The sequence below is a fragment of the Grampus griseus genome (genome assembly GCF_964374135.1).
Source record: "Grampus griseus genome assembly, chromosome: 15".
In the NCBI taxonomy this organism is placed as follows: Eukaryota; Metazoa; Chordata; class Mammalia; order Artiodactyla; family Delphinidae; genus Grampus; species Grampus griseus.
Window position 1 is genome coordinate 68,508,208 of NC_139009.1, and position 72,089 is coordinate 68,580,296.

Sequence of the window (72,089 nt, forward strand, 5' to 3'; positions counted from 1 at the left end):
GGTACATGAAAAGGTGCTTAACATAACTAATCAACAAGGAAATGCAAATCAGAACTACAGTGAAATATCACCTCACACCTGTTAGGATGGCTATTTTCAAAAGGTCAGAAGATAACAGTGTTGGTGAGGATGATAGGAAAAGGAAACACTTGTGCATTGTTGGTAGGAAAATAAATTGCTACAGCCGTTATGGAGAAAAATATGGAGGTACCTCAAAATATTAAAAATAGAACCACCATAATATCCAGCAATTCCACTTCCCATTATATATCCAAAAGAAATAAAAATCACTATATTGAAGTCATCTGTACTTACAAGTTCATTGCAGCATTATTCACAGTAGTCAAAATATGGAAATAATCTAAATGTCCATTGACAGTTGAATAAGGAAAATTATATATTTATATATAAGCACACAGACACACAATGGAATATTATTAAGTCCTAAAGAAGGAAATCCTGCCATTTGCAACAACACGGTTAAAATTGGAGGAAAAGTGATAAAGACAAATACAAAATGACAAATATAGGATTATCTCATTTATATGTGGAAACCAAAAAAAAAAAAATGTAGGACTCATAGTAACAGACAGTAGGATGGTGGATACCAGAAGGTAGGGGTTGGGAGAAATAGGGAGATATTGACCAAAGGATACAGACTTTTGATTACAAGATGAATAAATTCTGCAGATCTGATGGGCAGCATGATGACTATAGTTAATAATAATGTATTGTATACTTGAAATTTGCTAAGAGAGTAGACTTCAAGTATTCTCATCCCACCCCCCACCTACACATACACGCACACACATACAGACATACAAAAGTAAATGTGGAAGAAGGTGACGTGTGTTAATTATTTTGATTGTGGTAATCATTTCACAATGTATACATATATCAAACATCCCATTTGTCAAAAGTAAATAAATAAAAAGAAATTATGTATGCCAGAAAACTATGGAATGATATCATTAAAGTGATGAAAGGAAAAATTAAATATTGTCACCTAAGAATTCTACACAAAGCAAAAATATCTTTCAATAATGAAGAAGCTGAGATTTTTTTTGTTAAAACAGGAACTGAGGAAATTTATTGCAGGTGTAGTTCATTTGCACTGCCAAAAAATTGTTAAGGGAGAATCATCAGGCAGAAGCAATACAATTTTAAATAAAAACTTGGATCTACAGAAAGAAATGGCATAAAAGAAGTTAAATACAAATTTTCTTAATTTAAGGCTCTAAAACAACCCTGTCCAATAGTGTTTCCTGTAATGATATAAATGTTTATTTCTGTGCTGTCAGTAAGACTAGCTACACATGGCTGTTGAACGCCTGAAATATGGCAAGTGTTACTGAGAAACCCAATTTTAAATTTCATTGAATTTCAATTAACTTAAATGTAGTCACATGTGGCTAGTGGTTACTTTATTAAATGTGCAGCTCTAAAAATTAACATTGTCTAAATCAAAAAGTGTAGCAAGGCATAGTGTGTCTATACACAATTTACCAAAAGGTAAATTTCATAGTACCTTAATTATACTTTAAGATGTGAAAAACCCTATGATAGCCAAAGTAGTAAGATTATAAAAGAGAAGAATCATTATATTTAAATTTTAATATGTATTAATGAAATGCCTTTAGTGTCTAAGATATAGTTCATTTCCAAAATAAATCATTTTGAATCCAGAATCAGGAGTATGGTTTAAAATATTATTTTACATTTCCAGTTAAGTCACCTATCAATCTTTTTAGGTTGGTGATCTAGACATTCCTTCCCTCAAGGGTCTTTCCTCCCATTTCTCCACACCCCCATTCAGTGCTTTTATTTTCTCCAGTCTCTCTTCCCACTACCCTGCTCCTCCTCCAGCATGCAGGCTCTTTCCAGTAGAAGGTCTGAGATTCTTCCCGCTCTCCATGAGGAATGACACAGGAAAGAAAACTGCATGCAGGCACATCAACCTCAAGGGGACTTCTTTGTTTATCAACAAGCATGAAAATGTCAGAATATGACTTTGAAAAAAAGTGATCTCTATATCTAATACAAAGAAAGACTCCTAGGAATTCTCCTGTGAAGAAGCCTCCTTGGTTTGTCTCAGTTTCCCATAAACTTTTTCCCTTTCAAATCTTTTTTCCAACCAACTATTTTTTTCTTAAGATTCCATGGCACATGTTATAAGAAATGCCTGTCTAATGTGTGTTCTTTTCATAATTTGTGAGTATAAAGATGAAAACCTCCTACAGAGAGAAAAGCCAAGGCCAGAAACTTGTCTTCTAGACAGAGATAGCAGGGGTTTTTTTCTCTTTGTTCTAGGTACAAGTCCAGGCAAAAAAAGGTAAAGTAAGTGGAACAGGAGGTGACAGAAGTTATTATCACTTTTTCCCCTTAGGGAGCACCTATTCTGTACTTTTGATGAACTTTCACTTTATGTGAGCAGTAAATAAAGCAGATACGGTCCCTTCCTTTATGGAGATTACAATCTAATAGGAAACATCAAAGGAGAGGACAAATCAAAATTCCACATGAATATGTACCGTGAAGCATTGTCAATACTATAAAAATTTCCCCTTGGTATGAATCTTACTGACATCTTTCAAATACTCTGATTTTGAACGTACCTCATTTTAAATTTGTGAATGTATTTTTACTTTATGTGAGTTTCTTTAATTATATTCAGCAAAATATTCTGCTTATTCTAATTATTCATCATTATAAAGCACCTTGGATGAGATTGAATACTAACAGTCCATAATCTACCCTACTGGTCCATTACTGTGCTAGGTAATATCAACATTGGTGAGGATACTGAACTGCAAAAAGGAAAAGCTAAAATAAGGTAGATGAAGGGAACTTGACCAACCCTGGATTGAATGCATTTTCTGAGTGCCATGCCATAGCAAATTCACTTCTGTAAAGAGAATGTTAATAGCTTAATTCAACAGCAATTAGATTTCTGGAATGACGCCATTTCTATTTATGGAATTAATATCAATTATTTTACCATAATTTCCAAATATGCAGAGGGAATCAATGAGTAGGAACTAAGTCTAAGATCATTCAGTGTCAAATCAGAAGTTAAGAAACAAAAGCAATGTGATTTTGAAAACTCAGAACCAAGATATGGAGTGGAGATGGTAGGAGTATTATGTACAGGGCCAGAAATACCATCCAGACCATGCAAGGATGACGAAGAAGAAGGCTCAGCTCTTCAGTAATACAAGAAAGGAAGCTGGTAGAGCCAGAAACCTGGAGTATAGGTACAGCCTTCTCCTCCTGTTCAGAGACTCACAGAAGGAACAGAGAAATCCAAGAGAACTGAGCAGAGGGGAGCCTAGGTTATAGCGTGGCTATTCCCCAGGGGCACTTCTGGGAGCCATTAGCACATATTTTGTTAAAGCAGTCTGTCCTAGTTCATTCAGGCTACTATAACAAATATACCACAGTCTGGGTGGCTTAAACAACAAACATTTATTTCTCACAGTTCTGAAGGTACACCACCAAGGTGCCGGCAGATTCAGTGTCTAGTGAAGGCCTGCTCCCTGGTTCATAGACATCTGTCTTCTCGCTGGGTCCTCATATGGCAGAAGGGACAAGAGAGCTCTATGGTATCTCCTCTATAAGGGCACTAATCTTATTCATGAAAGCTCCACCTTCATGACCTAATTACCTCCCAAAGGCCCCACCTCCTAATACCATCACATTGGGGATTAGGTTTCAATATATGAATTTTGGGGGGACACAAACATTCAAACTATATCACAAGCTTTAGCCATTCACTAACAGTAGCAATGAATTTTTCAGAACTTTGCTGGTAATTTACACTTAAATGTAGGTGTCATAAAAGGGCTATGGAGGGCTTCCCTGGTGGCACAGTGGTTGAGAGTCCGCTTGCTGATGCAGGGCACACGGGTTCGTGCCCCTGGTCCGGGAAGATCCTACATGCCGCGGAGCGGCTGGGCCTGTGAGCCGTGGCCGCTGAACCTGCATGTCTGGAGCCTGTGCTCCGCAACGGGAGAGGCCACAAGAGTGAGAGGCCCGCATACCACAAAAAAAAAAAAAAAGGCTATGGAATGGGGAGAAAATGTGGCTGGTCTGTGGTGGTTCTCATCTACATAAGGAAGTATAATATGCACACTGTTCCATTCTGCTACTGCCACCTTGACTCATGCCTCAACTCTGTAGATCTTATCATCTTTTGAGATCTCAGCCCATTGTCACTTCCCTGATTTCAGCTTGTCACCTCCCATCCTTGAAGTTTCTGCTGCTAGAGTCTCTTTGTCTTACCCTATGACAATTTTTTCTAGCCACTGGCACTTTTTCTCAGTTACCTTCATATCAGTAAACTCATCTGTACTTGACAAAACTCAGTGCCCCTGGAAATAGGTGAGATATCTCAAGCCTCTCTCATGCCTAGAAATCCCAAGAAGATGTCTTTACTAACCTTCCTATCACCTTGGCCAGGGGTTCTTCTGCTAATCTGCTGCCTTCAAAATACCCTACACTAGAATACAGAGCTTTAAACTTGTACCTCATGAATATCAAGGGAAAATCTATCACAATATTCCCTTGACAGATTCATTATGGTGAGAAATGAATTCCCTGCATTGCTTCCAACTCTTTTTTCACCTCCCAGATCTCTGGTGTGTGTGTGTGTGTGTGTGTGTGTGTGTGTGTGTGTGTGTGTGTGTGTGTGTGTAAAGGAGGAAAGAAAAAGAATGCCTTGGAAACATGTTCTGCTTGTTTGCATTCCCTAGGCACTCTTTGTTGTCTCACAGTTGGATGGTGCCTCTGGTGGCCCAGAAGTCAAGAATGTGTCATCTTTGATTATTGGCCTGTGAGCTTACAACTCCCTCTGGAGTTAATTGAATCCCAGGGAGGACCTCTAAAAATGAATGGGTGTAGGCACAGGGGAGAGGAACAAAATATGCCAGTTACTGTTTCAAATGAATGAACAAGAATTTATGTAACCAGTATGCTAAACTAGCCCAACTGGTGGGATGCAATCACAAGACAATTTAACTTTGCTTCCTCACTCTTCTTTAGCTGCTCAGTGGGACTAGTTTTGCCCTAGCAATGAAAAATCTGGCATTTATATATTTTTATAATTATTTTAAAGAGATGTAAAACTCTGAGATTATTTCAAGACACAAATCATAATCTCAACTTGCTACTTAAAATGGCCAATCCCATATATAAGCAAATCTTCCAAATTCATTTAGAGTTGCAGTTACTCCCCTACCTTCAACTCAGGATGGCTGCAAGTGAAAAAAAATAAAAGACAGGTTTCTGCTCTAATTCCAAATTCCTCCTCTTCCAGTTTCCAACAATTTTAGGGTTAGGGCTTGGAGGCTGTAGGGTAGAAGAGACCGTCTAGGTGCTCATCAAACCCATTTCTTCTTCCTGGGCATCCCACCTCCCTTCATCCAGGTTGGGCCATGTGACCAGCTTTCCCTCATGAAATGCAAGTGGAAATGATGGATCATTAGTAGTGATGGTTGTTAAGATAGGAGTGTGTTGGATCTACATCATCTTCTGACCAGATGTAGAGAACCCAGTGGGGCACTCCAAGGCAGAATCATAAATGAAAGGAGGCTGATTTTGTCAATCAATCACCAGATGGAAGGCTGCAAACCTAACACTCAACTGAACTGTGATGGAAATGAGAAATGAGACATTATTGTATTAAACCATTTAGATTGGGGGTCATTTGTTATGGTAGCTAGGGTAAACTACCCTAATTAACACTAAGATGGAGTAACAATAAAAAAGGAGTGAATATTTATACTTAGCTAGAAGAAATACGGTTGTTCATGGAACATACCCCTTGGACATTGCCCTATGCCTCTCACTAGCAGTTTTCTTGATACATGCTCATCTTACTGATAACTTACTTTGTCCACAGCTTTTGGGAATCTGGATTTACATTTAGCTTCTCTCTTCTTATCCTAGATTAACACCCATCCGATTCTGTTTCATGCGTGGCCTTTATCTGATCCACTGGAAACATTCACATATCCTTTGTTCCAAAAAAGTCTGAGAACACAGGTCATAAAATACCGTCATCTTGCCTTCATTGCCTTTATCCCCACCTTCAAAGCATCTTTCCGGTCTGCTTTTTCCTTTTAGATTTTCCAAGTAAGAGTCTGACACAAGCTTAATGTATTTACCTTACTGAACCTATCAATTATGTGTATGTAATGTGTGTGTGCATTTGCTTTAACAATATTTCCTTGTACTGAGAACTTATGGTCTTTAATTTCTCTTTTATCATGAGTGTCTGGTCATATTTCATTGATGCTACCTTTCTGAAGGTCGCTGAATAATCCATTTACAATTATTAAATGGGCCTTGTTTTATGCATTAACTCTGCATTCAATGAAGTTTGTTGACCATTCTCACTAGACTTGAGCTGAAGGACAGGATCCCATGCCCCAGTACCCTCTTGAGTGGAACTCACAGCACACAAGGAGCTCCCTCTAAAATGTCCTTTTCCTTTCACCATGCACCCTCAACCCTCTTTGACTCAATGTGAGGTGTTCAAGAATTGTGGAAATACTTTTCTAGCTAAATCACTTGAAAATTTCCAATTTGATCTGTTACCTCTCTTTGAAATGTTATATCTTCATATTTTACCACTTCATATGGAATTTCAGATATAAAACAATACACTTACCAGAATGTAGAATTCTAGAGCTCCCAATGATTCTCTCTCAGAAGTTTTTAGATATTGCTGCATTGTTTTCTAGCATTTCATATTGCAAATATAAAACCAAGTTCCTGTCTGATTTTTATTTCTCTCTCTCTCCCCTTCCCTCCCTCCCTCTATTTCTATCTCTCTTTCTCTTTTTCTTACTGTATGCATTTAGGACATTTATTTTTTCCATGGGAATTCATAAACTTAATCTGAATTTTTCAGTCTAAAGACTCAAATCTTTCTTCAATTCAGGGAAATTATCTTCTATTATACTCTTTAAATTATTAATTCTATGGTATTCACTTTGTGTTGTCTTTCTGTAAATTCTATTGATAGCATATAGATATCAAGATTCTCAGATATATCTTTCTCATCCTTTTTCTGATTTCAATTTATTATTCCTCTGAATTCTTATATAATTCCTCAAGTTAATTTACTAATCTCTGTTAGAAACATCCATTCTGTTCACTGTGTGTATGCTCCTGGTTAATTTTGGCAATAATGTTTCATACTATGCATTCTGATATTCCATTTTTTCCTTTTTCCATGGCAACATGGTCTCTTCTAATGCAGCAACCACTTGAATTTCATTGAGAAAATGATTTTCAATTTTCTTGAAGTTTACCCTGGTTTATTGTGTTAATCTCATCATTTTGAGGGTCAATTGGTTTCCTTTCAGCTGATAATTCTTTTCAGTCTTATGATAAATATTTAATTCTCTGATTATATACTTACTCCAAATTAATGTCTTTAATGCAGTATTTTAAAAAATGGACCAAAGGCAAGTGGCTATCATCTTTTATTTCAATGGAAATATTATAATTCATCCCCAGAACTGCAAAAGTCACACTAATTTTTCACATGAATAAAAAAAAGTTCTAAACCTAACTATGAATAAAGTGAACATTAAAGAGCACTTTCACCAGCCCCTGATTAAAATGCAATTATAATTCTTTCATTGGAAGAAAGTATGTGAGCTACACAAAATCATTGTGGATAAAGTGCCTCTGAATTTTCCCTCTAGCAAAATGCATCCTAAAAGTATGTTTTCTATAATTATACATTAATGAAAAGACAACAAAAAGATGCTCTGCTTCTCCTCATAGTCACTGTCCCTCTCCTTTTGCTTTGTCATTTTCAAAATGATGATAATCTGGAGAAGGAAATTTTTGTTTAGTCATGAACAGGACAAATCTAGGTGTGCTGAGGCAGTGAGAGAGGGTAGTGGGCAAAGTCCCTTTTCCCGAGATGATAAAGAAGGCAAAGAAGTAGTTAATAATACTGTATTGTGCACTTAAAAATTTGTTAAGGGGGTAGATCTTGTGTTAAGTGTTCTTACTACACACACACACACACGTGTGTGTGTGCACACACACACACAGACCCACACAGTTACACACAAAAAAGCCAAAAGGGCATGAGGAAATTTGTGGAGGTGATGGACATGTTTATTACCTTGAGGGTGATGATGTTTTCACAGGTATTTCTATATGTCCAAACTCATCAAATTGTATATTTTAAATATTTAGAGGGGTTTTGTATATCAGCTATACCTCACTAAAGTTTTTGTAGGTAGATAGATAGATAGATAGATGATAGATAGATAAACGGTAGATAGACTTTGTGAAACAAAAAAGAAAAAAGGTCAGATGGAAGAGGTGAGTGCTAAAGCACTCCCCACTACTGACTCTGTTCCCTGAACACACTCCAGAGCTGTCTGTTTGATTTGATTGATAGAAAGTTTAGAGGAGGAGGAGAAGCAATTGAAGAGTGGGCTGGTGTTTATTATATGGAAGAGGCCAGATATATGTTACCTAGCAAAAAGAAATCTTAGGACCTCCCTCGTGGCACAGTGGTTAAGAATCTGCCGGCCAGTGCAGGGGACACGGGTTTGAGCCCTGGTCCAGGAAGATCCCACATGCCGCGGAGCAACTAAGCTCATGCGCCCCAACTACTGACCTTGTGCTCTAGAGCCTGCAACCCACAACTACTGAGCCCGTGTGCCACAACTACTGAAGCCTATGGCCTAGAGCCCGTGCTCTGCAGCAAGAGAAGCCACTGCAATAAGAAGTCCACTCACTACAACAAAGATTAGCCCCTGCTCAGCATGACTCGAGAACACCTGCACACAGCAATGAAGACCCAACACAGCCATAAATAAAAAATATATATTTTAAAAAAGAAATCTTAAACCTATACTAGACTACACCCAAAATAAAAATGACACTTTCAGTCAGCTGAGCTGAGTAGATCATGTTGTGCCATAGATTCTGAGTGAGAATTTTATTATTTTGCACAATAGAAAAATATTATGTATTTATTAGAAAAATGATAAACTGTAATAAAGGATGCTATAGTGTATTTATGTTACTTTCAGCTGAAGATTAAAATAGTAGAGACTCTTTCCCAAAGGGAAGGTCATCAAGAATTTTTAAATGAAGTGAACAAAAGCTAGTCTTGTGATTTTAATCTCTAGCTGACAACAAAGGGCTAAAAGGATTAGGAGCCGGAGATTAAAGGATAAGCACATTTCCTTGAAGAGATGGTCCTACCTCTCTCCCCCACACACAGGGGGTTAGAGGGTGACTTCTCCAAAGTTCAGCTCTAGTGGGAAGTGATTCAACTTCATCTCAGAGAGTTTGAACTGTGCACCAGTGATTTGGAAAGAGTGGGCTGGTTCTTGGCTGAAGCCTGAGACATGGAAAGGGTCAGGAATGTGGTTGCTCAGCTACTCTGGTGTTGGCATATTGGGATCACCGTGAATTACAAAATATTTTTTTTAATATTTATTTGGCTGTGCTCGGTCTTAGTTGCGGCATGGGGGATCTTTAGTTGTGGCATGCAGGATCTAATTCCCTAATCAGGGATTGAACCCGGGCCACCAGCATTGGGAGCATGGAGTCTTAACCACTGGACCACCATGGAAGTCCCGAATTACCAAATCTTACCCAAGCAAAATTGTTTTCTCTGAACCAGATGTGGGTCACGTGCCCAAGAATGCTAGCATCAAATTTTTCCAGTTCCGGTCTTAGGAGTTCTACTTGAAGAGGTGGAAAGACCATAATGGAAAGGAGCTAAAGGAGGAGTCAGCAGCAACCAGCCAGAACAAAGGAATTCATTTTTGCCAAGAGAACTGCAGATAGTGGGAATGAAGGAACACTGATATTAACAGTCAAGAAAGAGTAGAAGAGTACTTCTCACCCAAGGGCAATTCCCTCCCCCAGGGATAGTTGGCAATGTCTGGAGACAGGTTTGGTTATCACAATTTGGGGAGATGGGGAATTGTGTGGGCAATGCTACTGGTATCTAGTGGGCAGAGGCAAGGGATGCTGCTAAACACCATTCAATGTACAGGACAGCCCCTTAACAACAGAGATTTATACAGCAAAATGTCAATAGTGCCAAGGTTGCGAAACTGTGGGCTAGAGCATGCTGACTTAACAATCTCCAAATCTTAGTGGTTTATAACACAAAGGTTTATTTCTCGTGTGTACAAGGTGTCCATTGCAGTTTGGCTGTGGCTCTGTGCTCTGTTCTGTGTGTCTTCATGGTAGAATCCAGTCTCCATCTAAAACATTACCAGTCAACATGGTAAAGCAAAAAGAAACATGTTCGACAATATACTAACTTTTAAAACTTCTGGTAGAAACGACACACATCTTTCCAAAGCAAGTCCCCTTGTCTACTGGTTATCTAATACTGTGTAGCAAATTACCCCAGAATTCAGTAGTTTAAAACAACACACAGTCATAATCTATTAGTATTCGTGGGTCAATAATCAGGCATAGCTTAGCTGAGTCCTCTTCTTCAAGGTCTCTTAAGAGCTGCAATCAAAGTGTCAGGCAGGGCCACAGTCATTCCAGATGTCAAATGGGACAGGATCTGCTCTTGAGCTCACTCAGTGGTTACTAGTGGGATTCAGTACCTCATGGGCTGTTGGACTGAAAGTGTCAGTTGCTAGAGGTTGCCCTTGGTTCCTTGCCAGGTGCCCCTCTCCACCAGAACAAACATGCATGAAGAGCCAAAGAGAGAATGCCAACAAGCTAGAAGTCAGAGTCTTTCATAACCTTATAATGCAAGTGACGTTGTATGACTCTTCTATTCATTTCAAGCAAATCCACAGTCAATATGCAGCCCACAGTCAAGAGAAGAGAATTACACAAGGAGTAATTATCACTTCAGTGTTCCTGAATTCAACAGGGCGGGATGTTTCATCCTTTCACACAAAGGGTACCACATAGAGCAAACCTAAAATGAGTAATACAACCTGCCTTTGCAAACATTTTCCTCTTTCCTACTTCAGTGGGCTTAAACTGGGGGAGAAGTGAAGTTCTACCTTTAAATCCTGGTTTTACGTTTTTGAATATTGCATTGAACTGGATACATGAATTTCTGAAATGAGAGATAAAACTATGCTTTATGACTCAGAGTAATCAGAGGACCTTATATCACCTAAGAGCAATCCAAAGGGTTATAGGGCCTCCCACAAATTTCTCTCAGGGGAATGATATAAACTAGGCACAGAAGAAGGCAAACACAAAGTTGCATCATATACATGAGTCCACTTGTTCATTCTTTTACTCAACACTGTACATTTATTACCTATTATGGGTCAAGCTTATCCTAGGCATGGGAAAACAACAAATAAATAGGACAAAAATTCCTGTCCTCACAGAGCTTATGTTCAAATGGGATTGGGGGAGACAAAAGACTCTCAAAGAAATAGTCTAAGTATATAGTATTTAAAATGATGATTAGTCCTATAGAAATATGTAAAAGAGGGAAAGAGATGGGAAATGCTATTTTTCTAGAGGTAAAGAAAGTCCTCCCTAAAAGAGATGAAACTATGAGCCTTGTGAATATCTGAAAAAAAGCTCATTCAATGTAATGTTTATATATTCTTCCAAGGAGTTATTTTGAACATCAACATAAAACACCATAATGGTAAGTCCAGAAAGCAAGAGACTTCTGCATTTAAAAACATATGTATGATTTGTTTGGAAACAGTAGCTGATACGGCTTTCATGAGCAGTTAGCTAGACTGCTGAATCCTTTTTGCAGACCTTGCCTTGACCTCAGAGAGTGATGAGTTGGGGTCAGTTGACTGACTCCTACCCTGAACCATGGAAACTAAATGTAGAATTCTTGCCACGTACAGCTAGGAGGAATGAAGTGTGTGTGTGTGTGTGTGTGTGTGTGTGTGTGTGTGTGTGTGTGTGTGTGTGTGTGTATGTGTGTGTGTGTGTGTGTGTGTGTGTGTGTGTGTGTATAATGTTCTTTTTTGTTTCACCATGATTGATCTTCCTTTCAGGGTACCAGCTAGAAGTAGGTTATCCATCTGGACTTCCTCTGAAAGAGTCAATTGCCTGAGACAGACAGAAGATGGACAACCTTCTCCCCAGGTGTGTTGGACAGTGATGCTCTTACAGGTAAGCGCTCCCTGAGGCAGCTGGTGACTGTGGGTCATCCTCGGCATAGGAGTCCACAGGAAGCTTCTCTGGAGCTTGGCAGGCAATGGTACGTCTGTGGCACTTTGCTTTCCCCCTCCTCACCCCTCTTACCTCGTTCTTGCTTGAAAACTCCTTAAGATTTTCACTGGTTGAGTGATATCCTTTATAGTTTCTCCTAAAGAGAACAGAACTTTTCTTTATATTACCTGTATTATCTTGACAGGAATTTGAGAAAAAGGGAGATTTTAACCCCGACATAGGTCATACTTTTTTGCCAGAAAATGTTTGTATTGCTATATGAAAAGAGCTGGAAATGAAACATATGTCATATATCTCTATCTCTGTCTCTATCTGTATGAAGATTATAGATGGATATATAGAAAAACAGACCAAATGGCTAACAGTTGTTACTCTGTGCCGTAAAAAAATACACTTCCTTTTTAAAACCTACTTGTGCATTTAAATTTACCTACTATGGTCAAGCAATGCTTTTATACTAATAAAAAACAATAAAATTTTTCTTTTAATTCAAATAAATGATAGAATCACAGCATACAATTTGGGGACTGTGCATCTAAGAGAGGAGCTATTTTAAACTAAGGGATAGCAAGAAATAAGTAGCTTTGAGATTCATGTTATAGTGTCGTCATTCATGCTTAACAAAAGTGTTTCTACCTAACAAATTAACATACTATGCCCTGTGCACATTACAAACTTATTTGGGGACAATCATAAAAAACTACATTTTTTATAGTGCTTTTAAGTTTGCAAATTGCTTTGACATTTCATTTCATTTGATCATCCTGATGACCACATTAAAACAAAGTCAGGTTTTATTAACCCTGTTTGGGTGAGGAAAAAGAGACACAGAGCATTCCATGACATTGACAATAGCAAAGGCTGACTGCCAAGCCATTGCTTTCTCTACCTGATGACTTTGAGTGAGCAGGATGGTAGCATTAGAGTAGGCAAAATCCTCCAGTAGCTCAGGTAGGGTCTCATTCCTCAGTGTAAGAAGCATCTTACCTTTATTTCAGTCCTGTGAATCTCTTTTCATGTTTTGAAATATGATTTTCACAGGAGAAGTCTCATGAATAAGCCTCTCTCTCTAAATAGGAAATTAATAAATTTTTCATCTTGTATATCTCATAAACTATTTCTTAGAGGAAATAACATTAAACTTAGAGAAACTGATGAGGTTTTTCTGGTAACTATGTTACAATTAGAAAGCAGAAAAATTCTTGACCAGAGAAAGCATAGGAATTGATTTAGAATAATTATAACTCAAATAAAAGAAAAGCAATATATAAAATAATTTGATTGTATTAATAGGCTGAAAATTCAGTCAAGAGTAACTTTAGTATTTGTGTTTAGTATTAGTACAGTATTTAGTATTTAGTAACTAATATAATTTAAATAGAGAGCAATATTTTAGGCCTGATTTGTAGCAACAATTTTGAAGAAAAGTGTTTTAGCAAATCAAGCTATACATGGCTATACATGGCTAGCCCCATATACAGAAGGAGTAGGTATATATTTACTTCATAGAGTTTCTGCTTAATTATCTTGGTTAATAAGAGGAAAATATATACACAAATATGTTACTTTTTTTTCAACTTGGCCAATAACTCCTAAATAATTTAACAGATGCACTAACATGTAAGCAATTATCTTAACTATTTGGGGATTTAACCAGTTTCTGTTTTCATCCCATAACAGTAGATTTGATGATTAATGTGAAATCAGTAAGAGGCTGATAGCAAGTCTAAGGGGGAAGAAAGATTGGGAATATTCTACGTATTGCAAAATAACCTATCTTTAATAGTTTTAATCTTAAGTAGGGGTGGCAGAAGTTCTATAAGAGGAACTCCATCAAGACTTTCTTTCCCATACACACATGCTGCTTCTCACAAAACTGGCAGAGACTAATTCCATCAGCCTTGAATCAGGAATGGCCTGAATGGTTTGCTTGATCAGTAAGACATAGTAGGCATCCTGGGTCTCCTAAGCCTAGCTAACAAGAAGCCTTGTAGCACCCTCTGGAGCCTCTTGGAGGACTTATCTGTAACACTCCATCTGGGAACCTGGGTGGCATGCTGGGAGAGGCCCAAGCCACCCAGAGAGACAATGTGCTCTGGTGGTCAGCCCCAGTTGAGCTCTTAGCCTTTGGCCAGCATCACGAGTTGGCCGTCTTGGACATTCGACCCATTTGGGCCTTCAGATGACTCCAACCCCAGCCACCATCTCATTACAACCACGCTCAGCCCTGAGTGAGGACCCACCTGTTCAGCTCAGCCAACCCAGAAAACCATGAGAATAATAAACGGCTACTTTAAGTAGTCATGTTTTAGGGGGTAATTTGTTATATGGAAGTAGGTAACTAAATGTGGTTTGAATATTAAGTAACTAATAAGTTAAAAACTAAAACAAAATCCTCATTTAACTGAGTAGCTACCAAAATTGTTAGGCCAGTAAACTTTAGCTTGTAGTAATGTAGACATTGGGTTCATCAGAATCTTGCTGGATTCCACTACAGTTTTTGCATAATTATGTAGTATATTTCTACTGGACCCTTTTCCTCAAACAACAATTCCTTAAAATTATTTTTAATGGTATAATGTTCTTCCTTTGACTCTACCCCCATGTTATTGGTTTCATCACTTTCTTATCCCTCCTCAAGAAACTTCTCCCTTCTCTGCTCCCACTAGTTTTTGGCCTCCATTTCCTTGTTTCAGTTCTAATTCTTAACTATTGTTTATGCTTCCATCATTCTACTAAAATTGCATCTCCAAAGTTATCCATAATACTTTAGTTGCTAATCTAATTAGCCTTTCCTTTTTTCACAGCCCCACTTTATCTCTGTAGCATGTAAACAAGTTGACAGCTTCTTTATTCTTTATTCTCTTTTATATTGACTTCCATGGCATGTTGGGGCCCCTCTGCATTGCTCTGACTGGTTCTCTTCTGTTATGTGCTCTGTTTCTTCTTGCTCCCTTAAATGTAAGCATGTTTCATGGTCTCCCTCTTTCTCTTATTCTCAGTCTGATCTCTGTCCTGTTATTTGTTCTCATGATTTCCTTTATAAGGATGACATGCCAATTGATATCAACTCCTGTCCACTTTCCTGATCTTTAGGCACAAAATATGTCCTGGAACTACATTTTAAACACAAAAGACTGGAGTCCTATTAGATGGTATTAATATAGTATTATATTCAGGAGATCCTGGGATGTTTGAATCTCTTTTTCATCTTACCATCCTTCCTCTCTATGATTTCATAGATTAAGAATATACTTATACAAGAATAATGGCAAATGACAGTGGTTGAGAGTCCGCCTGCTGATGCAGGGGACACGGGTTCATGCCCCGGTCCAGGAAGATCCCACATGCCACGGAGCGGCTGGGCCCGTGAGCCATGGTCACTGAGCCTGCGTGTCCGGAGCCTGTGCTCCACAACGGGAGAGAGGCCACAACAGTAAGAGGACCACGTACCGCAAAAAAAAAAAAAAAAAAAAAAAAGAATAATGGCAAATGAGAAATAAGACATCACTTATTTATTATGATCTAGCCTTGTACTCATAGTCAATGAAGGGTTTTCTGATAAACAGGGCTTAGGGCTGAGGTCTAAGAAAACACTAAATCTTAACATCAATCAGTACCAACTTTAAACAATGTTGGTTTTGTTTTGTTATTACAGAAGAGAAAATATAAGATAACTACATCTACTCCAAGGAGGTGAAACCTGACTCAGTTTGATCCATTATTTGAGTGAAAAGAAATGCCTGAGAATTAGAGAAAGAAAAGAAAACAGAGTGAGGTATGTCTATGTTTATTGACTTCTGAAGCACTGTGACCCCGTTTATAAGTAACTATAACAAAATCATTATTCTGCAGTCTGACCCAATTAGATTAGTGTTCCCTTTACCCAGAAGTGGGGATATGTGGAGAGTGGGCATGAACAAGAAAGCAAGATCTACTCCAGCGTCCAGGTCTTGGTTTCCTCTGCAAGGAATGCCCATACCTGCCCATCTAATCATGATTATAAATGTCGTTTTATGTGTTGGTCCTTCCTCTGTATTCTGCTGTTTGCTTGCTTAATATTCTAAGACTGAAGCCCAGCTCACTCATCTGGTGGCCTAGTTCTTTCCAATACCGTCAATAAAATATGCTGTGTCTTGTCTTCAATATTTCCAACCATTCTGTAGAGACATGCCTTGATATTCCCAGATCTCGATATTGCTCTGACTGTGTATAGTATATATACTCTCCACAACTTCTTGCTCTCTTACCCTTCCTATAGAATCAGAATTCAGGCTTGTATGAAAATGCCAAAGTTTGGCAAATTCTTTGATCTTGTGCACTGAAACACTTACCTGCCCTTGCTGTGGGTAATTCTGTGTCTGGGTTGGGTTTTTTATTTTCTTTGGAGACTGGGGCTCTGATACTCCTCTGTAGCCACTTGTCATTGAGTGCCTCATGTCCAATCCTGAGTCTTTGATGATAAAGTCAATGTGAGTCAACAGGGCTATAAGGACAACCAGAAAAGAGCTTCCACCTTAAATTGCATCAATACGTCATATGTTTAGTATTTGGAGACTTCAGTTGATGTTTCCCTTCCTCTCCCAATAATTTCTGCTGAAAACATGACCATCCACCATTCAGACAGCTAAGCAACAAAGGAGCTATTGTTACATGGAAGGACTATTACAACAGAGCACAAGAGGAGAAAAAAGAGTATGATCAATGGTTATTGATGTTTTTGAAATGCAAAGATTTGAAATTTTGGAGCTTTTTACACATAGGTCCTAGGCTTTAAAGTTCATGTCAGAAATAATACATTTTGAAGAAGACATATCGATTTAAAGCTTTTTATTTTTCTGTGGGTCTTGAGAAATTTTGTAATCCCTTAGAGGAGAAAAAGATGATAGGAGAACAGGCAGGTTAGGGAGTCCTTTAAGAGCAGGATTTTGGTGATACACTTCCCAGCAGAGTCCAGGAGTATATAACTCCCATATTCTCCCAATGTCCAGTATGACATAAGCATATAGTGGTAGAAATGGTTGCATAAACTGTCATGGCACATACAAGTTCTATAAAACTGAAGATGATTATCATATCAGAGAAAGCTTCCCATCAAAGCACAGAAATGGGTAAAGAAATCCCAAGAGTTATGGAGGAAGTAGAAGAGATGTGACTAAAATTTGGAATTCACTGGGTCATCTTTCAATAACATGTTATGTGCCTACTCTGTGCACAGGTCAGAACTTTGCTTCTTTTAAGTCTATTATTTTATTCTAATTACTATGTGTTTTATTTATAGTTCAACTTGCATACTGTTTTGAAGCCCATGACAAAGTGACTATAAAAAGACTATAATGTCACATCAGTTTGACAGTGGACAATAGAAGAATTGTTCTGGTGTCCGCTATCCCAAGTCTATATGCAGCTGAAATCTTTGGTTGTTAGTAATCTTAGGTAATTTGAACATATTTATTGGGAAAACATCTTAAAAAACCAAGAAAATTTAGATTTAAGTAGCCATAGTTAACAGAATTCAAGGACAAGAAACAGAAACCATGTCAAGCACAAAGGGGTTTACTAGGGGAATTGGGATTTTACACAATCTTGGGAATTTATACCTCTTGGGTGACCAGGTGCATTGTCAACAAGCAGTAATATTTTGAGAGGAGTTTTTGTTTCTGAGCAGTAACTCTCAACAGTGGGCTTAAAATATTCAGTAAACCACCTTGTAAACAGATGTGCTGTCATCCAGACTTTGTAGTTCCACTTGTAGAGCACAGGCAGAGTTGAGTTAGCATAATTCTTAAAGGCTCTAGGATTTTCAGAATGGTAAATGAGCAGTAGCTTCAACTTAAAGTCACCAACTGCATTAGCCCCTAAGAAGAAAGTCAGTCTACCCTTTGGAACTTTGAAGCCAGGCTACTCTCTAGCTATGAAAGTCCTAGATGGCATCTTCTTCCAAAAGAAGGCTGTTTCAGCTGCATTGAAACTCTGTTGTTTAGTGTAGCCACCTTCATTAATTATCTTGGGTCGATCTCCTGGATAACCTGCTGTAGATTCTGCATCAGCACTTGCTGCTTCGCCTTTCACTTTTATTATAATGGAGATGGGTTCTTTCCTTAAACCTTATGAACCAACCTCTGCTAGCTTCAAACGTTTCTTTTGCAACTTCCTCACCTCTCTCAGCCTTCATAGAATTAAAGAGAGTTAGGGCCTTGCTCTGGATTAGGCTCTGGTTTAAGGGAATGTTGTGGCTGGTTTGATATTCTACCTAGACCACTAAAACTTCCTGTGTTATCAGCAATAAGGCTGTTTCACTTTCTTTTTTTTTTAAATATGTCTTTTTTTTTTAACATCTTTATTGGGGTATAATTGATTTACAATGGTGTGTTAGTTTCTGCTTTATAACAAAGTGAATCAGTTATACATATACATATCTTCCCATATCTCTTCCCTCTTGCATCTCCCTCCCTCCCACCCTCTCTATCCCACCCCTCCAGCCAGTCATAAAGCACCGAGCCGATATCCCTGTGCTTTGCGGCTGCTTCCCACCCTCTATCTACCTTACGTTTGGTAGTGTATATATGTCCATGCCTCTCTCTCGCCCTGTCACAGCTCACTCTTCCCCCTCCCCATATCCTCAAGTCCGTTCTCCAGTAGGTCTGTGTCTTTATTTCTGTCTTACCCCTAGGTTCTTCATGATGCTTTTTTTTTTTATTCAATGCCATATATATGTGTTAGCATACGGTATTTGTCTTTCTCTTTCTGACTTACTTCACTCTGTATGACAGACTCTAGGTCTATCCACCTCATTACAAATAGCTCAATTTCGTTTCTTTTTATGGCTGAGTAATATTCCATTGTATATATGTGCCACATCTTCTTTATCCATTCATCCAATGATGGGCTCTTAGATTGTTTCCATCTCTGGGCTATTGTAAATAGAGCTGCAATGAATATTTTGGTACATGACTATTTTTGAATTTTGGTTGTCTCAGGGTATATGCCCAGTAGTGGGATTGCAGGGTCATATGGTAGCTCCATTTGTAGTTTTTTAAGGAACCTCCATACTGTTCTCCATAGTGACTGAACCAATTCACATTCCCACCAGCAGTGCAAGAGTGTTCGCTTTTCTCCATACCCTCTCCAGCATTTATTGTTTCCAGATATTTTGATGATGGCCATTCTGACTGGTGTGAGATGATATCTCATTGTAGTTTTGATTTGCATTTCTCTAATGATTAATCATGTTGAGCATTCTTTCATTTGTTTGTTGGCAGTCTGTATATCTTCTTTGGAGAAATGTCTATTTAGGTCTTCTGTGCATGTTTGGATTGGGTTGTTTGTTTTTTTGTTATTGAGCTGCATGAGCTGCTTGTAAATTTTGGAAATTAATCCTTTGTCAGTTGCTTCATTTGCAAATATTTTCTCCCATTCTGAGAGCTGTCATTTGGTCTTGTTTTTTGCTGTGCAAAAGCTTTGAAGTTTCATTAGGTCTCATTTGTTTATTTTTGTTTTTATTTCCATTTCTCTAGGAGGTGGGTCAAAAAGGATCTTGCTGTGATTTATGTCATAGAGTGTTCTGCTTATATTTTCCTCTAAGAGTTTGATAGTTTCTAGCCTTACATTTAGGTCTTAATCCATTTTGAGCTTATTTTTGTGTATGGTCTTAGGGAGTGATCTAATCTCATACTTTTACATGTACCTGTCCAGTTTTCCCAGCATCACTTATGGAAGAGGCTGTCCTTTCTCCACTGTACATTCCTGCCTCCTTTATCAAAGATAAGGTGACCATATGTGCATGGGTTTATCTCTGGGCTTTCTATCCTGTTCCATTGAACTATCTTTCTGTTTTTGTGACAGTACCATACTGTCTTGATTACTGTAGCTTTGTAGTATAGTCTGAAGTCAGGGAGCCTGATTCCTCCAGCTCCGTTTTTCATTCTCAAGATTGCTTTGGCTATTCGGGATCTTTTGTGCTTCCATACAAATTGTGAAGTTTTTTGTTCTAGTTCTGTGAAAAATGCCAGTGGTAGTTTGATAGGGATTGCATTGAATCTATAGATGGCTTGGGTAGAAGAGTCATCTTCACATTGTTGATTCTTCCAATCCAAGAACATGGTATATCTCTCCATCTATTTGTATCATCTTTAATTTCTTTCATCAGTGTCTTATAATTTTCTGCATATAGGTCTTTTGTCTCCTTAGGTAGGTTTATTCCTAGATATTTTATTCTTTTTTTTGCAATGGTAAATGGGAGTGTTTTCTTGATTTCACTTTCAGATTTTTCATCCTTAGTGTATAGGAATGCCAGATATTTCTGTGAATTAATTTTGTATCCTGCTACTTTACCAAATTCATTGATTAGCTCTAGTAGTTTTCTGGTAGCATCTTTAGGATTCTCTATGTATAGTATCATGTCATCTGCAAACAGTGACAGCTTTACTTCTTCTTTTCCAATTTGGATTCCTTTTATTTCCTTTTCTTCTCTGATTTCTGTGGCTAAAACTTCCAAATCTATGTTGAATAAGAGTGGTGAGAGTGGGCAACCTTGTCTTGTTCCTGATCTTAGTAGAAATGCTTTCAGTTTTTCACCATTGAGGACGATGTTGGCTGTGGGCTTGTCATATATGGCCTTTATTATGTTGAGGAAAGTTCCCTCTATGCCTACTTTCTGCAGTGTTTTTATCATAAATAGGTGTTGAACTTTGTCGAAAGCTTTCTCTGCCTCTATTGAGATGATCATATGGTTTTTCTCCTTCAACTTGTTAATATGGTTTATCACATTGATAGATTTGCGTATATTGAAGAATCCTTGCATTCCTGGAATAAACCCCACTTGATCATGGTGTATGATCCTTTTAATGTGCTGTTGGATTCTGTTTGCTAGTATTTTGTTGAGGATTTTTGCATCTATGTTTATCAGTGATATCGGCCTGTAGTTTTCTTTCTTTGTGACATCCTTGTCTGGTTTTGGTATCAAGGTGATGGTGGCCTTGTAGAAGGAATTTGGGAGTGTTCCTCCCTCTGCTATATTTTGGAAGAGTTTGAGAAGGATAGGTGTTAGCTCTTCTCTAAAAGTTTGATAGAATTCACCTGTGAAGCCACCTGGTCCTGGGCTTTTTTCTGTTGGAAGATTTTTAATCACAGTCTCAAATTCAGTGCTTGTGATTGGTCTGTTCATATTTTCTATTTCTTCCTGATTCAGTCTTGGCAGGTTGTGCGTTTCTAAGAATTTGTCCATTTCTTCCAGGTTGTCAATTTTATTGGCATAGAGTTGCTTGCAGTAATCTCTCATGATCTTTTGTATTTCTGCAGTGTCAGTTGTTACTTCTCCTTTTTCATTTCTAATTCTATTGATTTGAGTCTTCTTCCTTTTTTTTCTTGATGAGTCTGGCTAATAGTTTATCTATTTTGTTTATCTTCTCAAAGAACCAGCTTTTAGTTGTATTGATCTTTGCTATTGTTTCCTTCATTTCTTTTTCAATTATTTCTGATCTGATTTTTATGATTTCTTTCCTTCTGCTAACTTTGGGGTTTTTTTTGTTGTTGTTCTTCTTCTTCTTTCTCTAATTGCTTGAGGTGCAAAGTTAGGCTGTTTATTCGAGATGTCTCCTGCTTCTTAAGGTGGGCTTGTATTGCTATAAACTTCCCTCTTAGAACTGCTTTTGCTGCATCTCATAAGTTTTGGGTCGTTGTGTCTCCACTGTCATTTGTTTCTAGGTATTTTTTGATTTCCTCTTTGATTTCTTCAGTGATCACTTTGTTATTAAGTAGTGTATTGTTTAGCCTCCATGTGTTTGTATTTTTTACAGATCTTTTCCTGTAATTGATATCTAGTATCATGGTGTTGTGGTCGGAAAAAATACTTGATACAATTTCAATTTTCTTAAATTTACCAAGGCTTGATTTGTGACCCAAGATATGATCTATACTGGAGAATACTCCATGACCACTTGAGAAAAATGTGTATTGTGTTGTTTTTGGATGGAGTGTCCTATAAATATCAATTAAGTCCATCTTGTTTAATGTATCATTTAAAGCTTGTGTTTCCTTATTTACTTTCATTTTGGATGATCTGCCTATTGGTGAAAGTGGGGTGTTAAATTCCCCTCCTATGATTGTGTTACTGTTGTTTTCCCCTTTTATGGCTGTTAGTATTTGCCTTATGTATTGAGGTGCTCCTATGTTGGGTGCATAAATATTTACAATTGTTATATATCTTCTTGGATTGATCCCTTGATCATTATGTAGTGTCCTTCTTTGTCTCTTCTAATAGTCTTTTTTTTAAAGTCTATTTTGTCTGATATGAGAATTGTTACTCCAGCTTTCTTTTGGTTTCCATTTGCATGGAATATCTCTTTCCATCCCCTTACTTTCAGTCTGTACGTGTCTCTAGGTCTGAAGTGGGTCTCTTGTAAACAGCATATATATGGGTCTTGTTTTTGTATCCATTCAGCCAATCTGTGTCTTTTGGTGGGAGCATTTAGTCCATTTACATTTAAGGTAAATATCGATCTGTATGTTCCTATTCCCATTTTCTAAATTGTTTTGTGTTCGTTATTATAGGTATTTTCCTTCTCTTGTGTTTCTTGACTAGAGAAGTTCCTTCAGCATTTGTTATATAGCTGGTTTGGTGGTGCTGAACTCTCTCAGTGTTTGCTTGTCTGTAAAGATTTTAATTTCTCCATCAAATCTGAATGAGATCCTTGCTGGGTAGAGTAATCTTGTTTGCAGGTTTTCCTCCTTCATCACTTTCAGTATGTCCTGCCACTCCCTTCTGGCTTGCAGAGTTTCTGCTGAGATATCAGCTGCTAACCTTATGGGGATTCCCTTGTGTGTTATTTGTTGTTTTTCCCTTGCTGCTTTTAATATGCTTTCTTTGTATTTAATTTTTGACAGTTTGATTAATATGTGTCTTGGCATATTTCTCCTTGGATTTATCCTGTATGGGACTCTCTGTGCTTCCTGGACTTGATTAACTATTTCCTTTCCCATATTAGGGAAGTTTTCAACTATAATCTCTTCAAATATTTTCTCAATCCCTTTCTTTTTCTCTTCTTCTTCTGGAACCCCTATAATTCGAATGTTGGTGTGTTTAATGTTGTCCCCGCAGTCTCTGAGACTGTCCTCAGTTCTTTTCATTCTTTTTTCTTTATTCTTCTCTGCAGTAGTTATTTCCATTATTTTATCTTCCAGGTCACTTATCCGTTCTTCTGCCTCAGTTATTCTGCTATTGATCCCATCTAGAGTATTTTTCATTTCATTTATTGTGTTGTTCCTCATTGTTTGTTTCATCTTTAGTTCTTCTAGGTCCTTGTTAAATGTTTCTTGCATTTTGTCCATTCTATTTCCAAGATTTTGGATCATCTTTACTATCATTATTCTGAATTCTTTTTCAGGTAGACTGCCTATTTCCCCTTCATTTGTTAGGTCTGGTGCATTTTTATCTTGCTCCTTTAACTGCTGTGTGTTTTTCTGTCTTCTCATTTTGCTTATCTTACTGTGTTTGGGGTCTCCTTTTTGCAGCCTGCAGATTCGTAGTTCCCGTTGTTTTTGATGTCTTTCTCCAGTGGCTAAGGTTGTTTCAGTGGGTTGTGTAAGCTTCCTGGTGGAGGGGACTAGTGACTGTGTTCTGGTGGATGAGGCTGTATCTTGTCTCTCTAGTGGGCAGGTCCACATCTGGTGATGTGTTTTGGGGTGTCTGTGGACTTATTATGATTTTAGACAGCCTCTCTGCTAATGGGTGGGGTTGTGTTCCTGATTTGTTAGCTGTTTTGGCATAGGTTGTCCTGCAGTGTAGCTTGCTGGCCGTTGAGTTAAGCTGGGTGCTGGTGTTTAGATGGAGATCTCAGGGAGATTTTCACCATTTGATATTATGTGGAGCTGGGAGGTCTCTTGTGGACCAGTGTCCTGAAGTTGGCTCTCCCACTTCAGAGGCACAGCACTGACTCCTGGCTGCAGCACCAAGAGCCTTTCATCCACACGGTTCAGAATAAAAGGGAGAAAAAGTAGAGAGAAAGAATTAGTAGAAGTAGGAAGAAAGAAAGAAAGAAAGAAAGAAAGAAAGAAAGAAAGAAAGAAAGAAAGAAAGAAAGAAAGAAAGAAAGAAAGAAAGGAGGGAAGGAAGGAAGGAAGGAAGGAAGGAAGGAAGGAAGGAAGGAAGAAAGAAAGAAGAAAAGAAGGAAAGAAGGAAAGAAAGGAGGTAGGGAGGGAGGGAGGAAGGAAGGAAGGAAGGAGGGAAGGAAGGAAAAAAGAAAGAAAGAAAGAAGATACATTAAAATAAAATAAAGTACAATAAAGTTATTAAATTAAAAATAATTATTTAGAAAAAAAAAGGGACAGATAGAACCTTAGGAGAAATGGTGGAAGCAAAGCTATACAGACTAAATCTCACACAGAAGCATACACATACACACTCACAAAAAGCGGAAAAGGGGAAAAAAGTTATAAATCTTGCTCTCAAAGTCCACCTCTTCAATTTGGGATGATTTGTTGTCTATTCATGTATTCCACAGATGCTTGGAGCTTTAATCCGCTGCTTCTGAGGCTGCTGGGAGTGATTTCCCTTTCTCTTCTTTGTTCTCCCAGTTCACAGGGGCTCAGGTTTGGATCTGGTCCCGCCTCTGTGGGTAGGTGGCTGGAGGGCGTCTGTTTTTTGCTCAGACAGAATGGGGTTAAAGGAGACGCTGATTCGGGGGCTCTGGCACACTCAGGCCAGGGGGAGGGAGGGGCACAGCGTGCAGGGCAGGCCTGCGGCGGCAGAGGCAGGCGTGACGTTGCACCAGCCTGAGGCCCACCGTGCGTTCTCCCGGGGAAGTTGTCCCTGGATCCCAGGAACCTGGCAGTGACGGGCTGCACAGGCTCTCCGGAAGAGGGGTGTGGATAGTGACCTGTGCTCGCACACAGGGCCCTTGGTGGCGGCAGCAGCAGCCTTAGCGTCTCCCGCCCGTCTCTGGAGTCCGTGCTTTTAGCCACGGCTCGCACCCATCTCTGGGGTCCGCGCTTTTAGCCGCGGCTCGCGCCTGTCTCTGGGGTTCACACTTTTAGCCGCAGCTCGCGCCCGTCTCTGGAGTTCCTTTAAGCAGCGCTCTTAAACCCCTCTCCTCGCGCACCATGAAACAAAGAGGGAATTAAAAGTCTCTTGCCTCTCGGGCTGGTGAGTGCTGGTCGGCACCGATCCTCTGTGCGGGAATCTCCCGCTTTGCTCTCCGCACCCCTGTTGCTGTGCACTCCTCCGCGGCTCTGAAGCTCCCCCCTCCGCCTCCTGCAGTCTCCACCTGCGAAGGGGCTTCCTAGTGTGTGGAAACTTTTCCTCCTTCACAGCTCCGTCCCACTGGTGCAGGTCCCGTCCCTATTCTTTGTCTCTGTTTTTTCTTTTCTTCTTTTGCCCTACCCAGGTACGTGGGGAGTTTCTTGCCTTTTGGGAGGTCTGAGGTCTTCTGCCAGCATTTAGTAGGTGTTCTGTAGGAGTTGCTCCACGTGTAGATGTATTTCTGGTGTATCTGTGGGGAGGAAGGTGATCTCCACATCTTACTCTTCCGCCATCTTCCCCTCCACCCCCTTGTTTCACTTTCTTTTCATTCATTTGCTCACTGAAATAGCACTTTTAATTTCCTTCAAGAATTTTTCCATTTAATTCACAAGTTGGCTAACTGTTGGCACAAGAGGCCTGTCTCAGCTTTCAACATGCCTTCCTCGCTAAGCTTAATTATTTCTAGTCTTTGATTTAAAGTGAGAGACATGTGCTCTCCTTTTCAGTTGAACACTTATGGCCATTGCAGAGTTATTAATTGGCCTGATTTCAATACTGTTGTTTCTCAGTAAATAGGGGATTCTGAGGAAAGGGAGAATGATGCGGGAAGGCTGGTGAGTGAACAGGCAGAACACACAAAACATTTATCAATGAAGTTCACATCTTAAATGAGCACATTTCATGGCTCCCCAAAACCATTACAGCAGTAACATCAAAAATTGCTTATCACCATAACAAGTATAATAATAATGAAAAAGTTTGAAATACTGTGAGAATTACCAAAATGTGACCCAGAGGAATCAAATGAGCAAATGTTGTTAGAAAAATGCTGCTGATGGATTTGCTTGACACAGTGTTGCCACAAACTTTCAATTTGTGAAAAACACAATATCTCTGAAGCACAACAAAGCAAAGCACAATAAAACTATGTATGCCTAGGGGCTTCCCTGGTGGCGCAGTGGTTGAGAGTCTGCCTGCCAGTGCAGGGGACACGGGTTCCTGCCCCGGTCCGGGAAGATCTCACATGCCACGGATCGGCTGGGCCCGTGAACCATGGCCGCTGAGCCTGTGCGTCCGGAGCCTGTGCTCCGCAACGGGAGAGGCCACAACAGTGAGAGGCCCGCGTACCCTAAAAAAAAAAAAAAAAAACTATATATGCCTGTATATGATGAAGCAAACTTTGCAGAACCCTAGTTGCAAAGATGTCTTGGAAATGCAGACTTTAGCTTTGTAGCCCCTGCAGTACAGGAGGAATACTAGAAGAGGCAGAAACATGCATGTCTAGCTTCCACAGGTGTTATATTTGCATCTATATTAGGTATGTATCTTATAACAGTTGTTATTTTGAGAGAATCAAAATCATAGTTTTAATATTTTTGTATTTAATGTCTGTAAAGCTTGCTATTTTATGTATTTATAATGTTTAAAATTATATATTTGTAAAATTTATATATTTATAATATGGCCTGTAAGAATAATAGTATTTAACTTTAAGCTTGAAATGTGTGATTAAGTTATTAATTTAGACATAATATTTTGTTGAAATATTAGTACATTTACTCAGATATTGAGCTATTTAAAGGAACTTTACATTCATTGTATTTATAATTTATTTATTAGATTTATAAGAATTATTTAATAATTTTTATAGGTTTTATATCATAATCAAAGAATAAAAATTTTATGAAGGAAATCAAATTTATAAAATATATAATTATATTTTAAAATGGTGAAAATATTGTTTTAAAAACAGGTTAAAAAATATTGCTTAGGGGCTTCCCTGGTGGCACAGTGGTTGGGAGTCTGCCTGCCGATGCGGGGGGCGCGGGTTCGTACCCCGGTCCAGGAGGATCCTGCATGCCGTGGAGTGGCTGGGCCCGTGGGCCATGGCCGCTGGGCCTGCGCGTCTGGAGCCTGTGCTCCACGACAGGAGAGGCCACGGCGGTGAGAGGGCCGCGTACCGCAAAAAAGAAAAAAAAAGAAAAAAAAAATATATATATATATTGCTTAGGGCTTCCCTGGTGGTGCAGTGGTTAAGCATCTGCCTGCCAATGCAGGGGACATAGGTTTGAGCCCTGGTCTGGGAAGATCTCACATGTGCGGAGCAACTAACCCCATGCACCACAACTACTTAGCCTGCACTCTAGAGCCTGCGAGCCACAACTACTGAAGCCCATGCACCTAGAGCCGGTGCTCCACAACAAAAGAAGCCACTGCAATGAGAAGCCCACACACTGCAAAGGGAGAGTAGCCCGTGATCACTGCAACTAGAGAAAGCCCACGTGCAGTAACGAAGACTCAACATAGCCAAAAATAAATAAATAAAATAAATAAATTTTTAAAAATATATTGCTCACAGTATATGCAAAAGTAATTGCTATACTTGAAAAATATGAGATTTGTAAGCAAAATAGAAAAAGCTTAAGAAAGAACTAGGGATTTAAATGTAACCTTTCATAATTTGAAAACTAAATCTTAAAAATGAAAAATACTACCAAATATGTAAAGAAGAATGAGTAACAATTCTTCACAAACTCTTCTAAAAATTAGAGAAATGAACACTCCCCAACTAGTTTGATGAAGACATTATTGCCCTGATAGCAAAACCAGACAATGATATACAATAAAAGAAGATTATCGATCTTTATCTCTATAAATATAGGATGCAAAAATCCTCAACAAAGTGCTAAAAAAGTGAATCCAGAAATATATAAAAAGGATTATATATCATCACCCAGTGACATTAATTCTAGGAAAGCAAGGTTGGTTTAATATCTAAAATCAATCAATGTAACACAACATATCAATAGATAAAAAGACAAAAGGTCATCACAATAGAAGTAGAAAAAATCTTTTTTGACCAAAGCAAACAGCTGTTCATCACTCAACAAACTAAAAATGGAAGGAATTTCCTTCTTAAACCTCATAAAGGGCATTTATGAAAAACCCACAGGTAATTCCCTAAAAGCAGGAACAAGATAAGGATATCTGTTCTTCCCATTGTTATTCAACACCATACTGGAAATTCTAACCAGGACAGTTTGGCATCCAGAAAAATAAATAAAATGCATCCAGATTGGAAAGGAAGCAGTAAATTTATATCAATTTGCCAGTGACATTATCTGGCATAGAGAAAATTCTAAGAAATTCTTACCAAAAAAAAAAAAAACTATTAGAAAAAGTAAATTAGTTTAATGTAGTTGCAGAATAGAAGATCAATATTCAAAAATCAATTACCTTTCTATACATTAACAATGGAAAGTCTAAAAAGGAAATTAAGAAAAAATTCAGTTTATATCAACAGTATAATCAAAAGAAAGAAAATGAGGAATTAAATAAATAAGTGCAACATGTACATTCTGAAAACTATAAAACATTGTTGAAATAAATTTTAAAAGACCTAAAGAAATGTAAATACATTTCACATTAATGGGTCAGAAGACTTAATAATAAAATGGCAATACTTCACAAATGGACCTGCAAATTCAATACAACTTCTTTCAAAATCACAGATGTCTTTTTTATTGCAGAAATTAATAAGCTAATCCTAAAATTCCTACAGAAATATAAGGATCCAGAATAACCAAAATAATTCTAAGAAGAACAAGGCTGTAGGACTCACACTTTCCAATTTCAAAACTTCCTATACAAAGCTACAATAATCAAGACAGTGTGGTACTGGCATAAGGATAGAGATAAAGATCAATGGATTAGCACTGAAACTCCAGAAATAAAAAACTAATTTAATGGCCAATTGGTTTTCTGCAAAGGTACTAAGACAATTCAACAAGGAAAGAATAGTCTCTTTAACAAATGGTGCTGGAACCACCACATATTCATATGAAAAAGAAAGAATGTAGAGTCCTTTTTAACACTGTACAAAAATTAACTCAAAATGGACCATAGAATATACAGGTAATAGTTAACATTGTGAAATTAGATAAAAACTTGGGTGTGAATCTTTGTGACCTTGGATTATGCAATGGTTTCATAAATAGATATGACACCAAAAAGATGTGACCAAAAAAACCCTACATATATTAGATTTTTAAACTTTGTGCTACAAATTATATCAGAAAGAAAATGAAAAAAAAACCCACAGAATGAGAGAATATATTTATAAATCTTATATCTGTAAGGGACTTATAACCAGAACTATATAGAACATTTACAACTCAATAATTAAAAGAGAAATAATGGGAATTTTTAAATAGACAAAGAATTTAAATAGACGTTTCTCCAAAAAAAGGAATACAAATTACCAATGAGCACATTGAAAGATGCTTAACATCATCATTTCTTAGTTTAATGTAAATCAAAACCACAACGAGATACTAACTGACACTCACTATACTCAGAAAGAAAAATAATAACATATGTTGAGAAAGATGTGGAGAAATTGGAACACTGATACATTGCTGATGGGAATGTAAAATGGTGCAAAGACAGTTTGGCAGTTCCTTAAAATGTTAAACATATCACTACCATGTGACCCAGCAATCCTAATCTAGATATATACCCAAGAGGAATTTAAGCACATCCACACATAAACCCCTACACAAATATTCATAGAAGCATTATTCATAATTACTAAAAAGTGAAACAACCCAGGTGTCTATCAATCAATTGATGAATGGATAAACAAAACATGGTATATCCATAAAAGGGAATATACTTAGTAATGAAAAAGAATGAAGAACTGATACTTGCTAATACATGAATGGAATTTGAAAATATTCTAAGTGAAAGAAGGCAATTACAAAAGACCACATATTTTAACATTGCATTTATATAGAATGTCCAGATTAGGCAAATCCACAGAGATAGAAACTAGATTAGTGGTTGCTTAAGGCTGGGGAACAGGGGAGAGTAAGACAAGGAATGTCTATTAATGGGTAAAGCATGGCTTTTGGGGGTGATAAAAATGTGCTAAAATTGGATAGTGGAAAATATATTAAAAACTATTCAATTGTATACTTTTTTAAAATGGGAAAAAAGCAATCCAAATGAATAATCTTCTAAAAAATACTTTCTGTTAACCAAAGGCAAAGGATGCAAAAGCAACCAAATTTAGCACTTGTTCTCCACATTTATAAACTTTAGAATTCTTATTTTTGTATTAAAACTAATCATGTATTTCTTAAAATAGAAAATTTTCCTTTTTTTCCTAATACAATATTATATGGCAGTGTAGAAAAACTCTGAAAATATTCTATATGCTTTAAGAAATGTAGTCCATATCTTAAACAATGGATTTTCGGTGAGCACATGCTTTTAATTGTTTTCTTGAAAGTTGGAAAGATAAAACCTGGAAAGTATAAAATCCATTACAGGAAAGATTTTTTTAACTCAGTTTTAGCTTCTGCTTTTTTAATTTTTTTAAAAAAAATTATTGGAGTATAGTTGATTTACAATGTTGTGTTAGTTTCAGGTGTACAGCAAAGTTAATCAGTTATACATACACATATATCCACTCTTTTTTTTTTTATAGAGTATTTTCCCACATAGGCTATTACAGAGTACTGAGTACACTTCCCTGTGCTATGCAGCAAGTTCTTATTAGTTATCTATTCTATATATAGTAGAGTATATATGTCAATCCCAATCTCCCAGTTTATCCCTTCCCCCAACCTTATCCCCGGGTAGCCATGTTTATTTTCTACATCTGTAACTCTACTTCTGTTTTGTAAATAAGTTCATTTAGGGATTAATCTCCAAAATATACAAACATCTCATGATGCTCAATATCGAAAAAACAAATAACCCAATAAAAAATGGGTGGAAGATCTAAATAGACATTTCTCCAAAAAAGACATACAGGACTCACCAAGATGGTGGAGGAGTAGGAGGATGTGGGGTTCATCTCTCTCCACAAATGCATGAAAAATACATCTACAGATGAAACAATTCTCGCAGAACACCAGCTAAACACTAGCAGAAGACCTTGGACACCAGAAAGGACAAGAAGGATCCCCATGTAACTGGGTAGGACAAAAGAAAGAAGGGAAAAAAAGAGAAGAGGAAGTGGGATGGGCTCTGCTCCCCTGGGGGGGAGCTGAAGCAGAGGAGAGGCTCCCGCATCTGGGGAGCCCCCTCACCGACAGGAAAGCAGTTGGAACAGAAGGGGAGCATCTGAAGTGGTTGGAGGAGGGTGAAACAGCCAGTCTGTGGCAGACAGGACAGAGTGAGATCTACACAGTCTGTGCCACAGCCCTGAGTGCCCCAGACTGGGACATGTGTCTGCCAGTGCACATGGGGGCTGAGAACTGGAACATGGGGATTGGAGAGCAAACAGGGGGAGGACTGCTGTTGGCTGCAAGGACACAGCCTGAGGGCATGGGAGGGAAGAAATTCGTAACCAGGAATGCTTGTGGAGGAAATCCAGATTGCCATAGAAGCAAGGCGCCATTGTTGAGTGACGTGCAAGGGAGGAGCTGCCATTGCAGCCTCTCCCTCTAAACATCAGATCCCTGCCCCACCAAAGGCTAAGAAAAGCCTCTCCAGAGCTGACCTTCTCACACCTGCAACCAGGGCTAATAAAATTATCCTGCTCCAGGACTGATCTTCTTGTGCTGGCTACTAGGCACTTGGGCTGGATCTATCACACCTGTGGCTGGCTTTCCCATGCACTTGTGGCCACCAGGGCCCCCACAACCCAGGCAGCCATGCCACCTCTGCACCCTGTCCTCACCAGGGCAGACCCGAGTGCTCCAGGGCAGCCTCAGCAGTAGACTCCTGTGGGTGGCTCACATGCAGAGGTGAGGCTAAAACCACAGCTGAACCCCTGGGGCAGGGCAACTGAGGAAGCGGAACAAAAGTATTCCCATGCAGCTGCACAAGCCACAGATTAAATCCCTACAATCAGCTTGGTAAACCCTGCATCTGTGGAATATCTGAATGGACAGTTCCTACAAATGAAACTGGTCTAGCTCTAGCAGCTGTGGATTTTGGAGACTAGTACACACAGGAGTTGGGCCAGGTGAGTCTAAGCAACCCCCACAGTGACCACAGGGGAACCAGAGACAAACCTAGAGGTTTCAGAGGGCCTCTTGGGGAGGTGGAGGTTGGGGTCACTCACGGTGTGGGTAAGGACACTGACAGCTGAGACCCCAGAAAAATATAATTATTACTATTTTTTTATGTTTTGTTTTGTTCTGTTGTTTTATTATTGTTTTATTTTCATTTAATTTTGTTATTTCTATTTCTAAGTTACTTTTTTTTTGTTCTGTGTTTTTTCCTATTTTCTTTTTTCTCTTTTCTTCCTTTTGTTCTATTTTGTTTACTTCTTTTTTCCTTTGTTTTATTTGTTCTTATCTTTTTTATCTTTTTTGTGTGTTTTCTTTGCTTTTTCCTTCAGTTTGCATTCTGCTTTTCTTTTCTTTTTCATTTTATGTTTTTGTCAATTTTGTTTTTAATTGTTTGATTTCAGTTTGGGGTTCTATTGTTTGTCTGATTGTTCTCTTGTTTTCCCTGTTTTTGTTTTTGTTTCTTATTTTGTTTATGTGTGTGTTTCTTTTTTGTTTTTGTTTGGTTCTGCTTTTACCTTCTGTCCGGGATTTTGGCTGTCTGGTCACTTGTTTGTTTGTTTGTTCTTAATTGTTATTGTTGCTATTTGCATGTTTTTGTGTTCACTAATTGTCTTGGGTTTTTTTGCTTTGTTTTGTTTTGTTTGTCTGTTTGTTTTCTTCCAACTCTTTCTCTTTTTCTTTGTCTTCCCCCTCTTTTTGCCAAGCTGTGTGCTTTGCAGGGTCCTGGTTCCCAAGCTAAGGGTTGGACCTGAGCCTCTGGGGTGGGAGTACCGAGTCCAGGACGCTGGAATGAGAGAGAATTCTCAGTCCCAGGGAATATTAAACAGCAAGAGCTCTCCCAGAGGTCTCCATCTCAATACAAAGACCTGGCTCCACCAGGTCTTTGTAGGCTCCAGTGCTGAACGTCCCATGCAGGGCAACAAGCACGAAAGGAACACAAAACCACGCATCAGCAGACAGGCTGTCTAAAGTTGTACTAAGCCCACAGACACCCCAAAACACACCACCTGATGCGGCTCTGCCCATCAGAGAGAGAAGATCCAGCTCCACCCACCAGAATGCAGGCACCAGTCCCTCCCACTAGGAAGCCTACACAACCCAGTGGACCACACTTGTCCACTGCGGGCAGACACCAGAAGCAAGAGAGACTACGATCCTGCAGACTGAGGAAAGGAGACCCCAAACACGGTAAGTTAGACAAAATGAGAAGACAGAGAAATATATTTCAAATGAAGGAGCAAGATAACAACCCATAAGACCAAATAAATGAAGACAAAAAAGGCAAGCTACCTGAAAAATAATTTAGAGTAATAATAGTAATGATGATCCAAAATCTCGGAAATAGAATGGAGAAAATACAAGAAACGTTTAACAAGGACATAGAAGAACTAAAGAGCAAACAAACAATGATGAACAACACAATAAGTGAAACTAAAAATTCCCCAGAAGGAATCAATAGCAGAATAACTGAGGCAGAAGAACAGATCAATGACCTGGATGATAGAATGGTGGAAATAACTGTTGCAGAGCAGAATAAAGAGAAAACAATGAAAAGAATTGAGGACAGTCTCAGAGACCTCTGGGACAACATTAAATGCACCAACATTTGAATTATAGGGGTCCCAGAAGAAGAGAAAGAGAAAGGGTATGAGAAAATACTTGAAGAGACTATAGTCAAAAACTTCCCTAATATAGGAAAGAAATAGTCAATCGGGTCCAGGAAGCACAGAGAGTCCCACACATGATAAAACCAAGGACGAACATGTCAAGACACATATTAATCAAACCAATAAAATTAAATACAAAGAAAAAATATTAAAAGCAGCAAGGGAAAAGCAACAAATAATATATAAGGGAACCCCCTTAAGGTTATCAGATGATCTTTCAGCAGAAATTCTGCAGGCCAGAAGGGAGTGGCAGAATATATTTAAAGTGATGAAAGGGAAAAAACTACAACTAAGACTACTCTACCCAGCAAGGATTTGATTCAGATTTGGCAGAGAAATTAAAACCTTTACAGACAAGCAAAAGCTAAGAGAATTCAGCACCACCAAACCAGCTTGACAACAAATGCTAAAGGAACTTCTCTAGGCAGGAAACAAAAGAAAAGAAAAAGACCTATAAAAAGAAACCCAAAACAATTAAGTAAAGGGCAATAGGAATATGCATATCGATAATTACCTTAAATATAAATGGATTAAAAGCTCCAGCCAAAAGAAACAGACTGGCTGAATGGATACAAAAACAAGACCCGTATATATATTGTCTACAAAAGACCAAATTCAGACCCTGGGACACATACAGACTGAAAGTGAGGGGATGGAAAAAGACATTCCATGCAAATGGAAATCAAAAGAAAGCTGGAGTAGCAATACTCATATCAGACAAAATAGACTTTAAACTAAAGACTCACAAGAGACAGGAAGGGCACTACATAATGATCAAGGGATAAATCCTAGATGAAGATGTAACAATTGTAAATATTTATGCACCCAACATAGGAGTACCTCAATACATAAGGCAAATGCTAACAGCCATGAAAGGGTAAATTGACAGTAACACAATACTAGTAGGCAACTTTGACACCCCACTTTCACCAATGGACAGATTCTAGAAAATGAAAATAAACAAGACAAAATCGGGCACGTTCAGGTTGGTATGGCCGTAGATAACTAATAAGAACCTGCTGTATAAAAATTAATAATAATACAATAAAATTAGAAAACAAAAGGAAATAAGGAAACACAAGCTTTAAATGATGCATTAGACCAGATGGACTTAATTGATATTTATAGGACATTTCATCTGAAAGTAGCAGAATACACTTTCTTGTCAAGTGCGCACAGAATATTCTCCAGGACAGATCATATCTTGGGTCACAAGTCAAGCCTCAGTAAGTTTAAGAAAATTGAAATCATACCAAGCATTTTTTCAGAGCAGAATGCTATGAGATTAGAAATCAATTACAGGAAAAAATTGTAAAAAAACATAAACACATGGAGGCTAAACAATATGCTACTAAATAATCAAGAGATCACCAAAGAAATCAAAGAAGAAATCAAAAAATACCTAGAAACAAATGACAACAAGAACACGATGACCCAAAACCTATGGGATGCAGCAAAAGCAGTTCTAAGAGGGAAGTTTATAGCAATACAATCCTACTTCAAGAAACAAGAAAAATCTCAAACAGCCTACCCTTACACCTAAAGCAACTAGAGAAAGAAGAGCAAACAAAACCCAAAGTTAGTAGAAGGAAAGAAATCTAAAGATCAGAGCAGAAATAAATGAAATAGAAACAAACAAACAAAAAACAATAGCAAAGATCAATAAAACTAAAAGCTGGTTGTTTGAGAAGATAAACAAAATTCATAAACTTTTAGCCAGACTCATCAAGAAAAAGAGGGAAAGGACTCAAATCAATAAAATTAGAAATGAAAAAGAAGTTACAATGGACACCGCAGAAATACAAAGGATGATGACAGACTACTGCAAGCAACTGTATGCCAGTAAAATGGACAACCTGGAAGAAATGGACAAATTCTTAGAAAAGTACAACCTTCCAAGACTGAACCAGGAAGATATAGAAAATATAAAGAGACCAATCACAAGTAATAAAGTTGACACTGTGATTAAAAGTCTTCCAACAAATAAAAGTCCAGGACCAGATGGCTTCACAGGTGAATTCTATCAAACATTTAGAGAAGAGCTAACACCTACACTTCTCAAACTCTTCAAAAAATTACAGAGGGAGGAACACTCCCAGACTCCTTCTACATCACTATCACCCTGATACCAAAACCAGACAAAGATATCACATAAAAAGATAATTACAGGCCAATATCACTGATGAACATAGACACAAAAATCCTCAACAAAATACTAGCAATGCGAATCCAACAATACGTTAAAAAGATCATACACCATGATCAAGTGGGATTTACCCCAGGGATGCAAGGATTCTTCAATATACGCAAATCAGTCAATGTCATACACCATATTAACAAATTGAAGGAGAAAAAACATATGATCATCTCAACAGATTCAGAAAAAACTTTTGACAAAGTTCAACACCCATTTATGATAAAAACTCTCCAGAAAGTGGGCATAGAGGGAACCTACCTCAACATAATAAAGGTCATATATGACAAACCCACAGCAAACATTATTCTCAATGGTGAAAAACTAAAAGCATTTCCACTAAGATCAGGAACAAGATAAGGGTGTTCACTCTCCCCACCATTATTTAATGTAGTTTTCAAAGTCCTAGCCACGGCAATCAGAGAAGAAATAGGAATAAAAGGAATCCAAATTAGCAAAGAAGAAGTAAAACTGTCACTGTTTGCAGATGACATGATACTATACATAGAAAATCATAAAAATGCCACCAGAAAACTACCAGAGCTAATCAGTGAACTTAGTAAAGTCGCAGGATAAAAAATTAATGCCCAGAAACCTCTTGCATTCCCATACACTAACAACAAAAGATAAAAGAGAAATTAAGGAAACAATCCCATTTATCATTGCAACAAAAAGAATAAAATACCTAGGAATAACCCTATCTAAGGAGGCAAAAGACCTGTACACTGAAAACTCTAAGACACTGAGGAAAGATATCAAAGACGGCAAAAACAGATGGAGAGATATACAATGTTCTTGGAAGAATCAATATTGTGAAAATGACTATACTACCCAAAGCAATCTAAAGATTCAGTGCAATCCCTATCAAATTACTAATGGCATTTTTCACAGAATTAGAACAAAAAATTTTACAGTTTGTTTGGAAACACAATAGACCTCAAATAGCAAAAGCAATCTTGAGAAACAAACATGGAACCAGAGGAATCAGACTCCCTGACTTCAGACTATACTAAAAACTACAGTAATCAAGACAGTATGGGGCTTCCCTGGTGGCACAGTGGTTGAGAGTCTGCCTGCCAATGCAGGGGACACGGGTTCGTGCCTTGGTCCGGGAAGATCCCACATGCTGTGGAGTGGCTGGGCCCGTGAGCCACGGCCACTGAGCCTGTGCGTCCGGAGCCTGTGCTCCACAACGGGAGAGGCCACAACAGTGAGAGGTCTGCATTCCACACACACACACACACACACACACACACAAAAGACAGTATGGTACTGGCACAAAAACAGAAATATAGATCAATGGAACAGGATAGAAAGCCCAAAGATAAACTCATGCACCTACGGTCACCTAATCTATTACAAAGGAGGCCAGAATATACAATGGAGCAAAGATAGCCCCTTCAGTAAGTGGTGCTGGGGAAACTGGACAGCTGCATGTAAGAGAATGAAATTAGAACATTGCCTAACACCATACACAAAAATAAACTCAAAATGGATTAAAGACCTAAATGTAAGGCCGTGCACTATAAAACTCTTACAGGAAAACAGGCAGAACATAAATCGTAAATCTTTGACATAAATCACAGCAAGATTTTTTTTGACCAACCTACTAGAGTAATGGGAATAAAAATAGAAATAAACAAATGGGATTTAATTAAACGGAAAAGCTTTTGCACAGCAAAGGAAACCATAACCAAGACAAAAAGACAACCCTCAGAATGGGAGAAAATATTTGCTAACAAAGCAACTGACAAAGGATTAATCTCCAAAATATACAAACAGCTCATGAAACTCAACATCAAAAACACAAACAGCCCAGTCAAGAACTGGGAGGAAGACCTAAATAGAAACTAACATTTCTCTAAAGAAGACATACAGATGGCCAAAAAACACATGAAAAGAGGCTCAGCATCACTAGTTATTAGAGAAATGCAAATCAAAACGACAATGAGGTATCACTTCACACGGGTCAGAATGGCTGTCATCAAAAAATCTACAAAAAATAAATGCTGGAGAGGTTGTGGAGAAAAGGGAACCCTCATGCATTGTTTGTGGGAATGTAAACTGATACAGCCACTATGGAGAACAGTATGGAGATTCCTTAAAAACTAAAAATAGAACAACCATATGACCCAGCAATCCCACTACTGTGCATATACCCAGAGAAAACCATAATTCAAAAAGACACATGCACCCCAGTGTTCACTGCAGCACTATTTACAATAGCCAGAACATGGAAGTGACCTAAATGTCCATCAACAGAGGAGTGGATAAAGAAGGTGTGGTACATATATACAATGGACTGTTACTCAGTCATAAAAATAACAAAATAATGCCATTTTGCAGCAAATAGATGGACCTAGATATTGTCATACTGAGTAAGTCAGACACAGAAAGACAAATATCATATGATATCGCTTATATGTGGAATCTAAGAAAAAATAGGAAAGATCTTTAAAGTGTATTGTTTGACTGATTTTTCATTTATTGGTGTATTACTATTTTCTCCTTTTGATTTTGGTTGAACCCATGTTAATATTATATATGTATATATTCTGTTTTTTTAAACATCTTTATTGGAGTATAATTGCTTTACAATGGTGTTAGTTTCTGCTTTATAACAAAGTGAATCAGTTATACATATACATATGTCCCTATATCTCTTCCCTCTTGCATCTCCCTCTCTCCCACCCTCCCTATCCCACCCCTCTAGGTGGTCACAAAGCACCGAGCTGATCTTCCTGTGCTATGCGGCTGCTTCCCACTAGCTATCTATTTTACGTTCGGTTATATGTCAAAATTTATAATAGGGAGATTTCTCATAAAAATCTGGAGTTCCAGAGTTTATCACAAATCGAAAGCTCTGGCAATTTCAGCCACAGTACTGCATGGAAGGAGCCTGCCAGAGCTGAGTAGCAGCAGTTTCTTTATATGAACATGTGTTATCCTGTTCAGCACAGCCCTCAACATCTCTTTGTTTCCCCCAACACCATGGCTGGGTGTCAGTTGCTAGTTGCCACTTACCGTCTTACACATTTCTGGCTTTATTGATTCAGTTACCCCTAGGCTTTTGATGTTGTGTCCTCAGCTCTGGGTTTAACGTCTTGCTCTATTAGTTGCCACATTGATATTGACTCACTGTTCCTAGCATTTGTTCTTACTGTTGCCATCTTCTGTATCACCAAATGGTTATTAGTTCTCTGTCCCTCCAGTTCTTTGCTCTGTACAGAATGATGTTACATCAGATGATGTCAACCAAACTTGCTTGAATTTAAAGTCCTCAATGTCTTGTAAACTCATTCACCTCAATGTCGTGAAGCTAACTTAGGCACATCCATGATTCTTCTCTTACTGAAGTGGAGTTAGGCTATGTCCCACTAGAAGGCCCCACAGTAAAAAAAGGGTATTACAGTATTCCGAATGCTATTAGTCTGCCTATAGTTTCTCTCTCTTGTCTTTGGCAAAGTACCACTTTCCTTTCAGTTTCACCTCAGGAAACATCTCTTCCAGGAATTACACTCTGTAATAATCTGCATTTGCATGATATCCAATTCTTAACCTGTATATCAATATCAGGGTGAATTTGGATACAAGTAACAGAAAACCCATTCAAACCTTCATTAAGTTTTGTATTTTTTTTTACATTCAAAAATTGCTCTTTTATTTTTATTTTTTCACAACTTTATTGGAGTATAATTGCTTCACAATATTGTGACTGTTTCTTCTGTAGAACAAAGCGAATCAGTCATATGTATACATATATCTCCATATCTCTTCCCTTTTGCATCTCCATCCCTCCCACCCTCCCTATCCCATCTCTCTAGGCTGTCACAAAGCATTGAGTTGATCTCCCTGTTCTATGCAGCAGCTTCCCACTAGCCATCTATTTTACATTTGGTAGTATATATATTTCAATGCTACTCTCTCTCTTCTTGACTTATACAAAACTTCAGGGTGGGACAAGTTCATTCAGTGGTCCTAGATCTTGTTTTTTTTCTTTAGACCCTTAAACTATATTCCCTTTTTCTTTGACTTTGTTCTAAGTATATACTCCTCATGGTGGAAAAATAGCTGTGGCAGTTCCTGGTTTCATCTTCATCTACTGTGGTTTCCATTAGAAGAAAACTAACATTTAAAAGTTAGAAAAAAATTTCCCCAAAACGTCCAACAAAACTTCACTTATTATCATACCCTCAATTAAGACACATGACCATTTCTTTAAAAATAATTTGTAGCTAGAGGAATGCCTCACCTTTGTTATTACATCTAGGAACTTAAATCAATCACTGTGAGAAGATAGTATAAAGTACTCTTTTGGTGATGACTACCTGGGGTTTGGGATGGAGATCACATGTATTATATGCGCAGGGATGAACATCTGAATAAAAATATTCAATTCTGTGAGAAGGGGAGACTGATAACTAGTAACACTCAGCAATATTAAACACAATCCAATGTTTTAACCACTAAACATTCGCACATATCCTTCCTCCTATATATAACACTTGCAAGAGTGTCCATGCCCAAAGAAAACAACCTGAAGATTTATCCATTCTCTTCCCTCAGATCTAGATGTAGCTTTTCATGCTGATAGTATTCACCCCAACGTACTGTGGTAGTAAGGGAACTGGATGCCATTATTAAAACAAACATGACAGATGAAGGGATAAAGAAGATGTGGGGTGTGTGTGTGTGTGTGTGTGTGTGTGTGTGTGTGTGTGTATACATATAAAATTGAATACTACTCAGCCATAAAAAAGAATAAAATCATCCCATTTGCAGCAACATCGATGGACATAGAGATTATCATACTAAGTGAAGTAAGTCAGAAAAAGAAAGAGAAATACCATATGATATCACTTACATGTGGACTCTAAAATATGACACAAATGAACTTATCTATGAAACAGGAACAGACTCACAGACATAGAGAACAGACTTGTAGTGCCAAGGAGTGGGGGGTGGGGGAGGGATGGAATTGGGATTAGCAGATGCAAACTGTTGTATATAGGATGGATGAACAACAAGGTCCTAGAGTATAGCACAGGGAACTATATTCAATATCCTGTAATAAACCATTATGGAAAAGAATATGAAAAAGAAACTATCTATCTATCTATCTATCTATCTATATATATATATGAACCACTTTGCTGTACACCAGAAACTAACACAACATTATGAATCAATTATACTTCTATAAGATAAATTTTAAAAAATAAATAAAAACAACAAGATATAAAACAAAATAAACCTCTGTTGAAAAAGGGGATGAATGGGGTAAGAAACACTAGTGTCACAGGATGATAAATAGATACCACATCCTCTTGGACAGAAATATAAACTATCTTATGACCTGCAAGAGAAGTGAGATCCTTGGTCAGCCAAACTGACAGTACCCAGTTCAAATTTTGGGATGGGTGTCCTTTGTCCATTTTACTCCCTAGTCATATTTAAAATGGCCATGAAGGGAATGTCCTTTGTAGTGATGGTGTGGTGTTTGCAGTCCAGTCCCAGGTGATTCAAGTTTGAGGATCTGAAAATTTTTCTGGGTTTAAGAAATCAAAGACTGTTTTTAGCCTGGTTTAGAATTTCTTTGGCAGTTCAGCTTGCTTGAAAAATTAACAGGTTTTGATCTTTTGTTTGCAAAAATTTTGCAAGCATGGTAACCACACACGGTAGTTTACCTGGTCAAAGTCTGACTCTGATCATTTCATTATCTTAGCAACAAGCTTCTGTGTAATGCCCATTACCTTGGAACTGAATGACACTTTCATCTTGGTCTCTGTCTCAGAGCAATTAAAAAAATAAAACTTAGATGAAAAGGCACCAAAACTGTCATAATTACCACAAGTTAAATTCCCCCTGCACCTTCACAATGACATGATTAACCAGCTGAAAATGATTAGCAGAATTTCCTTGCGAGAGGTCTGAGGAGTTAGGCTCATCTTATCCCAATGTCTCCCACCGTTCTGTCCTCGTAGCAAAAACCTTAGCTTGGGATTTGAAAGAGTTTGGCTTTCAGTCGATAGGAAGAAAAGAATGGTATTTTCTGCCAATCTTTCTCTTCCCTATTTTCAGAAAGTTCCCTTTAAAGTAAGCCATATCTTTTTTGTAGACTTCACTGGAGGCTGGAAGACTAACCCAAAACAGATTGACGTCCTGACTTTTTCTTCTCAGTCACCCTATATGTCACCATTTATAAGTACATGGCCTTTTCCTAAGATAGAAGAAGTGTCATTTTAGCCAACTTTTCTATAATTGCATAGCAAATATCACCAACTTCCTAGTCCAAGAGGGGAAGATTTTTTTCATTGACCTCCTTCTACCTTGGTTCAGCACCATACACTTGTACCAAATTTTGTGTCAGCCAGGATCACTATAGCTGCAAGTAATAGAAAACTCAAGTCAAGCTATATTAAACAACAAGAAAATAAATCATATCATGTAAGTCAAAGGTCAGGGGTAGGATGGACTTCACAAAGCCACCCCATCTTTCCTAGACTGATACAATGTCCTGCTACCTTGTATCTGTGCTTCCGAGTGGGTCCCCTAAGTCAATTATCCATTTAGTAGTCATATGGTGATCTGTTGAAAATTAAAATCAAGTTATGTCACTCTCTTGACCAAAACACTTCAGTTGCTTCCCATTAGAAAAAAGAACAAAATCCTTAATCCTTTCCATCACCTCAGGCACTCTATGTAATAAGGTCCTTCTAGATCTCTCCAGCCCTGTCTCTTGTTGCTCTTTTCTAACTCACTCCACTCCTGCCATTCTATTCCATTTCAATATTCCTTCAATGTGACAAGTTTGTTCCTACCTTGAGACCTTGACATTTGCTGCTGCTTTCTTCTTTTAAAGTTTTTTATTGGCATTTGCTACTTCTTATGCCCCAAACGATCCTACATGGAGCCTTGCAAGCATCGTTCCTTGTACTAGTGAGTGTTCTCCAGAGAAACAGAATCAATAGAAGATATAAATATCATAAAGCGTTGGCTCACACAATAATAGAGGCTGGTTGGGGCTTCCCTGGTGGTGCAGTGGTTGAGAGTCTGCCTGCCAATGCAGGGGACATGGGTTCGTGCCCAGGTCTGGGAAGATCCCGCATGCCGTGGAGCGCCTGGGTCCGTGACCCATGGCCGCTGAGCCTGCGCGTCCGGAGCCTGTGCTCCGCAGCGGGGGAGGCCACAACAGTGAGAGCCCCCCCCCCAAAAAAAAATAATAATAGAGGCTGGCAAGTCCAAAATCTGTAGTGTGGGCCAGGAGTCAACAATCTGCTGGAGAATTTCTTCTTTCTCTGAGAAGCTGGTCTTTTTATTTTATTCAGCCCTTCTTTTGATTGGATGAGGCCCCCACACATTATGAAGGGCAATCTTTTTTACTCAGAGTTCACCAATTTAAATGTTAATCTCATCCTAAAACACCCTTCATGTTGACACATAAAGTTAACCATCACACTTACATACTGTTTCAGATCTGTTCTCATCTGTCACCTTCTCAGACAGAAATACCCTAATGCTCCTAAAAGCCTCTACCAATTCCTGCTCTCTATCTCTTTACCACACTTTACTTTTCTTCATGGCTTTAATCAACACTGGAAATTATACTACATATTTATTTGCTATGTGCTTTTCATCTGTGTCCATTTCTAGAGTATCAATATTATTCTAATTTGCCAGTGTCTGTGGAATATAAACAGCATTTCCTATATAGTAGGTGCTTAACAAACTTGAGTTAGATTTTTATATTCACATTGGGGGGTGAACAAACCAATTTTTCTTACCCAGAGGAAGATGACTTATGCACAAAAATAATTGCAAGATTTTTCTACATCACATTAGCTGCATGGTCCATTGTCTCTCAGCCCCCATCTTCTCTGCTCTGAAATACTGGGGGTAGGGGTGTACAAAGTACATTCCTTGGCCTTGTTTCCTAGCTAACCTCTAGTTATATTCTTCCAATAGAGGATACTAGTGGGGCATCAGAGAGTTGGAGGAATAGAGAAGCTATTGTTCTTTTCTCTTGTTCTTCTCCTTGAAATGTATTTGAGCAATTGCATTCTTCCATCCATTAGCAATACAGCTTCAGCTTCAATGGCACCTCTTCCATAGTTCTAGCACAAATTTCAGGCTCCTTTTCCATACTTGTGCTGTCTAGACGTCATCCTACCAGGGAAGCAGTGAGGGTTCTTTGGGGCTCTGATTACACCATCTTATTCCTTTCATTCTCCAAGAACTAGATGAAGTAGCTGCTTTCAGCAATTACTAATCTCTGGTGTCCCACATCTTCATCCCCTTTTTTAGTGACAGTTATCTATGTATAAAATAGATAACTAATGAGAACCTACTATATTGCACAGGGAACCCTACTCAGTGCTCTGTGGTGACCTAAATGGGAAGGAAGTCCAAAAAAGAGGGTATATATTTATATGTATAGTTGATTCACTGTGCTGTCCAGTAGAAACTAACACAACATTGTAAAGCAACTACACTCCAATAAAAACTAAAAAAAAAAAAGAATTTCTAATAAATATGTTATAATATTCCTGACTTAGATCCCAGAATTAAAGTCTGTTATCTGAAATCATCAGAGTGCTTTCTATTTATTCAGGTTCCAGGAAACAGACTTCAAAGATGGGATTCTTGGGTTAGGTACATTAACTAGCTGGAATATAGTGATGATCTTACCACCAGTGGAAAACCGGTTACTGCTAATTCATGACATGCAAAGGCATCTCATTTACCAAACTCTTATCTGTTGTTGCTCTAGATGATAGGCCTACTGAAGACAAAGCTCTGGGAAATCAAGTGATTAATGCATTTGACCACTATAGTGGTAATGATGACAAAACCTGTGGGGCAAGGCTTTTTTGAGACTGCCCTTGATTGCTTATAGAGAGAAATTGACAAGCCCAGGACTTTAATCTCTTAGTTCAAGGCAGGCCAGAGACTCACCGAGGTTTTATTGTGTTCTGAAAACAATGTCTCATTTATTGCAGCTGTAGGGGAGATCCTAAATCTCATCCCATATCTAAAAGTGAAAATTCCAGGACTACAATGTAAGTTGAATTCATTGCCTCACTATGTATCTTACGTGAACTTTTGAGCATTTGTTGGGAAAGAATGGATATCTGGTTAGACATGGATGAAACTGAGGACCTTAAACCGGCAAATCTCTTTGAACTTCCATTGATAGTAGAAATACTCTCCCATATCAAAGGCTATTAGTATTTTGCTCTTTGGAGGCCTTGTAATAACCTCCTATAAGGAAGTTGCTTTGCAAGTGGATGCCTGTTGATAAGACTGATCTCCACCATGCCTCATTGCCTTCAGACCTACGACTTGAGTCAGATTTTGGCATATGTTAGGAGGCAAGAGCAAAATCTATCTAGGGGGACATGACATATACAAAAAGGAATTGTAAGATTATTATTTTTTATTCATATTAGCTTAAATTTGGGGTATATGTGTGGGAAATGATTCTAAGTATTTTGGAACAAACGGCGATTTACAGAGATTCTATATCCAACGTGCTATCTAAGCAGATAGGAGTGGTTCAGCTGTGAACACATCAGACTCTAATGTGACCTACAGTTAATGAAGTTCAGAGTCTACAATTTCCCTGACATAATGAAGAAATATTCCAAGGCTTAGGGAAGTAGAAGTAACAGAGTGTATCTGTTATTTGTAACTCGGCCATCCCCTAATATGTTCCTATATGAGTCCAGAGAACACTACATTAAAGACATTTGTAAAGTACATTAGTGAGAGAAGTAAAACAATCCACAAAAACTCTGTGATTCAGGGGGTGGATATGGGTATAGATGGAACAAGATTGACTATGAACTGATAATTATTGAAGCTGAATGATAAATAGTCATGGATTAATTATACTCTTCCTCTTCTTTTACATATTTTTGGACTTATCCATAATAAAATTAAAGAAAATGAGTTTTTTGGTGGCTATCTTTTGTTCTCTGAGTATGACATTGCAAGAAGCCAATTTTGAAATAGGCTCCCTGATTTCAGTGGAAACAATGGGATCCCTGAATGGCAGAAGCCAAGTGACAGTGCTTAACTCCTAGACAAAAAGTGTACATGATGGCCTGGTCTGTGGATGTCACCCAGCCACCAGTTTTCTAGCCTTTCCAATGCTTTTTCAATGGGCTCGTTTGCAAAGTAGCACAGGTGTTCTCCAAGGGCTCAACAATATGGTCCTTCTTTACAAAGATTTTTTTTTAATTTTTGGCTGCGTTGGGTCTTCGTTGCTGCACGCGGGCTTTTGTCTGTTTGCGGCGAGTGGGGGCTACTCCTCATTGTGGTGCACGGGCTTCTCATTGTGGTGGCTTCTCTTGTTGTGGAGCACAGGCTCTAGGCGTGCGGGCTTCAGTAGTTGTGGCACACGGGCTTAGTCGCTCCGCGACCTGTGGGATCTTCCCGGAGCAGGGCTCGAACCCATGTCCCCTGCATTGGCAGGTGGATTCGTAACCACTGCGCCACCAGGGAGGCCCTACAAAGATATTTGACTACCGTCCTTGCTGGGTGTACAGGAGCTACAGGGTCAAACTTAAGACCCTGATATGGCACCATTCCTTGTGGAGACCTGCCAACTACCTGGTATCAGATTGATTGCTTTGGACTTCTTCCAGCTAGAAATGGTAAATGACTTTGTCCTCAGGGGAACTGAAACTTATTCTGGATGCTGGATCTGCTTTTCCTGCTTCCAATGCCTCTTTCAGCACCAATATCAGGAGACTTTTGGAGTGCTCTGGTCACCATCAAGATTATTCCATACAATATTGCTTCTGACTGAAGAACTTATTCCAAAGCAAAAGGCGGGCAACTATGGGCTCATACAATTCACTGATCTTACCATATACTGCTTGGCCCAGAAGCAGATGCCTTAACAGAGACATAGAATGTCTTCCTGGATTATTAGATACAGTGCCAGCTGAGAGACATGAATTTTAAAATTCAGGGTATTTTCCTACATCACACAGTACCAGCTTCTATTAGATACCGCACATGAAATTGTTTTACTCTTAATCCACTCATTAAGAAGAGAAGTGGACCTCAATAATTTTTCCCCATACACACAACTTCGAGGTCTGTTGGTTGAGTGGTCTTATTTCCATAATGAAAACTGTCTTAACCAGGAGACATAATGCTTTCAAGGAAATGGAAATTAAGTCTGCCACTTGATTATTTTGGGCTTCTTATTCCACTCAAACAACAGACAAATACTGGGCTACTGTGATTTATGGAGTGCTTACCAAGGAGAAGTTGGGTTACTCCTCCATAGAGGAGACAGTCAGATGATGTCTGGAACCAAGGAGGTTTCCCAGAGTGGATCTTAGGACTTTAATGTTCAGTTGAGAAATTAATGGAAGTCTATACAACCCAAAGAGACAGCTCCGCCTAAAACTCACACCCTCAGGAATGAAAATTTGGCTTACCTTCATCTGGTAAAGAACCATATTAGCTGAGATCCTGGCTGCAGGCAAAGTAAACATGGAATGGGTAGTAAATAAAGGAAGTTATTCGTATGTCAGTTCTAGAGCATGGCGTATATGTGTATACTTTTAAATGTTAACTAATTTTCTTATTTTCTCTTTTTTAATGTATGGAATAATGACAGTGTCTAAATTACTTCATTTTCTCTCATTCACTCAATCTTTCCAACACCTGTGTAAATCAATTCCCTGTATTAAATCCTTTTTTGTTTGAGCTATCTGTAGTGGCCTATCTTTTCCTTCCTATACCTAAAAAGACTGTGTCATTTCCTTACTTTATACCCATATGCCATTTAAATCCAAACAAAAGTGGATATTTTTTCTATTAGCTCTCTTGAAAAGAAAGTTATTTCTTGGAAGCCACTGAAAACTTTTTTGTCCCATTTGTGCGTATTCCATCATATGTTAATTCCTAAATCAACTTCTCTGGCCAGGGAATGAAATGGGACATTGAGCTTAGTCCTGAGCTTTTGAACTAATGCCTGTGACAAGGTCAGTGGGATTTCCCCCTAGATCAGGCCTGGTCTTGGAGCCAGAGGTGAGGTTAACCTCAGCCTAAAGCACCTGGGCTGCATGATGGAGAGGTATAGAGCTGTTAGAATGGAAACAGAGTGGAATGGATACTAGGTAAGCAATAAACAGTGTGCTCTGTAGCTCTCATTGCATTAAACTGCACTTCTTTGTCAGTTTGCTTCATTATACTCTGAGGTCATTGATGGCACAAACTCTGTCTTTTATCTAAATAATTTACGTTGAGAATTTTGACTGTCAATAGGCAAATGTCAAAAGTTTCTTGAATGAATGAATAAATCAATGTGCCAAGGCTTCCAAATACTTGTTCTTAACAAGGATGAGTTTGAACTTTTAGTTAGAACATTATATATAATACTATACAATGCAAACAGGCACTTGGGACAATAGTATTTGTAGAATTGGAGATCTGCTTGTTCACTGGCCTTTATATTTCTGATTGTTGGAGAATATTTTCAAACAAAATACTAGAGGAAAGGCACGTGTGCATGGGTGAGTGCATCTGTATGTAGAATAAGGACTGTAGACATTTCTTAGTTAGTATAAATCTTCTGTTTGATGGAGTACTCATTGTTTTATTTTTTAAATTCCTAAAGCTCCTTCATAACATGTTTTGGTGCATGTGTTAAGTTAAAAAAGAAATGAATCTGCTTCAGCCATCTCAGAGCTGAACTAAGAACTTAGTGTTTTGAATTGTAAGAAAGAGTTATTTTTCTTCCATCAGTGGGAAGGTAGTAGAGCGCTGTGAAGAGTAGTGTGGACTCTGGAGCCAGACTGTATAGATTAAAAGCTCACCTCCACCACCCACCACTCTATGACCTGGTGCAAGAATTAACACCCAGAGCCTTAAATATATGAGGCACCTTTCATGTTTTAGTTGGGGCAACCCTTATTAAAACACCTTGTGTTTCAGATTCCTCATTGTAAAAATGTGGATAATATTAGTGATCTCCTCATAAGTCAATATGTGGAAAATTCTTAATAAGTCCTTAGCACTAGCATATTCTGTAAATGATATCTATCATTATCACCATGCATCATCAAATCACATTTGAAACTCAAAAGTGGTAGAGAGAAGTAAGTCAGAAAATCCTGTCCCAACACGATTTCCCCTGTAGTAATCAGGATTGTCCACCAAACATTTCAGCTTCCTTGTATTTCCAGGCTCATGGCAGTTTTGCACTCCAAAGTTCCTTGTGGTTATGTGGACTGCGTGACTAGTTTGGATCCAATACACAAGTTATTCCTGGACCAGAACAATTAATTGCTTTATTTCCCTCTGTAACGATGATGAATTAGAATCTCGGTAGTGGCTGTGCAGTTAGCGTGGGTCTCAGAAAGAGAATTATATAAAACAGAGCTAACACGTGACCCTCTGAGATCTTGGGGTTACTTGTTACCTCAGCATAACCTAGCCCAGATGATTCATACAGGAATTGACTAGTTCTATGATTATGGGAGAAAAAATACTTTGAGTCTCAGTTTCTCCATCTGCAAAATAAGGAAGCCACAGATGAAGGATTATCAGTTAAGACTCTTTGAGTTCTATAATAATAAGAATAATAATGGCAGTGAGGATCAGATATTTTACAAATCAAGAAGAACAGAAATAAGCTCATTAATAAGCTGTGAGAATCAAAGAACAGCAGAGTGCGGCAAAATCTAAGGTCAGCTCTTCCCAAAGCATGTTTCCTAGAACACTCATTGCAAGAGATACTTTGCGACAGAGGGTTCCCTGATCAAATAAATATAGGAAACACTACCTATGATATCTTTCTCTTAAATAACTTTCATGCACATTATGACATTCTAAGGATTCATGAAGGAAAGCTTTAAAATGCATTTCACCCAGCATTTACCAATTAAATTTCATGGTGATCACTTTTTAAATAATTTCACAGTGCTGGACTGGGCAGCTGTACTTTTGGTTTACGCAGTATGCTTTCCCATGCCGTTCCTCAAAGTCTTTTTGGTAATTGTTCCTTCTGCATGTGGTCACAAGCGTGGGCATATGAATGAGAGTATCTCATTCCTCTGGTCATAGTAATTGGTTCACAGATGAACACAGGCCTTTGCAAAACCAATCAGAGCCTTCACCGTGATTAATATTTTTGATGACCACCTGCATCTAGCTGAAACTTACTGAGACATACTTTAGGCTTTTCAGCTATGTGAGCCAAAATTCCCCTTTTAGTCAAACTAATTTAAGTTGGATTGCAGTCATTTGTTATTGAAAGAATTCAGACTGGAACCATTCTTCCTTAGAACAGAGTTTAGAAAAATGCTCTTCCAGGATAACCGTTGAGAGTAAAATGATAAAATCTGGAAATTGTTAAGGAGTTGCCCCATCTTCCTCTAAGGGATCCTGAGTCTATTAGGGAGCCTGAAGATGGGAGTGACATATTTAGTTTGAGGAGACATATTACTGGTTATTTTTTTCCTTTGAAAAGATAAAAGATATTTCCTTTTTTCTTTAAAAATAAATTTACTTATTTATTTTTGGCTGCATTGGGTCTTCGTTGCTGCACACAGGCTTTCTCTAGTTGTGGTGACTGGGGGCTACTCTTCCCTGCTGTGCACAGGCTTCTCATTGCGATGGCTTCTCGTGTTGTGGAGCACGGGCTCTAGGTGCACGGGCTTCAGTAGTTGTGGCTCGCGGGCTCTAGAGCACAGGCTCAGTAGTTGTGGTGCATGGGCTTAGTTGCTCCGCGGCATGTAGGACCAGGGCTCGACCCTGTGTCCCCTGCATTGGCAGGCAGATTCTTAACCACTGCGCCACCATGGAAGCTCCGATATTTTATTTGGAAATAAAACATTATGGAAACAGATCCAAAGTGGTCAAAATATAACAAGGAATAATCTTATTTTAATGTCTGATTCATTTCCTCATTCATATTAGAAATATTAATTAAAGAAAGAGCAATTTATGGACAATTTATTTCTCACAACAAAGTCAGGAGCACAGATAAAAATGGTCACTGTTTTACAGACTGTGGAACTAAGTCTGATTGACATTAAGTAACTTGCCCAATGTCAAAAAACTAGAATATGGTAATGCTGGAATTTAAAAGCACTCATAAAAGCCATCCAATGAAGTTGGTTTTTTTTTTCAAATATGATAATTGATATAAAATCTCTCTGTATTAGTCTTCTATCACTGCCTTAACAAATTCCCCCAGATTTAATGGCTTAAAACAAATTTATCTCACAGTTCTGTGGTTCAGAAATCTTATGGGCTACACTGGTTTCTCTGCTTAGAGCCTTACAAGAATAGTATCAAAGTGTTGGCAGGCCTATGTTCCTTTCTGGAGGCCCTGGTGAACAATTCATTTCTGGGCTCTTTCAAGTTGTTGGCAAAGTTCATTTCTGTGTGGTTGTAGGACTGAGGTCTGTTTCCTTGCTGGCTGTTGGCCAGGGGTTGTTCTCAGCTTCTAGAGGCTGCCCTCATTCCCTGGTTTAAGGTTCCCTTCAAATTCAGCAAAGCCGTTCAAGTCACTATCACACTTGGAATCTCTCTGACTCTTGTTCTGCCTCATCTCTCTGATACACCTCTTGACTCTAGCCAAGAGCTCATGTGATTGTATTCAACCCATCCATATAATCCTGGAAAATCTCCCATTCTCAAATTTCGTAATCTTAATCACATCTTTGAAGTTCCTTTTGCCATGTAATGTAACGTATTCACAGGTTCAAGGAATTGGTGCATGGAAATCTTCAGGGGCCCATTATTCTGCCTACCACAATCTATCTATATAACATTGCAGCTGAAAAGTTTCAAAATGCAAAAGAAAGACATTTTATATATGTGATTCCTAAAACACCCATTGTACTTATTTGCAAACATTAAAACAGCATATACATACACACACTAGGGATATGAATGATAAATATGCTTGACAAAGGGAAGTTAGAGTTGATAGGTAGTAAACAAGAATTATAAAACAAGATATTTAGTGGGGGTTTTTTTGCGGTACGCGGGCCTCTCACTGTTGTGGCCTCTCCCCTTGCAGAGCACAGGCTCCGGACGCGCAGGCTCAGCGGCCATGGCTCACGGGCCTAGCCGCTCCGCGGCATGTGGGATCTTCCCGGACCGGGGCACAAACCCGTGCCCCCTGCATCGGCAGGTGGACTCTCAACTACTGTGCCACCAGGGAAGCCCTAGTGATTTTTTTAAAGTAATGAATGGAGTACATAAAAACAAAAGTGAGAGTTTCATCGGCTGATATTTTTTAGACAATAGAAGAAATCTGTAGCAAGGTTTGTGAGAACAAGATGAAACATATAAGAAGTCCTGGGGTACTCATACATATGCAAAAATACCATGACAAGTTCTGACATATTTAGGAGGTTATTAAAAAGTAAAATTTCTATATTATTTTTATTCATAATTGACAAAAGCTGGAAGCATCCAAGATGTCCTTTAGTAGGTGAATGGATTAACAAACTGGAACATCCAGACTATGGAATATTATTATTCAGCACTAAAAAGAATATTACTAAGTGAAAGAAGCCAATCTGAAAGTCTATATACTGTATGATTCCCACTATATGTCATTCTGGAAAAGGGAAAACTATGTATACAGCAAAAAGATCAGAGGTCACCAGGGGTTGGGGGAAGGAAGAATGAATAAGCAGAGTACAGAAGATTTTTAGAGTAGTGAAATGATTATGTATGAAACAGTGGTGGATACGTGTCATTTATACATTTGTCAAAACCGATAGAAAGTTCAGCAAGAGTGAACCTTAGTGTAAACTATGGACTTTGAGTGATAGCTATGTGTCAGTGTAGGTTCATAGGTTTTAACAAATGTAACACTGGCGAGGTGTCAGTAGTGGGGGGAAGTTTTGCGTGGGTGGTTGCAGGAGGTATATATGGATACTCTTTGTATTCCCTGCTCAATTTTGCTGTGCATCTAAAACTGCTATAAAATATAAAGTTTAAGGGAAGGGGATGGTGGGATGAATTGGGAGGTTAGTTTTGACATAAATACACTACCATGTGTAAAATCGATAGCGAGTAGGAACCTGTGGTATAGCACAGGGAGCTCAGCTCAGTGCTCTGCGATGACCTAGGTGGGTGGGCTGGGGGTGGGTGGGAGGGAGGTCCAAGAAGGAAGGGATATATGTATACATATAGCTGATTCACTTCGTTGTACAGTAGAAACTAGCACAACATTGTAAAACAATTATACTCCAATTAAAAAAAAATGAATATCTCAGGAGGATTTGACAGAGATATTTCAGGAGCTGACAGACTGAATGAGGGTCCCAGTGTGTAGGGACCTGATATTTAAATGTATAAGCACTAGGGATAATTTTACTTAGGATTTGCCAGTATTGGTTTGGAGACTATTCTAAAAATCTAGATGTCATATCACTGCAGGTAAAACAGTATTTTAGTTACATACAGTATGTTTTTCCATTTGTACACAATAATGCACTTTAAACAGTACTCTTTTTGTTTGTTATTTAGCTTGGCATAAATCTTTAATATGAATGGGGGAAGGGAAAAACTGCTTGTTTTTCTTAGGGCTGTATACGTTTATGTCATTGAAATGAAGGACAATACTTAAATCGAGAAAACTGAAAACAGCCAGACTCACAAGCAGTCTCAAAACAAAAGAAATAAAGTTCTAAAATTTCCTCTTGGTTTAGAATGGGGACAAATAAAATGATAGCCTTTCAGTATCAAATGATAGCCTTTATTTATACAGGGATGTTTAGACTGTTATCTGAGAGAAATAAATATAGCTAAAATAATACTCAATTTGGATGTTTCCGTGAAGTAGGTTGGGGTTGGAGTTTCCCCTTCATTCAAAATATAAAAGAGTTAGCAAAGTTTTTGGAGGCAGAGAACAAAAATTTCAGCTGTCATTTGCCTGCTGGTGACTTAAACCCATTGTCTGAGTAATTTCTTATCATTATCTGACTGACAGACAACAGTCTGGTGCATTCGGAAGGAAGAGTAAGGGGACCAGGGGTCTGAGAAATCAGGGATGGCTTTTATGCCATTATTTTTACTAACTCTAATTTAAAGCAATTTCATGGACAAAAACCCTGTAAATATTTTGCAAATGACTTTTAAATTTCTCTCAATAATATCTAATAGTTTTGAAAGTCACTACAAGACAAAAGCGAGGGACATCTCATTTTGACAAGACAGCACTTGGTCTACATTAGGTTTTTTTTTGTTTTCCTCCTGTCTGTCTGCTGCCAATTAAAATATAGAATTATAAATTTAAGCTTAATTTAAAACAACACACCAAGCTATAAATGAATGCTCTCAACATTAAAGAGAGGTCTGGTAACTCTTTGGCCTGTATTTTTTGGTTTATCCCCTACCAGCTGGACTAGAGAATGAAAAAATCAGAGTAACAACGACAAAACATCCTTGAGAGATTTTTCTACCTCATTTAACTGGAACTACTTTCCACATTCTTGGACCATTTGAAGTCAGAGGTGTCCTCTGACTCCAGGAAGATACTGTATAGTAGTAGCATGAAGTATCCCTATTTTTATTCAAGCACCTCCCTCTCTAAACTATCCCCCTCTTACCACTTTAGGGCCTTGTGGTGCCTCCCTAAATCTTACCCATTCTTTACTCAAAGTCTGTCTGGGTCCACTTGCTTTCTACTTGTTCCAGTCCACGGTATGCTTTTCTCTTTTTCTACTCTGTTCCTATCTTTTGTCACAAATCATTTGGTACTCGGCATATACTTCCTGAAGCACACTCTGAGCCTTCTTAGCGTCTTTCTCCTGAATCCATAGGCTGAGCCTAAGGATAAAGCTTGGTGGGAGGAGCATGCGACAGCACTGTCCATGGTCCTGAAACATCGTTCTAGGCTAAGGGATTTTTTTTCTTAACCCTACATCTGGTGATTCCTGTCCATATTCTCTCAGGGATTTTTAATTTGGCACAGTGGTGGTGTCACTAAAAAAGAAAGGCAAAAAGATATTGGGTGGGAAAGATAGAGGAATGGACAGAGATAGAGGTCTAAAGTCATTGACTGGAGAGAATAAGTCACATGGGTTTCACACAATCTTAAAACAATTGCAGCAGATACCAGCTTGGGAATGAAGGAGGGATGTAACATAGCTGATGTTGCCAATGAAGAAGGAGTGGAAAAAATGCGTGCACCATGTGATATAAATCCGCGCAACTGTTGGCATGAACAAACACACTGATGCTTGTAGGCGAGGCCAGTTTGCATCATGTGAATGCAGTATCACTTGTGCCATACCAAACTGCCATAGGTTTGTTTGTCTCTATTTTTCTCTCTTGATTTAAAAAGTCACTTGGCACTGTGGCAGAACAAAGGTAAGTGTAACTTACCTTTCGTATTTGATAAAGCTGTGCACCTTTTTCGGTTCTAGCACTTCTGTAACAGTTAAGTCCACCACCATCAACCCCCAGTTGATGGTGGTAGGCAGAGCACTTGCTCCCTGAAATCTCTGTGTAAGTTCCTTAAAGTATAACCTCCGCGAGGACAAACACCGTATACTAAACATTTTTGGACATCTCAACATGCCTAAGTAGAGTGCCTAGTACAAATTAAGGGCTCAGTAATATTCTTTGAATCGATAAAAGAACCACAATGCCCTCTACAGAGACAGCACTCAATAAAGGCATGTGAAATGAGCAATTGTGCCATTTGTTTTAACACTTCCACCCTCTCCTAGTCCCTTTTAAAGTCCAATCCTCTTTCTCTCGGTCCTCCAGATCCCAACAAACCTCCCTCCTGCGTCAGTCACTACCTTCGCTGCCCTGGGGCCCTGCCCTTCTCCTGCCACGCGCCCTCTCGGGCTCTCCCTTTCATCCTGCTCTGCAACCCTCGTCCCCTTCTCCCCCAGGACCTCTCCCGCACTGGGTGTCTGTCCCTGGTCCTCGGGCGGCTCACCGCTTCCCCCGCCCAGGGGTAACGCGGTTGTCATGGACACGGCACCTGCGCCCTTCGGCAGTGCCCCTTCGCCACCGTCCCCTCCCCCCACCTGCGGCGCGGCCCGCCTCGCCTCCCCAGCTCCTCCCCGCCCCACCGGCGCTCCCCAGGCCGCGCGCGCAGGTGGCCCCCACCCCGTGCCTTCTCCAGCCCCGCGGAGCGCGGAGCCGCGGCAGCTGGGAAGCCGCGAGGGCGCGCGCGAGAGCAAGCGGCCGCGCCTGCGCACTGGCCTCTTCCCCTAGCGGCGATCTGGGCCGCTGCCGCTCGCGCTTGGGCAGGACGAGGGGCGGGCGGGGGGAGGGGGGAGCGGCTTCGCTTCCAGCCCCGAGTGAGGCGGAGACCCGGGCTGGCGGGCGGAGCAGGAGGCAGCGCACCTCGGCCAGAGGCGGCTGCAGCAGCTGCTGCCCTCTTCCCCGCCGCCGCCTCTCCAGTCCCTTCTGTGATTACCCCTCCAGTTGCTGGGAACGGGCGAGAAAGAGGAGGAGGGCGAGAAACTCCCACCGACCCACAGAGGTGAGTCCCGGGCAGAGCATTCTCCATCCTCGCCTGCCTCCCTCCCTCCCTATCTCCCTCCCATCCTCTCCATCCTCCCCTCCCTCCCAGCTCCCCAACCCTCCCGCCCTCATCCTTCCCAACATCCCTCTCTCCTCTCCCCTCCTTTCTCCCTTCCAGCCTTTCTTTCATCCCTTTCTTCCTCTCTCCCAGCCCCACTTCCTTCCCACCCTTTCATTCTTCCCTGTCTTCCTTGCAGCCACTCGCCCTAGAGCGCAGCTCTGCCTCCCTTTCCATTTGATCCCATCTCTTTTTTTCCCCTTTCTTCACCCCTTCCACGGTGGGAGATCCCTTGCCTGGCACAACTGTCCGGATTCAGGGGCTTCCAAAAAATTGGGTACATATACTGAGAGACACACTCTTGCACAGTGGATGCCCTGTGGATTTCAATGTTATTTGGGTTAAGGGTCAAGTTGGATAGAGTACTGGGAACTGGAAGGCGAAGAGGGTCGGTCGAGGAGGAATCTATGGATTTTTGCTGTATTAGGGTGGGGGTGGGGAGGGTTGTCACTTAGACATGTTGCCAACAACCCCCGACTCCCCTCTGTAGCAGTTTATTTTTTCTTCTGGGAATTACATATTCCCAGTGTGTGTCTCACTAATTTAAAATCCAGCTTTCCCGGCTTTGATTGTCTCTGTGTGAGAAGCCACAAGGAGGGAAGAAGAGAGAGAAAGAGAACAAGAGAGGAAGAGGGGAGGGGAGGGGAGAGGGAGGGTGGTGACAGTGGATGCTTGTATCCTTTTCCCCTAGGCCTCTTTGGGTTGATATTTTCAAACCACCCGCCTAATATTTGCCTTGGAATTGAACCCTTGTGTCCTTGGTTCTGTCACTATCTATACTTCAGAGGCAGAAACTCTCTAAACTTTAATGTGTGTGCACCACAGCATTATTTGTGGAATGTTTTGGTCAGCATACAAAACACTAGGGTAGATTGATTTGGGAAAACAGGGAGCAGAAGAGTGGAAGAGATGCGCTTTCGTTCATCATGAGTTAACTTCTAAAGGAGGACAATGGACAGTTTGGAGCAATGAGGTTATACTCCACAGGCTTAGAAATATACCATTTTGATAGCATTAGCTGCCTTATACCTTTAGCAGATATCCTTACCCTTTTTCATCTACGTTACAAAAATTGTGAAGATGTTGGAAACATACTGTGTAATTTTGTCTGTGTTTACACCAGTGGAAAAGTTAAATTAGCTCTGGGACCATCATTAACAATTTAAAATTTCAGTTGGTTTTGCACCACTTGTTTTCACCAAATGATATATTTTACTTTGCTTTCTTTAGCTTACACTCCGACGCCTTCTATTACATATATTAGTAGTGATTTGGCAATGTTCTTGTTTGCAAGCATTGTTGCTGAAAAGTTTATTCATACATGGCGGGACAGCCCTGTCTCAGAATTTTTAGTGTATTCATCATTTCAGAAAGGTCCAACAAACAGTATCACTCAGAAATGGAATATTTAGAAGCCTGTATTTTGTTCTATCTATACTCTCTTTAAAAAATAAAAAATATAAAAACCTCTTAATATCTATAAATAGCTATGTTTTATGCTTAATGAGTATCTGGGGAGGGACTGAAATTAATGGTGGATTCATTGAAGCTGCCAGTAAGAAACTATGCTGTGGAGCAAATTACTGATTTTTTTTTTCTTTTCATTTAAGTTATTATATGCCAGTAGTGCAATATGCACTTTCACATTTTATGGGAATGTAAAGTAGGAGTTGAGATGAAGTGAATTACCTTCCAAAGTGATTGAGTGCTGATTTGATGAAAAGCTGACACAGTTAATCATCTGCATCGGTTTTGGGGAAGTGTGTGATACTAGGAATGATGGATCTACCCCCTGCCCCAACTCCCCTTGATAGGAATGCAATTCCATAAATGGCTTGGCTGACTGAAGCCATATGGCTTGGTCGAATTGTCAGTGTTACCAACATTCTAATGCAGAATTGCCATCAACCCTGTCCATATTTGAGTGGTTACGTTACTTAATAGCAGACACAGTTGTAGGTAGGAGTGTTTTGTTGTTGTTGTTCATTTCCCCGGAATGCCATGAAGCTAGTGAAAGACTTTAATAGTAATTATATATGAATACAATAAGTTAGTTTTATCCTAATGTACTTTCACGTGACTTTTCCCCTTCCAGCATCTCTCCTGTTCTTTCTTTGTGGAGCTTCATGGTTGTGAGTGTGGGGAAGAGGCAGCCCCTCAGTCAGCCCTGCTTTTTCTTGATTGCGGTTTTGCTATACAGAGTGATGTGGGTGTATGCCTCTGTTTTTAACACTGTGCTTACTATGGAAACAAAGATACTGTTTATTTGTCTACTTTGTAAACATTCATCTACTTAGTGAAAACAAAATTTATAAGGTTATTAACAAATAGAAAACATTTGTTTACAGCAAGATTTTGAGAGAGAGTTGAGTTAAAGTGAATAAAATATGAAACAGAAGAAGAACTGGCATCTTCAAAAAGCAGCCTGCTACTCTGATCATTATTCAGTTTACAGATAAAGACCAACTTCCTCTGAAGAATTTAATTTCGAGAGGTTTCTGCCTTTGGTTCACTGGACTGTTAAGAATGTGTGGTACAGAAAAAGACCCAGTACAACATCTTGTGGACCCTGTAGGAAATATTCTGGAACATTCTCTGTGCCTTTCTCAGAGTTCTTAAAACCTGCTCAACCCTCAGCTAAGTATATGCACTATTCAAAAGATGCCAAAAGACACTCTCTTTAACCTTAGCTTACAGCCTAGTTGAGGAGAACAGGCATTTGTGTGAGGTCGTATTTCACAGTGGCAAAGAACAAGATCTTTGGAGAGAGCTTTCAATTTTAGCGCATGCTCTACTTAATAGTAGAGTGTTGAGCCCTTTCGTAGTGTTTAAGTCTTTCTCCTCATTTACAAAATGGGAATTATGGTAGACCCCGATTCTTAGGATTGCTTTAAGGGTTAATTAAATGTGTCAAACACAGTACTTGGAATAAACAAAGTGTGTCTTAAGCATTATTATAACTAGGAGAAATGGCTTAAGAACAATCCAAGACAATATATGATTATTTACTGGAAAGAAATGAGAAGCAAGTAGTTAGAGGGATTCTGAAGAGGACGGTTGTTTATGTAGCCAGGGAAAAATTATATTCAGGAGTAGCACTGGGGCTTGGACAGAGATTCCTGGGAAGGATTTCATGCAGGGTGGGTACCACAGCTGGAACAAAAGCAGAGAGGAGAGAAGCACCGTGTGTTTGGGAAGACTAATTACTTGAATACTAGGGAGTGTATTAAACGGTATTAAACATATATAGTCAGAGTAATTACACTATCACTTGGGACAAGACAACTTGTTGTATTGTGGGATCCATTTTATCACAGAATGTGCAGCTACCCAGAGGACCTGTTTTAGTTCTTTGTCTCACGCAAAGCCCCACACCAAGACGCAGAATTCAAGGTCTGTGTCACAATGAGGACCCAGAGTATTCTTTCTCTTTTCCTTAAACTTCAAGGCAGAGAGAAAGTTGAGCTTTCTAGACAATAAAGATTTAATATCATGATTATCACGTCTCTCTTGTTTTGCCTTAACCCACGAATATTCCAGAATATATACTTGGAGAATAGTAACTATGATTATTTTATTTTGTCATACATAAAGCTGGTAATTGTAAGGGTAATTGTATTTCCAGGAACTTTATTTTTACTTCGTTGTTGACTTTTCCTTGTTACCACAGGCCCTTTTTTTCTCTTCCTTTTTTTGGTGTTCAGGATTATTAATGATTCCAAATGGGTTATGCCCTTTCAAGTGTTTACTGGGAGACTAGGGTGTGATGACAGCAGAGGGTCTGTCTGGGATTGTACACTGAGCAAGTTAAATATCTGCTCAGTGTGGGGTGACAATTGCTCATTGGCTACGTCTGTTGACATACCTTTATTTTTGGCTGGTATTTATTAACTATTTTGAAATATATATCCCTGAAACATGTATCCAAAAGCATAAATGATTTGAATTATTTTATCAAAAAAGGATTTTCAGAAAATTTTACCTGCAAGTTACAAGTTTCAGTGTTTATAGTGCTCATGTTTAATTCATTTTTAATAGATAGATATAATTTCATTCCTTCCTCCAAAATAGTAAAATACTCTTATAATTATTTTTTTGTAGTTCTAATATATACAAAATTAGTCTCATGAATATTATGTTAAGATATATAGCTAAAAACGTGAATGTACTTCCAAAAGCTAGAAGTTTAACACCATAGACTGTAGCATCTTTATTTTCCATTTTGGAAGTTTTCTTAATATTCTGATGTTTTAAAGATGCAGTGGATCTAAATAAAACATTTTCAAATGTATCATGTCTAGTCAGTTTCATGTTAAAGCACCAGTGATTTTTGACAAACTACTTTGAGATGTTTTAATTTTCCTCATAAGTGAATTTTTATCTTGGAGATGAATTCTAACTCAACCACAAATATGCATTCTACAACTCTTTGAGATCATTACTTGTAACACATTATAAAAAAGTGATAGTCTGACCTTATAAAGCTTAATTTTATAGGGCTTTTATTCCTTCTTATTTAAAGGCCATATCTGTGTATACAACTCAGACTGTTATCTTTCATATGTGAAGACAGTGTGCATTAAAGGGAGTGAAAAAGAAGCAACTGTGTTCTAAGTTAAGGTGGTGACCTTAACTTATAGAGAACAGGGAACTGTGGAGTAAGGATGAGATAAAATTAATTAATTTTGTTTCATCTATTGAGCTGAGAAATTTATAACTGCCTGTTCAATTAATAGGACACTTTTAATATGCTCATATGTGTAAATCGGGCTCATATTGTTCACTACGTACCTGCAGTAAATCCAATATCTTTTTTTTATGGCACCTTGATGTTTCACAGCTGAAGTCATGAACTCTTAATGGGGGCATGCCAGTTCTCCCACAGCCTACTCAGAAACCACAACCACTCCCTAAAAGACCAGAGGATTGATGTTCCTGTACCAGAGCAAGTGGGCTCATTGCCCAATGAGCAACCGAAAGACCAATGCTGAGGCCTTGGTCTTTTACAGAGAAAAAAGGCTTTATTGTAGGGTGGCCAAGCAAGGAGACAGGAGGCAAAGCTCAGATCTGTCTCTTCATCAGCTTTTGAGTGGGGTATTTAGTTTGGAAGTAGGGAGCAAGAAGGTAAGAGGGCTCAGAAATAAGGGATGAAAAGTAAGTGTAGATTTCATGTAAGTTTCAGTAGCTGTCTGCCCAGCAGTTTCAGCTGGCCTTTATGCCTCTTCACCCAGGGAGCCGGTTTTCTTATGTAACATGGGGTCGGCCTGTGACATCCAAAGCTCCCGATCAGTCATTTTAGTACCTCAGTGTGCCTGTGGGAGGGGCTGTCAGCAAGTTGTTTCCAAATCTGCAGTTTCCCTGGTACATTGCAGAGCAATCTTGGTGTTTTCCGTGTATCATTTTGTTTCTATCTTGCTTCTACCTTATGTGCCTTGAGCTTTAGGATAAAGGGTATGGTTCGTTCCCATCTGATTTTTTTTTTTTAAGATTTATTTATTATTTATTTATTTATTTTATTTATTTTTGGCTGCGTCAGGTCTTCGTTGTGGCACGCAGGATCTCCGTTGAGGCATTCAGGATCTTTCGTTGCGGTGCGCGAGCTCTTCGTTGTGGTGCCCGGGGGCTTCTCTCTAGTTGTGGGGTGTGGGTTTTCTCTTCTGTAGTTGTGGTGTGCAGGCTCCAGGGTGCGTGGGCTCTGTAGTTTGCCGCACGCAGGTTCTAGTTGAGGCATGCGAGCTCAGTAGTTGTGGCACGTGGGCTTAGTTGCCCCGCGGCATGTGGGATCTTAGTTCCCTGACCAGGGATGGAACCTGCGTCCCCTGCATTGGAAGGCGGATTCTCTACCACTGGACCACTAGGGAAGTCCTCATTCCCATCTGATTTTAACTGTGGTTAGACAACAGTTTAGTGAGAATCCCGTCTTCCAACTTTATCTTAAATTTGTAGGGCCTGAGGCAGTTGTTAAACATCGTTGATGCATCTTTTAGTGAGGAGGTAGATTTCTTACTGTGTCCTTAACTACCTCAGAAAAAGCTAATCGCCCTCAACTATTTCTAAGAAAGGGTGTCCCACAATTCTTGAGGGTTTACCAGTTGTGCTCAATATTTTTCTTCAGGCATTGATATCTGCCAGAGTAATTTCACAAGATGCTCTTGCTTTTTCCCTCTAAAATGCAGAAATGTCATAAAGAAATATATACAGAATTCACTGGGAAAAAATGTCTGCATCTAAATTTATCCCTCTGTTTACTTATGCTTTCTATGTATTTTTAAAATCATATTACCTAACATGAATTCATTCAACAGGCATTTTTAAATGTCTGCTCCATGCACAGCATTGGGCTAGAAAGTATAATTTCATAGCAAAACTGAATCAGGAATCAGGACACCTGGGTTTTTCCTCCAGATTTTCAACCAGCTAACTAATTATATGACTAAACAAGCCTCAAACCCTCCAAGGCTTATTTATTTAATATGTATTTTAAGTGACTTAGACCAGATGATATAGTGTCTTCTAGCTATAAAATTCTATAATTCCATATGTGAATTTCCCTTAAAATTTCAAGGCATAATGATTTATTTCTTACTGTGTCCCTCCCCCACTTTTTTTTTTGAAACACAAACTGTTGCTACTCAAGAAAACTCTTTACCTTCAGTGTCATATGCTTTCCCTTTCCCAAGAAAACTTCAGATTTAGCTTCACAGTGTCTCTGGGCCAAGGAAGAACTAAGAAATCTGTCCCTTTCTTAACCTCTCCCTCCTTCCCTCTCTTTCCTTTTTCAGATTCCTTCCTGAACAGGAGATACAAGTCAGTTGCTACCTCTAGATAGGGACTAGTTCAGTGTATGTGTGGCTTGTTGGAGTAATGCCACTGTCTTTGAAACGCTATATGGCATTAATGAGTTTAGAATTAGGTAATATTTATTTAAGTAGTTACATATACTCTAAGGTTAATGTTTTTGCCTCCAGCACAAGCAAAGTCTTATCCCCTAAATCCTATCCCATAGGACTGTGTGGTCACCTGTCTTTCAACCAATCCAGCTCCAAATTCCCATTAAAATTTTTTATGATCAAATTTGTTGAGATATGTTTTACATATAATAAAGTACATCCATTTTAAATACTGTTGTGTGTTGATAAATATACCTATGTACCCACCACTGCAATCGGGATGTAGAATATTTACATTGCTCTAAAAAATGCCCTTCCACTTGATCTGCTTTCTGTCTCTATAGATTAGTTTTTCCTGTTCCAAAAGTGAATATAGATTGAATCATAGAATATGTACCCATTTTTGTCTCCTTCTTTCATTGAGTATAAATGTGTTTGAGATTTGTCTATGGTTTAGAGTATATAAACGTCTACAAGAAATCATAGGAGAAACTCTTTGTGAATTGGGGTAAGGTAAAGATGTCTTAGATAGGGCCCCAAAAGCACTAATCATAAAGTTAAAAGAAAAAGATAAACTAGACTTTATCAAAATTAAAAAAAAAAGCTTTTGTTCTTCAAAAGACTCAAGACTTGCTAGATCTATGTATCTTTATTTCTATCTCTATATATCTGAAAATGGACTAATTGTATATAGAACTCTTACATCTCAATAAAACAAACAATCCAACCAAAAAAATGAACAGAATATCTGAAGAAATATTTCATAAAAAAGAGATACCAGTGACCAGTCAGCACATGAAAAGGTAATTAAGTCTATCAGTCACCCAAATAATGAAATTTAAAAGCCACAATATGTTACCATTGTACAAACACTAGAATGGCTAAATTTAACAAGACTGACAATATCAAGTTTTGGAGAGGATGTGAAGCAAGTGAAGCCCTCATACGTTGCTGGTGGGAATGTAACACTTTGGGAAACGTTTTTCTCTTAATGTTAAAAATACTCTTAATGTATAATCCCGAAATTCCACTCCCAGGTGAAATGAAAACACACACAAAGGCATTTACATGAAAATTAATGGCAGCTTTTCTCATAATAGCTTGAGACTAAAAAAACCCAAATACCCGACAAATCCCCATCTTAAAGTTACTTTTTTGAAGTAGAAAAAAAAGCTGCTGATGTATTTTATTTAGAAATATGCCCTTTACTTATCTGTAACCTGGCAGCAGAGGAAAGGGAAAGCATTCAAAAAGATTTGTAAAAGTGCCAAGAAATGCAGAGGATGGGTGGCTCCAGGTATGAGACCTTGGTCAGTATCCCCTCTGCCCTTCTCTCTGATCCCTCTGTGTCTAGACCTCATCCTCAGCATTGGTGTCTTGGCTGCTGCAGTGCTGAGCACACCATCGTGCAGCAGTGGTATCTCTTCCAGAAAAAAACGAGGAAACTTTTGCCACAAGTTCTCCCTCACCTCTGATCTCACTGGCCAGCACTGGATCCCCAATCCAGTCAACAGTAAGGGGAAAAGGAATACCATACATGATAGACTTAGACTAATGAGGAATCCACCTGGGGCCGGGATGCGGTCCGCTTTCCCTGAAGCTCCTGGCTGTGTGGAGGAGGCTAAGGGGATGGCTGAGCTAAATGGCAGTTTAGTTAAGAAAAAGGGGAATGAATGTTGGGTCAGCGAGCAGCAGTGTTTGTTACGGTTTTAGAGGCCTGCCACGATGTGGTCAGTCTTGTGGGAAAGAGGTTGAAGCAGAAAACTAGGATTGTAGTCACAGCTTGTTATTGTGGGAATGCATACAGAAACAGGTGACAGAGGTACCCTAGGAAAAGAGGAAGGGAAACATTTAGATCCTAGCAAACAGCACGAACCAGGGGACGGGGAGGGGGAAGTCTAGATCCACAGGGATCATTCAAAGTGGGCAAGCATACACATAGTGACAAGCAGAGCTAGGCGTACTGGGGCCCATGGAGTTGGGACAGGAGGCAAAAGTCAGTGCTGGCAGTAGTCTGGAATCCAGGCAGGCAAACTCGATTGCAGTTTGCCCATCTGTGAAATCAGGACCTCAGGCAACAAGATTTTCATGTTTTGCTTGTTAAGGCAGAAGCTAAAACAGTATTTATTTTCTGTTTTTTTTAAAGGTGTCAACCACTTTAGATTCTGTGTCAAGGAGAGGAGCCATACCTTTGCTTTCTCTAATATTTCCCTGTTATAATCCTGGGCCCCCATTAGTTTCTTAATAAATACTAGCTGATTGAATTAAATCTCCAAACTCATTCTGTCTTTGAACAAATCAGACAGGTTTTTTTTTTTTTTTTGCGATACGCGGGCCTCTCACTGTTGAGGGAGCACAGGCTCCGGACGCGCAGGCTCAGCGGCCATGGCTCACGGGCCCAGCTGCTCCGCGGCATGTTGGATCTTCCCGGACCGGGGCACGAACCCGTGTCCCCCGCATCGGCAGGCGGACCCTCAACCATTGCGCCACCAGGGAAGCCCCAGACAGGTTTTCTGGTTAAACAAATGTTGCAGTCATTCATCAGATACTTTCTTACAAATTATTCAAATTGCTGTTTTGGGGGACACAGCCCTGGATCCATATGAGTAAGATATAGTACTTGACCCTGTGAGTTGACAATCTAGTAGAGGTGCAAAGTACCTGAATGGTTTAATACCAGAGTATGATACAAAGTGTATTACAGTGTGGTACTGACTTCTCAGGGGCATGGATCAAAAGTCCAGGCAGCCCCAAATTGGAAACATTTTCTCACAAAGGATGGGAGAGAGATGGAGGAGGGGCTGACCTTGTATTAGTACTTGTAAATTCAGTCCTGCCTTGGTCTGGGAACTGGGACAGGGCTGAGCCAGCAGGAAGATGGGATCAGTGAGCACAGCAGTGGGAGAGGTGCAGTCACATCCAGGATAACTGAAGCTGGGATGCTGATAACTGCTCAGTAGGCAGCTGAAGAGTGGGACTGCAGTGAAGGTGATAGGCTGGGAGTAGAGAAATATTTTGGCATTTTCTGTATAAAGGTATCTCAAGAATGCAATAACAGAAGATACACTGTTTCAGAAAGAACATGTTTTGTCCTTGACACTTCAACAATACATGCCCATTGTAGAACATCTAGAAAGCAACCAGAAAAAGAAACTTGAAAATAAAAATTACAGCAGTCCATCTATCCAGTGAACATTTGGCGAATTTTGAGCTTTTTTCCCCTTTGAGTATATCTGAATTTGTCACGTAGAGGTTTTTTTAAAGCAAAGCTGAGATATAATTTTATGTCCTATTTTTTTAAACTAAACATATCTAAGCATTTACTGACATAATAAAAAAAAATCTTCCTTTATGTTAATTTCTGTGTAATGTTACATTGATTGGAATTTAAGTTTCTAGTTTTTGGCTGTCTACAGAGATGAAATGTTTGCATTGATCTGCCTTCAAATATGGGCTGAGGTTGACTTAGGGGGGCACCATGAGAGTGCCTCAAAGATATAGATGGTCAATGTGTATATATGTATATAATATTTTAAATATATATAATATTTACTTAAATGGTAACATGGTATTGTATACTTCATTTTTATTTCACATACAGCTTAGCTGGTAACATGAGTTATCACCGTTATATTTTCACTGCTGCCTACTATTTTATAGTGTGATTATACCATGCTTTATTTAATCCTTATCTTTTCATAGACATATAGTTAGTTCCTGCTATTTTACTATTTCAAACAATGTTGTGGTGAACATCCTTACACTGGTTTCTTGCCCACATGTATTAGTATATTTTTTGAAAGGTAGATTGATCACTGTAATTTGGGGTCATGAGATACGTGCATCTTAGATTTTAGTAGTTGATGCCTAATTACTCTTCAAAATGGTAGTACTAATTCATATTCCATCAGCATCTATGAACGTGCATATGTCCTTACTCTTTTACTAATACATGATAATTTTAAACTCGGAAAAGTTTACCACTGAATAGGTAAGAATGGTATATCTTTGTCATAGAGGTTGTTTCTATGATTTCTAGAAAGGTTGATTATCTTTTCATTTCATTTTTTGGTCTAATGGCCAAGTTTTGCCTCTGCTGTCATGAGTGTGTTCACATCTCTGCTCATGTTGTTCTAGTGGATTATTTATCTTATTTTAATTTATAGGACTTATTCTCTGGGTATAAAAAATTTGTGGTTGTACTGTTTTAACTATTATAGAGTATGCTGTGATATCCAGTAAGTGATGCTTTTTCTTTTTCCAAAGTTCCTTATCTATTTTTGTACCATTTCTTCAGAAGGATATGATAACCAGGTTATCAAATTCATTAATAACACCTTTGGTATGTTAACGAGTATGGTATTTAATTTAAGATGATTTGAGGGAGGGGTAACAACTTTCTAACTTGTAGTCTTTCCATTGCCTTGTCTCTCCATTTATTAAGGCCATTTTTTGTGCCCTTCAGTATTATGAATTTTCTTCCTAGTAAAAGTCTTTCTCATTTCATCTTGAGTTTATTACCATCTTTTTAAAAAACAATATTTATTTATTTGGCTGTGCCAGGTCTTAGTTGCAGCACGCGAGATCTTCATTGCGGCATGCGGGATCTTTAGTTGCAGCATGCAGGCTCTTAGTTGTGGCATGTGGAATCTAGTTCCCTGACCAGGGATGGAACCTGTGCGCCCTGCATTGGGAGCACGGAGTCTTAACCACTGGACCACTAGGGAAGTCCCTTGAGTTTATTACCATCTTGTTTGTAGTTTCTATTGCTGTTGGGAAAAGGTTTACTTTTCTTTTACATTTCTTAAAAGGATATTGCCGATGTAGAAATTATTCCTTTTGATTTTTATATTTGGGTTTAAACCCAGTCACCTTGTTGAAATGCATTATTCAAAAATTTTGTTCTTTATCTTGTGTTTTTCTTACCAGTTTGTATGACCTCTTTATATGGTATGATAACAATTCATGGTTCAAATAATATGTATATGAAAATAATAATATAATGCTCATTTTTTCTTTTAGTTTTTTTCTAATTTTAAATAAAATATTTTTTCTTCTGTTAGATTTCGTATGAATGAGTCATTTTTCATATGTGAAATACATTATACGGTAGTCTAAAAACACCTTTTAGTTTTTTAAATTATTCTCAATATTTGTTTCTTCCATAGTAACCCAAGTATATTATTATATTTATACCAATATCAGTATGTTTTGAGCCTTTTTCTACATGTGGTGTATACACGGATTCATGTACTCACTTCCAAATATTCACTTAGTGCTTTTCTAGGCCTTTATGAACATTTTTGTGTGTAACCCTTCAAAGACATGGGCTTTGTCTTCTCTAGATCTTGGACTGAGTTGACTGAGCAGTGTTCTGATGACAGTGATAACATGCTTATGATAATGCTCATGATATCAATAAACTCTAAAAAGTTATCTAAATGACTTTATTATTTGGCTATTTGGTACCTTAAATATTATTTTGTCATCACTTTCCTATTGAAGCTGTTGTATTACATACCATCTCCATCCTACAGGCAGCACTGTTTTTTTAGAAATGCATAAACACTAAGACAGTGGCCAGTTCAGCACTACTAAGAAGCTTTGGAAGTCTCCAGTTCCTGCCTAGAATTTAATTCTTTGGCACTAGATCTTCTTTTTTCAAACCTGAGGGGAAGCTTAACTTTGGTTTTATTTTCATGATCTTCTTTTACCATGAAAATTTATTATTTTGAATGGAAACGCTTCACTGATTCTGCAAATTGAGAATATGGGCAAATTGCCTTGCATTGTAATTATTCATCTGGTCTAGGCCTTATGCATACATATCAGTATTGATTTATCCTTAATAAACCCATCACCTTAAAATCCTATGATCCACACTAAGATACTGTAAATAGATGATATAAATTTAATATTGAAAAATGTGATTTTTCTCTGTAGAATATTGAATATGGATGTGAAATTAGTAGCAAGTGGCAAGTAATGATTCATAGAATTGTAAGATATTTGTGTTAATGCTGAATCACTAAATCTAGTTCTCTGAAATGTGGTTAACTTTATAATAGTTCTGTTTTTCCTAAAGAATTATACAAATAAGTGTAAGTTACAATGTGATTGATATCATAAGTTTGAGTAAAGATATCAATGAGCAGCATATACCTGTTTTCTGCTCCAGCTTGCTTGAATAATCTGAGATAGATCTGTTTATCTGAGGAAATTTTCTTGATGCCTGGCTGCCTGTGGAAAGAATTTTGTTGCCATTGCTGTTATGAATAGCTGATCTCTTAAATCGAGATATATTACATTTTATTTTTGCTTGTCCTAACTTACAGTTACAGAATTGTTCTTAACAAAAACAAGTTAATATACAAAAATACTTCTTTTTGAGTATTTAAAATATTTCATATCAAAATTATAAATATGTGATATCATTAAAAGTTTTATTACAGTGTTAACTTTGAACAGATTTCATTTCTATTCTTATTATAATTATGAAACAACTTGAACTGTTACTATTTTGCCTTTCATTCAAGAAACTGCAAGTATCTAGTACTATAAAAATATCAAACACTTGTATGCTGAAAATTCCCCCCCAATATTGAAAGAAATTGAAGGAGACCTAGATAAATGGAGACATCCATGTTCACAGATGGAAAGACTTAATATTGTTAAGGTGGTAGTATTTCCCCAATTAATATACAGAGTCAATGCTATTGCTATCAAAATCCCAGCTGCCTTTTTTTTGAAATTGACAAACAGTCCTAAAATTCATATGAAACAGGAATAGCCAAAAATGGTTTTTAAAAAGAAGAACAAGTCTGTCATACAGAGTGAAGTAAGTCAGAAAGAGAAAGACAAATACCGTATGCTAATACATATATATGGTATTTAAGAAAAAAAAATGTCATGAAGAACCTAGCGGTAAGACAGGAGTAAAGACACAGACCTACTAGAGAATGGACTTGAGGATATGGGGAGGGGGAAGAGTAAGCTGTGACAGAGTGAGAGAGTGACATGGACATATATACAATACAAGGTGTAAAATAGATAGCTAGTGGGAAGCAGCCGCATAGCACAGGGAGATCAGCTCAGTGCTTTGTGACCGCCTGGAGGGGTGGTATAGGGAGGGTGGGAGGGAGGGAGACGCAAGAGGGAAGAGATATGGGAAAATATGTATATGTATAACTGATTCACTTTGTTATAAAGCAGAAACTAACACACCATTGTAAAGCAATTATACTCCAATAAAGATGTAAAAAATAATGATATTAAGGACAAAGAAAAGAAGAACAAAATTTGAGGATTCAGGGTACTTCCCTGGTGGTCCAGTGGTTAAGACTTCGCCTTCCAATGCAGGGGGTGTGGGTTCGATCCCTGGTCGGGGAGTTAAGATCCCACATGCCTCACGGCCAATAAACGGAAACATAAAAACAGAAGCAAAGATTGTAACAAATTCAATAAAGACTTTAAAAAAAAATTTGAGGATTCACACTTCTCAATTTCAAAACTTACTATAAAACTATTATACAATAATCAAGACTGAGTGGTGCTGGTGTAAGTATAGACATGTAGATCCATGGAGTAGAATTGAGCAGCTATAAAAAACCCATACTTTTGTAGCCAACTTATTTTTCAGCAAGGGTGACAAGACAGTGCAACTGGAAGAAAAGTAGTCTTTTCAACAAATGGTTCTGTGACAACTGAATATTTACAAGCAAAAGGATGAATTTGGACCCAATCTCACCTCATATAGAAAAAGTAACTTAAAATGAAGAAAAGTAGTCTTTTCAACAAATGGTTCTGTGACAACTGAATATTTACAAGCAAAAGGATGAATTTGGACCCAATCTCACCTCATATAGAAAAAGTAACTTAAAATGCATCATAGACCTAAATGTAAGAGCTACTTACAAAACTCTCAGAAGAAAAGTTGGTGTAAATCTTGATGACCTTGGATCAAGCAATGGATTCTTAGATATGACACAAAAGAGAAAAAACAGATAAATTGGACTTCATCAAAATTAAAAACTTTTGTGTATCAAAAGGCACCTTCGAGAAAGTAAAAAAACAGCCCACAGAATGGGAGAAAATGTTTACAATCATATATATGATGAGAGTGTAGTATCTAAAATATATAAAGAATTATTACAATTTAATAATAAAAAGACAAATTCCTAGTTTTTCTTGGGAGAAGTATTCGAATAGATACTTCTCCAAAGAATATATACAAATGGCAAATAAGCACATGAAAAGATGCTCAGCATCATTAATTATTAGGTAAATGCAAATCTAAAACA